This window comes from Lynx rufus, unplaced genomic scaffold, assembly GCF_022079265.1.
Source record: "Lynx rufus isolate CCGP_SWC_20201006 ecotype Redwood Valley unplaced genomic scaffold, mLynRuf1.p SCAF_1, whole genome shotgun sequence".
Classification (NCBI taxonomy): Eukaryota; Metazoa; Chordata; class Mammalia; order Carnivora; family Felidae; genus Lynx; species Lynx rufus.
Window position 1 is genome coordinate 11,032,265 of NW_025814823.1, and position 72,089 is coordinate 11,104,353.

The following is a 72,089-nucleotide window of genomic DNA, read 5'->3' on the forward strand; positions in this document are numbered from 1 at the left end:
ACTATTCTTATTCTTTTGTATCTTTATAGAATTGTAGAATCTTTGTTCTGTTTCTTCAAAAAATGCCACTGTGATTGCATTGAGTCTGTTGATCACTTTGGATATAGAATGGACATGTTAACACTAACACTATTTCAACCCATGAACATGGATGTCTATTTGTGTCTTCTTTAGTTTCTTTCATCAGTGTTTCATAGTTCTCAGGTTTATTATTAAGTATTTTATTCTTTTTGGTGCTATCTTAAATGGATTGTTGCCCTAATTTTCTTTTTAGATAGTTTACTGTAAGTATTCTGAAATGCAACTCATTTTTGTATCTCGCAGTTTTACTAAATTTGTTTATTATGTGTTCTAAAGGCTTTCTTATGTAGTCCTTATGGTTTTCTCTATATAAGATCATGTTATCTGCAAACAGGAACAATTTTACGTCTTTTCCGATTTGGATTCCTTTTCTTTCTTTTTCTTGTCTAATTGTTTGGACTAGGATATCCAGTAGCTTATTGACTAGAAGTTGCAAGGATGGGTATCCATATCTTGTTTCTGATCTTAGAGCAGAAGCTTTTAATTTTCACCTTTAAGTATGATGTTAGCTGTGGGCCTTTTATATATGGTTTTTATATGCTGAAATATTTTCCTTTGACTCCTGGTTTGTTGAGAATGTGTATCATGAAGAAATACTGAATTTTGTCTTTTTCTTTTTTTTGCATTTATTGAAATGATAATGTGATCTTTATCTTTTATTCTGTTATTGTGGTGTATCACATTGATTTTCGTATGTTGAACAATCCTTCCATCATAGAGATAAATCACTTGGTTGTGGTGTGATCCTTCTAATATGCTTTTAGCAAACACTAGTTTGCTAATGTTTTATTGAGTTTTGTTTTGTTTTTTTGTTTGTTTGTTTGTTTGTATTTTGCATTTATATTCACCAGAGATATTGATGTAGTTTTCTTTTCTTGTGGGGTTTGGCTTTAGTATCAGGGTAATGTTGGCCTTATAACATGAGTTTGGAAGTATTCTCTCCTATTCCATTTTTGGAAGAGTTTGAGAAAGAATGGCATTAATTCGTTTTTAAATGTTTGGTTTTATTAACCAGCGAAGCCATCTAATCCCGGGCTTTTATTTATTGGGAAATTTTGATTACTGATTCAATCACTATACTAATTATACGTCTGTTCAGACTTTTTAATTTCTTTATGATTTAGTCTTGGAAGGTTGTATATTTCTAGGAATTTGCCCATTTCTTCTAGGTTATCTAGTTGTTGGTATGTAATTATTCACAGTACTCTCATGATCTTCTTCACTTCTATGGCTCCAGTCGTAATGACTCCTTCTTCATTTCTGATTTTGAGTTTTTTTCAGTTAGTCTAACTAAGAGTTTATCAATTTTGTTTATCTTTTCAGAAAACTAACTGGAAAACTCACAAATATGTAAAAACTAAACAGCACACTTTTGAAGAACCATTGACAAAGAAAAAATCAAAAAGGATATTAGAAAATACCTTAAGACGAATGTAAAATACAGTAAAACAGAACTAAGGAGGAAGTTCATTGCCATAAATTCTTACCTTAAAAAAAAGAAGAAAAATCTCAAATAGAACAACCTAAATTTAAACCTCAAGGAGCTAGAAAAAGTAGAACAAACTAAGCCCAAAATTAGCAAAAGGAAGGAATAATTAAGATTAGGACAAAAATAAATTAAATAGAAAATAGAAAAACAATAGAAAAAAAATTTTCAAACTAAGAGTTGGTTTTTTGATTGTAGCTTTTATTAACTTCAAAATTAAGAAAATAAATGTGCGAGTGTGGTAGTCAATTAAATCGAAGCAGGTATCGGGGCGCCTGGGTGGCGCAGTCGGTTAAGCGTCCGACTTCAGCCAGGTCATGATCTCGCGTTCCGGGAGTTCGAGCCCCGCGTCAGGCTCTGGGCTGACGGCTCGGAGCCTGGAGCCTGTTTCCGATTCTGTGTCTCCCTCTCTCTCTGCCCCTCCCCCGTTCATGCTCTGTCTCTCTCTGTCCCAAAAATAAATACACGTTGAAAAAAAAAAAAAAATTTTAAATCGAAGCAGGTATCTATAGCCTCATGACTTGCAGCAGAAATATGTTTATGCAATGAGAAAATGTATATCAGTGTACTTGCAAGAATGCTTTATCCTAACTCTTTTTTTTTTTTTTTAATTTTTTTTTTCTTTCAACGTTTATTTATTTTTGGGACAGAGAGAGACAGAGCATGAACGGGGGAGGGGCAGAGAGAGAGGGAGACACAGAATCGGAAACAGGCTCCAGCCTCTGAGCCATCAGCCCAGAGCCCGACGCGGGGCTCGAACTCACGGACCGTGAGATCGTGACCTGGCTGAAGTCGGACGTTTAACCGACTGCGCCACCCAGGCGCCCCTGCTTTATCCTAACTCTTAATTTAGGAATATAGAAAATGTTCATCCTGAAACCTCTCTAAGAGAAATTTCAAGTTACCAGTGACTGCCAGTGCATGTCAATGCCAGGAGAAAGCAGCACAGACTAATAACTATATTAAACTTTCTGGTCCATCCGCTACAGAATTACTTTGTCAGTTTCTTCAGTAGGCTGCTAGATATCCTCTGTAGTCATTTTGTGTTCACTAATTCTTTGCCAGAGTGTACCCAGAATGATGCTAGGAATCTGATTTCTTGCTTTGATTCACCTTTTTTCCTTGTCTAAAGTATTTTTTCAGTGGAGACAATAACCTAACACATTGAGTTCAGTGTAAACAGGAAATCTGGCAGCAATAAACTGGACCAAGGGCTAACTTTGTGAAGCCAAGTTTTAATGAGTAATTTGCAAAGTAATTAATCAGGAGGCCACTATCCTGAGAAAATGGGATAAGTGTATCCCACAATGACTTGGTGCCTTTCTTGGCTGCCCAATGTGACAGTTTTCTGTGGGCCTCCTTATGGCCAGACTCCTCTCTAAGTAACCGGCCATTACCAGGATCTAACAGAGAAAGTTGTAAACTCCAGAGTCCACTTACTTAGTCTTGAAAAACTGCAGATCATGAATCATTAATGATGTATCAGGGGTTTGGAAAATCAATTTAGTGATTCAGAGCCAGCTATTTTCAAATATTAAATGGGATAGACTAGTAATATCAAAGGGCATCTTGTATTCCAAGGTTAAATATTTTGCAAAAGAAAACTTTCGTACACATGATAATAATATGAATTTCTAACTATGGGTCTTGGTCAAAGAAGCTCAAGAGTCATGACTTTATATAATATTTTTTGAAATATGGAAATATTTTTTCAATTACATTTTAAATATAGTGATACATGAGAATTTATTTCTTTATGCTTAGGAAAAATAACTTCTCTAGGGAAATAAATGAATTTAAGGTGGCTGTATTCAGACACAAGAAATGGATATGCTTATATGATCCTCTAATCCATGATATTAGGTGTAAACTGCTTAATATTTTACACTGTTAATTTAGGTATCTTGAAATATTTCAAAGCTATATTTATAACTATCTTTGTTGTAGATACCATTATGATATATGGATAGCAATGACGATAATGCAAATAATTTAAAAATTTAAGCATTTTAGATAGCATTTCAAAATTTAGAGTCCTGATGCTAAAAAAATAAAATAAGATCTAATAAAAGCATGAACAGAATAAATCTACATGTTCTTCGAAGCAGTAGAGAAAACAATGAGAGTATTTCAAGGCTATCACCAAATTTCTTTTTCATATGTTGTCACAGAAATTCTATAAAGCCCTGTTACTTTTAGTTTTGAGTATTTTTCTTCACCATCCACAGTGGCACATTGATTATTTCTACTTAAAATATACAGAGCAGATGGGGCGCCTGGGTGGCTCAGTTGGTTGAGCGTCCAACTTTGGCTCAGGTCATGATCTCGTGGTTCGTGAGTTCGAGCCCCACGTCGGGCTCTGTGCTGACAGCATAGAGCCTGGAGCCTGCTTCGGATTCTGTGTCTCCCTCTCTCTCTGCTCCTCCCCCACTCATGCTCTGTCTCTTGCTCTCCTTCAAAAATAAATTAAAAAACATTAAAAAATTCTGTTTAAATATACAGAACAGAGAAGCAACATAGGAACACACACTCTGGAGCCAGACTCCATGGGTTATGTGACCTAGAGATGGTTCTTTAACCTGTCGATTATCACTTTTCTCATCCATAAAATGGAGGAGATAGCAGAGTCTATGTTAAGGAAGAGGAGGGGTGCCTGGGTGGCTCAGCCGGTAAAGCATCCGACTTCGGCTCAGGTCATGATCTCACAGTTTGTGAGTTTGAGGCCAGCGTCCCTCTCTGTGCTGACAGCTCGGAGCCTGGAGCCTGCTTTGGATTCTGTCTCCTTCTCTCTCTGCCCCTCCCCACTTGTGCTCCCCCTGTCTCTGAAAAATAAATAAATGAAAAATTTTTAAAAATATATATTTTTAAGGAAGGTAAACGAGTTGCTCTCTGTGAATCTGACAAGTTGGGAAGTATTCTCTAAGTGCTTGCTGTTGCTGTGCCGCATACTCAACTTGCATTCATGCAACAAGCATTCGCTATGCACCTAGAAGATCAAATACTGAGCTAGGGATAAAAAAGGCAACCTCCAGTTTCTGAAGAGTATGGTTGGGCAGATCAGATTCCTAGAAAAGTAAATAAAAGTCAGCGATGCAGAAAAGCTAAGTGCCAATTTGGTGATGGGGGAGGGTGAGTGGGTGAGCAGTGAGGGTGGCACTAACTTTTCTTAAATAAGTGCTATTTGGCTACAGTTGCCATGAAGTCCAGATGTTGACACTGACTTTGGATTTTCTCCTCCACCAAGCAGCCTAATTCCTGGCCTTTTCCTTATTTACCGCCTCACGGTCTCACTTTTCTCCTCTCCGGGTGTTCAGCCTCAGCGAAGCTGGTTGAAGGGCTCTAGTCATCATGCAGATGTAACTGATCACACACGACTCTGGGTGGAGGGGCGGTTTTCTCACTGCTGAGCCATATATCTAAGGTTGATTGGCCTTCCTATCAGAGGTATAGAGGGGAATTACTGTTCTATTTCGTAGACTTCTTAACCACCCCTTCTCAAGCCAGCTACTACACTTGCAAAATGCTTCAGACATTCTCGAACCAAACTGGATATGTGGCACAAATTGTCTAAAGTACACTTCACCCCCAAACATGTAAGCCCCAGACAGTTCTGATTTCCCTAATAACTTGTCACCCTGTGTATTTACTAGTAACATCAATATTACAAAACGGATATTGTGCCGTGAGGCCCAGAGTTGAGAGTAAAGGAGCCTTTCAAGGAAGTAGAAGTCTTATTTGTTAATCACTTGGTAAACCCCAGCAATGAGGATCTAAATATAAATCAGACACTCGAGGAGCTCAGAGTCAGATAGTGAAACAGATATGGTTGCAAGTATTAGAACGCTAATACAATTGCATACAGTTCAGTGGTGGCTCAAAGAAGGGAGTTGTCAGTTATGCTGGGGTAGGGAGGTGCTATTAGAGACCCCCACATTATCATGTTACCACAGTGAACTGCAAAACATATTAGCCAAGGGCCTTCTGCATATGGGACGTAGCACCCAGGGGCTGGTTTACACATCAAGATGGCACAGTGGGAATGTAGACCAGGGAGCCGCCCACGTAGTCACATCTAACCCCGTCCTGTCCACACACGGCCCCGTCTGAACTGAGGTCCTGTCTCAGCCATCAGCATACCCACACTGACACAATTTCTGTTCCTATAAGGGTGGCTTAGAAGTTCTGTCCCTGTCTGCCGAGATTGAGAATGTGTTTATCGTACATAAAATAGGCGACAGGTGCTGAAGCAAGCAAGTGAAAGGTAAACTCCTACCTGATCCCAATATAACCCCACGTAACCCAATATAACCACAGAAAGTTAACAATGGAAGGGAATAGGGAGAGAAGCTTAGAGAATGAGTGTGACTTTGGGTCAAATAACAGATGACTCGTAAGTGAAGAATAAATGAAAACCTTGAAACTGAAAATGAGAAAGTCAATTTGATGCAAAAGGGGGAACGTTATGATAAAGGATTCCCGTGACTAAGTGAAATGGAAGCTGATTTATTAGAGATGAAGACCCAGCTGGCAGCTCAGCATGAGGGTTGAAGAAGGGGGAAGCTAGGTGACCGTTCTGTGCCCGGTAATAATAATAGCAAAGGGGAGGGGAAGGGAGTAACGAGAGATTAAACAATGACAACAACAACACCCCCTAGTCTGTGGAACCCTCAACGCAAGCATGGTTTAAAAATAAACTAAAAGACAACAAATTGTTCTTCCAAGCTGCACCGGGTATCTGTATACACCCAGACACCTTTTTCATGGATCAGGAGAAGGTATCAAATCTAAAAACGAAACAAAACAAAACAAAACAAACAAGAAACCTCCCCCCACCCGAAATCTAGGGATTCAAAGACAGATTCAAACCTAGAATGGAAAGAGAGAACAGAAGTGTCATACTTGAGATATAAAAAAGGAGATGGTGATCGGAATATGGACAGGTCTGGCCACAGAAGCCACATTGACTGGTGAGGCAAAAGCCCTGAATCCTGACCCCACTACTGCTCCGATGCAGGCCCTGTGGTCCTGGAGACAAGGTTGCCCAGTGTGTTTCTGTTTCCTTGCTGGTAAAACAAGAGGAATGGAATACATATGTTCTAAGATCCTTGCCACACTTAAAGGATGTAAAGAATAGACTACAAAGTGAATCCAGTTTTTATAACAAGTTCAAAGTGAATTCACCACTCAGGAAGTAAGAATCAGATTTCTATCAGTTTGTAATATACTTTTTTTTTTTAGATTGTCAACCCACTCTTGATCTAGTTCACACACACACACACACACACACACACACAAACCTGTCCCATTCCTTCCTAAAAACTTTCATGGGATGTCATATTGTCTCCTTAAGACTTATCTTCCAATTTCAACCAGGATACCCATATTTTGAGTCATTAAAGGCCATAATTTCCAAAGTTGGTATATATTCTGCCTCTTTTGCTTCTGCCTAGCAGCTGCTTGAGATGTGAGAGCCCTGGGTTTACCCAGCTCTGTGTGTGCTACCTTCTTTGGAATATATTAGCCAAGAGCTTTAAACAGTATCTGTTTAAAGTTGCATTGTGCCGGGTGGGGGAAATGGGCGAAGGTGGCCAAAAGGTACAGACTTCCAGTTATAAGATACATGAAGTCTTGGGGATGTAGAGTATAGCATAGTGACTATAGTTAACAATACTATGTTGTTATGTGTTTGAAAGTTGCAAAGAGAGTCGATCTTAAAAGGACTCATCACAAGGGGAAAAATGTGTAACTGTGTGGGGTGATAGATGTTAACTAACTTATTGTGGTAATCATTTCCCAATATATACATATGTCAAATCATTATGTTGTATGCCTTAAACTTATACAATGTTATATGCCAATTATATCTCAGTAAAACTGGGGAAAAATCAAGTTGCATTGTGCAGTAGAATATGGCTTAATGAGCTTCAGTTAACTTATAAATATCAAATGAAAATTGTGAGGCACAAATTGCCTTGATCCTACTGAGGGTCAAGGGCTTTCCCCTCCTGTTCAGTGCAATTAGACAGTAACACACATAATAAACCAAAGAATAGAAAAGTCATTTCAGCCTGCCAGTTGGACATGGCATTGCACTGACTGTACCGCTCGGGTGCTAACACAACCTTGAAGACTCAGAAAAGTAGGATCCCCTCTCTTTCGTCTAGCTTCAAAAAGAATGGCAAATTAATTAAGAATGTTGTTGAGTCTTCCATGAAAACACACCTTCAGTGAGACTGAACAGGAGGCTCTGTGGCCAGAGGGGCAAATCAATGAAAGTGAAGTTAGAAAAAGATGTCAGAAGATGAGAGTCGGATGACAAGACTGAGCGGCACCACAGCGAACGTCCTGCGAAGTTTTAGACAACAATCTTGGTCAAGTTACATTTGAATTGCTGATGAGCTGCCACTCAGAAGATGCCGCAGAGATAACAGACAGTTAAGATTCCACAGTATGGAGAGATGCGGTGGACAGTCGGATTCGGGACCTACGGATATAGACTGGGTGACAGAATTTGAGTACGGGTTATCAATAAAAGGGGTGGGCAGGAGAGTAACGGTGGAAGCTGTTTTTTAGAAATTAGCACACAGGAAAAAAACCAAAGTCTTTAGGGCTATGTCTACACTAAATTTGCAAGGGAACTTGAAAGGTCTGTTAGCGTTCACTGCCGTCCTACAACCTGGAGTTCCCCAAGAAGTTTTTGAAGCGGATGCTCTGTCTGCATTCCAGGTAGGATATTTTGTGGTGGGTCCCGTTAATTCGTACTTTGGTTCTCTCATAGGATATCCACCAGGGTGGATTCTGGCACTCCATTTGAGCTCTAGAACACTGAATTATTTGGGGGACCTGAAACGTGAGCTTTCTAATGAGTTTGACCTTATATGTGACCTGTCATGAAACTGCAGTTGGAAAGATTATCAGGAAATCCTGGGAAGGGCAGTGTCATTAAGAAAATTCTTAATGGAGGAGACAGAGTCAAGGATGAGGGAAGTCTCAGTTAGAAAAATCTACCCTGAGTTGGACGAGGATAAATGGAAAATAGAGAAAGTTAGCATTGTTCATAAGAAGCCAAATACTGACTTTAATTAAGACCAAAAAAAAAAAAAAGATAAAGAAAAAAATTTTATTTAAAAACTAAGTAAAGCACCAGGGAAAAAAATTAATGATTATCACATAGTGTGCCAGAGGTTTCTGTTAAAGGGGAATTTTGAAAAGAGAACATTAGGCAGGAGTAACCGTTTAGGTCATTAAAGAGGCTTTTATGAAAATTACCTGGAGAAAGTGACATTCATAATTGATGACCTGAAAGATAGTAAAACATTTCCCCGCACTTTCTTGTGTTTCTGTTTAATTACTCTGTATCCTCTGAGATATGTCAGGGCAGCCGTGATTTTGCAACGTTCATCATCTGTCCAGGTTGAAACCGTCACTGTAGGCGTATATGTGTGTGCAGTAGACAACAGAGCAAGAATGGGAATCTGTACCTTCTAGTTCACTTTTGAGACTTTCAGCCTGGGTTACTTCTCATTAACAGAATTTAAAGTATATTAAATGACAGCCAACTGATCATGGTTTAATCCTTGGGATTCGAATGAGAATGTTTTCTTTTTTCCTTTTACTCCACAAATAAATTGTTGTGTCAGTTTAAAAAATCTCTACTCTAATGGCATACTTGAAAAATCCAGGATGTTGGCAGAATCAAAGCCCCGTTGAAATTTTAACTCTGCAATAGACTCATTTTTCCTTTGCCAGTATAGGGAATCTACAGGGACCTTTTGTTGCCAGACAAATGGAAAATTCCTATTTTGGGAATCAACCCTGACTATTTTTAAATAGTTTTCAGTCATTACTTCATCTAAGGCATAGCTTTTGATCCACTGCTCAAAGGATTAAACAAAACTCTGGATTTCAAGTGAAAGGTCAACCAACGCTACACATGCCTATGTCGACAAGGCCAAGTCATGCAGTTAATTAATGCTGGTGTATCTGAGACACATTTGTGTCAGACCAGCCATTTGTTTTAAGTTTCTTGATAAGTGTTTTCTTAAACTCATTTTAACAGTTGTTTGATTTATTATGAGTATCCAAATTCTGTTTGATAATTTATTTGCACTGAGGTCTCTGTGCTAAATAAAGCATGGATATGGATGGCTAAAGACACAGTTTTCAAAGTATAATGTGTCACATCATGACCATGATTGATGCTTGGATGTATTTCCAAATATACCCACACCCTTAGCTTAAGTGTAGTTTAGCTGACTGCAGATTGAATAACAAATGGAACTGAGATGTGGTGGAAACTTGAAGCTAAGTCAGATAAAGAACACTATCATTACCCTCGAAGGTGGATCAGAATGGAAGAGGAATCTGGGATCCTGATGTGATGATAGCTACCACTGAAACGTGATGCTCCCAGCCCATGAAGAGACCTATTCATGTGTATTCACAATATTTAAATGTATCTTTTTAGAAAAGATTGTGATATATATGTGCCTATATATATATATACATATATATATATCATAGATAGTGTGTATACATACATATATATGTTAGCCCTTCCAAATATATGTATGTAATATATATATATATATATATATATATAGAGAGAGAGAGAGAGAGAGAGAGCAAGTGCATGTATGAGTGCATATGTGTGTATGTATTCTGTAGATGGATATATATATATATATATGGATATATATACATATATGTTTGTGCACTTATATTTAAAGATATATCAACAATGGCAAAAAATCATCTCAAATCATCTCAAATAGTTTCCCTGCTTTTCAAGTACATTTCTGATCAACATGGAAGTTGTAAATGTCCCCAGGCTCATATAGCTACATTTGATGAGAATCGGTTCTGGGTAGATAATGCCTGAGCTTTACTGATTAAAATATATTTTTAATTTTTCTTTCACAACTTTTCTTTTAGAAAAGACACACTTTTCTTTTAGAAAAGTAAAGGCAATGGGATGCTTTCCTGGTGATTTATTTATTTATTTATTTATTTATGTATTTTTTATTTTTTTTTTGTATGTTAAACTAATTGTTTGCCTCAGGTCTATGAGCCTTAGGGGGTAGAAATTATCACAGAACCCCACCCAGGACCAAGCTGCTGCTATCCTGAAATTAAGTCTAACTTTGGGATGTAATTTCTATAGGAGCCCATGGCTCAAGTTTGAGGTGTTCTAAACTAAATCTGGAATTTTCAAATTATCATGGAATTGAAATTTATTTGATGAGAATAACCCCTATGCCTAGTGGGAACATATCCTCTGAAGCTCCATTATTCATGTGCATCAGAGTTTATCTTTGATACTGTAATAGCTCTTTCTGAATCTGTACCTGTTCACCAGGAAAGCCTAGAGATTCGCTTCCAAGTTACAAGTATATATATGGTCTACTATCTAATTATAATATGGTAGGAGCGTAAAAGATACATAGTTTGGATGCAATGAGTTATTTCTAAATATCGTTTTATACATGACTAAATATTTTAGAAGGAAAAATATTAAGTGACTTAGATAATAAAATTAACCTTTGGGTTATTACTAATATTATTAATGCAGTCAAATCCCAATAACTCATGCACAGTTTGGAGTTGATTGTTTTAAGTGAAACCTTGGCATAAGTATTCAATTTCTGTATTTATAATAAAAGTAGAAATAAGTGATATGGACAAGATGGGCCTTGCAAAGAGCACCATCATAAGTGACTCTAAGTGCTAAGTGTCAGAAAAAAAACCTAACTTAACCTCTGAGATAGATACCTACATTTTGAAGCTTAAGGTTTAATTGACTGACCAAAGTTGTATATCCAAGGCAGTGGACTGATGATGTGAACTCAGGTCTTGTGCTTTTCTGAGTATGAAGCCTCTTTCTAAGTCCCTTCATTCATTCTTTCATTCAATAGGTATTTAGTGAGCAATGATGCGTGCTTAACAGTACGCTAAACATTATTCTTACAAGCAATATGCTTATTATCATGTTTGCCAATCCTGCTTACCTGGGCCCTAGAGCAGTTCTCTAGGCCTTCAGGGTGCTAGCTCTCTCCTAGACTGGCAGAGACTCGGTGTATACGTTTGAAATATTCATTTCCTAGTAACTTACACTCTTTCGGACCCCGTGCATACTCCCTACTAGTCTAATTGGTGCTGTTTTGCTCTACCTAATTTTGTGTGTTCGTGAACTTACTACTTAAAGTCAGGATTCCCTATAGGACAGAATTAATAGAGGCCAGCCACTTCCTAATAGTATTGCCCTCAAAGGCTCCTACTGGCCTAAACTCTGAAAATGTTCTCAGATGTTGAACTGATGCTGGCAAAAATGAAAAACCAGATGGAATTTTCAGGTAGAAATCCTCAGACTCTTTTCTGACTCTCAGGTGAGAGGAAGCAGCTATGAATATATCTTATTTTAAAAACCAAGAGCAAAGGTTTTCCTGTGTTGATGCTCTCAGCCTCCTGTTTCAGAAAAGAGTTGGTTCTTCATATACAGAACTGTGATGCATCCTTCTCAGCTTCAAATTCAGTGGGCTTTTGGGTTCTTAGAGGTGTCTAAAGTATTTCTCTCTTTCCCATTTAGTGAGACATAAACATTATCCTCACTCAAGTGCACGGGAATGCTTAGCATAGTTCCTGCCATGTGCAAGGCAGCCTTGCTGTTTTCATCATGACTGTTGTGTTAGTTGTGATCCCTTTAAAGCCTTCCTTTAACCTATGGGGGACACTGAAAACTGACTGCCTCTGTGAAATGTCATGAATGAAATAAACAGGCGATTAAGCAGAGACAGAAGCTACACTGACATGATTACTTACACTTTAGCATCAATGTTTTAGAAAAAAAAAATAACTCAAGAAGAGGAAAAGTTGAAACATTTTCAGAAGTGTCTGGGGACTCATTAGTAATCTATGCCCTACCACACCATTTTTATTATGTATTTTTATCTTGGAAGAGTGGTGGAGTGTTAGGATTTCCAAGATTTCCCCAAGCCTGTGAAAAGCTAATGTGTTGTATTTTCTCTCTCACTTCTGGATGAGACTCCTGCTAACAGGCCTCATTGGCTCTGTCCCCTAACTTCATCTGTCCTCTTACCCATTTTCTAAAGCATGTCCTTTCGTGTCTCGTGACCCAAATAGAAACAGCTCCAATGAGAGCTTCACATGCAGTGTGGAATGAGGTACTGGTGTGCATGCTGGGAATCGACTATTTTGTCATGTGCTTGCTTGAAACTCAGACCTGCATTGAGTGTAGAAATCCGCTCTGGAAAACAGTATGGAGGTTCCTCAAAAACTTAAAAATAGAACTACCCTATGACCCGGCAATAGCACTGCTAGGAATTTACCCAAGGGATACAGGAGTGCTGATGCATAGGGGCACTTGTACCCCCAATGTTTATAGCAGCGCTTTCAACACTAGCCAAATTGTGGAAAGAGCCTAAATGCCCATCAACTGACAAATGGATAAAGAAGATGTGGTTTATATATACAATGGAATACTACTTGGCAATGAGAAAGAAAGAAATCTGGCCATTTGCAGCAACGTGGACAGAACTGGAGGGTATTATGCTACGTGAAATAAGTCAGTCAGAGAAAGACAGATACCTTATGTTTTCACTCATATGTGGATCTTGAGAAACTTAACAAAGACCGTGGGGGAGCGGAAGGGGGAAAAAAAGTTACAGAGAGGGAGGAAGGCAAACCATAAGAGACTCTTGGATACTGAGAGCAAACTGAGGGTTGATGGGAGGGTTGGGGGAGATGGGAAAGTGGGTGATGAGCATGGAGAAGGGTACTTGTCGGGATGAACACTGGGTTTTGTATGGAAACCAATTTGACAATGTATTATTTTTTTGACAATATGTTATTAAAAAAATCATTTATAGAAAGAAAAGAGAGAGAACAAAAAAGGAGACAAAAAAAAGATAAATTCTATAGTGCTCCACAGAAGTTGGACAGGAGTTTCTCTACTAGTTACCTTGGTAAAGAAGAGTGGTAGACCGTACGATTACCAGATGAATTACATCCATGTAAATATGCAGGCTGGAAAGTGCAGTCCAAAATACAGCTTTGCTTTAGAGTTGTGTTTTCCTTGTTCAATTGTACCTAAATGGATCCAAAACTTCCTTGGTCCTTCTCTTTTCTTTGAGTGCTAAGTGAATGTCATCTGGAAACATATGTTTCAACTTAGTATCTGTGCATTCTACCCATCTAAAATTAGAATCTCTTTTAATATTAATACATCTTATTTGCTAAGAAAAGAATAGTAATTTAAGTGGTTGTCTTTGTGGGGGAAAAAAAAATAGAATAATTCCCTTGGCCTTGGCTTAGAGTCCTTTGTTCCACGCCTGCTGGAAATTAATTTAAGTCACTCATTTATTTAATTGAGCAAGTTAGAAGATTTTAAAAAAGTAATTTATCCAATAAAATCATAGGCTAATGGCCCCTATGAAATGCTAAGAATGCTAGCAGTGTTTAAGCTTTTTGCAAATAGTTGTGGAAAGGGTTTATGGGAGTAGATTAGATTTCATTTTAAAGTGCATTAAACGACGGGGCGCCTAGGTGGCTCAGTCGGTTAAGTGTTCAATTCTTGATTTCCGCTCAGGTCATGATCTCTCAGTTAGTATGACTGAGCCCCGTGTCGGGCTCTGTGCTGACAGTGCGGAGCCTACTTGGGATTCTCTCTCTCCTGCCCCTCCCCTGCTCTCTCTCTCTCTCAAAAGTAAATAAACATTAAAAAAAAAAAATAAAGTGCATTAAGTGACAAACAAACATGAACAATTCACCTTGTAACTTTCTAAGTACCTTAGGTGAATGAAAATAGGAGTTAAATATTGAAGTAGTAATAAAGTCTCAGAGCTATGGTTAAGTATGTTATTTTAGTGCATCTACTGGAGAGGAATAAAATGTGTTTGAAAATAATATAAGGTCCAAGATTTCAGATTTTTTATGTGAGCTACAGTTCATATAAATCATCAGTTATTTCCCCCTTGGGATTGTTTTCTTGCTTAATCAATGGAATACACAGTTATGCATTATAAGAAAAAGTTAATATGACACAATTCAAGTGGTAATTCCCTATAGCGAGAAAAGTTCCCGGGATGTTCTAAATTGGAACGGGTCCTATCGCAGCACCATCCAATAGAAATCTAACGTAAGCGATATATGTCAATCTAAGTTTCCAATTTTCTTTAACCCAGCACCTCCAAAATGTTATCATTTCAACGTGTAATTAATATAAAAATCTCAATAGGATATTTTCCCATTTTTTTCTAATGTTGTTGAGGTCTGGTGTGTGTGTCATTCTTGGCAACACATCTCGGTTCAGACTAGCTCCATTTCTTGGCCTCGGGAGCCCAAGCGGTGAGTGGCTACGGTGTTGGACAGCACAGCTCTAGACCAAAGGCTTACATGGGGCCAAACAGGTAAGAAAAGGGAGACAGAGGCCAAATGGGGCCTGTGGCAAGCCGCAACTCTTCTAAGACGTTCGGAACTGCTCTCAGCTCAGCTGGTCCCTACCGTAGCCTTGGTTTTTAAGGAAACTGCCAGGTTTTCTGAGGTTTTTAGGGAAGCCAGAAATCCAGAGCCCTGCAGGCAATTTCTTGATTATTAAGTGTCGGCAACAAATTCAAGACTTTTAAAACAGTATATAGGCCAGGCCCTCAGGTTGCCAGTTTGTGGCCTCTGTTCCCAGCATTTCAAATTTTAAAGCCTGCGAGGTTCTCTGGCTCACACAACGTGCTGTGTTAGGTTTGGTTAAGGACAATAAAGGATTCCCCTTTTGCACAAATGCAGACGTGTTCAAACATGTTTCTAAATGCATGGACTGTGTCCCATGTAAGAGTCCACCCAGTGGTTGCTCTCCCCACCTGAGTTAGTGCCTTCGAGAAAGAAAATCTCACGTGTTCAGAGAGCCTAGAGTTGCAGAGGCTTCGTGATAAAGCATTTCATTGCTCTGGCTCCACTCCCTGGGTTTTTAAACATTCACCCCCCTCGTAACTATTTGCTCGGAGTCCCTCTCCCATGGCAGACTGCAGGCTACTGGAGAGCAGGCAGCATCTGGCTTGTCCCTTGCTGTCGCCCCCGCATCTGGTATATGGAGGGCCTCATGGCAACTGTTTACTGAAAGGCTGCCTAAGTAAATAAGTCACTTCAAACCCAAGGGGGAAGTATTGCGGAGGATATAGAAAAGTTAGAACCCTCACGCACTGCTGGTGACCATGTTGTCGCCACTACGGAAAACAGTCTGACAGTTCCTCAAAAAATTAAAAATAGAATTATCATATGATCCTGCACTTCCACTTCTGGGTATACACCCCCCATAATTGAAAGTAGGGACATGAAGAGACATTTGCATACGCCTATTCATAGCAGCCTTAATCACAGTAGGCAAAAGGCGGAAGCCATCTAACTGTCCATTGATGAATAGCCGAACAAAATGTGATACATACATACAATGGACTATGATTCAGACTTAAAGAGGAAGGAAATCCTGTCACATGCTACAAGGTGGATGAAACTTGAAGACATTATGCTAAGTGAAATAAGCCGGTCACAACAGGACAAATACCGTATGATTCCACTCATGTAAGGATGCCTGGAGCACTCAAGCTCATTGATCTCATTGAGATCGACCGGTGGTTACCAGGGGCTGGGGAGTAGGAGGGGGCGGGGAGTCAGCGTTTAAGGGGTACAGAGGTTCAGTTTTGCAACAGAAAAAGAGTTCTGCAGATGGCTGGTGGTGATGGTTGCACAAAAATGTGAAGGTACTTAATGCCACTGAACTAACTACATGCTTAAAAATAGTTAAAATGGTAAATTTTGTTGTGTATATTTTAACACAATTAAAAATGCATAATTTTTAAAAATTCAGGAAGGCCAAGAGACTTATCCAAGGTCATGATATTCTGCCCTGGATCTGTTTAAACTCTCCCAGACAACTAGTAGTATTTTTTGAGGTCGTGTTTTTTGAAGATCTTAAAGCTGGGAGCCAGCCGACCTCGATGTCAATAAGTCATCGGATACCTTAGTACCTCACTTCCCACGCATGTGTGGTCCTGTCTCCCTGAAAACGACTTACCAGTAGGTGAAGATGATGAGATGAAATATGTGTGAGAAAGGCTAGGCACTAGATTAATGGCTGAATTCATTATGCTCCGGGGACTTAACGTATGTGATACGTTAAGGAGTTAAGGACTTAACGTATTCTTGAGATAGAAACTTCCCAGTCATCTAGCAAATAGGTACGAACCTTGTTGAACTGATGCCCCAGCACGATCATTCTCCAGTTCAGTTAAAATGGTGGACTGAATATAAAAGTTTACCTCCGTCACTGAGCAGATTTTTTACCTCGTTGCCTTTGTGACAATGACGATGTTATTTCAGAGCAGCCTTCCTTGTGGGCTGAAATGCCCTTGGAGTCAGATTCTTCTTCTCTTCCTCTCACAGTAAAGTGAGGTGGGGAGACAAGCCCACGTGCAACAGGATGTCTAGTCTCAAGACGCAGCACCACACCCCAAAGCGCAGCTTCTGCAAGTGACCTTTCGTGGCTCACTTCAAGTGACAAGTGAGCTACGTGAATGTCTGTTGCACAGAGTAGCCTGATTTCAGCTCTTAGAGAAGAAGGCGTAAGCATTTTAATATTTTCCCTCTTTAGAGATTTGCTTTATTAGGAAAGGAAGCTCTCAGTTTCTGTCACACGCTGTATCACATCTCATTGTCCAAGAGGACACTCTCCTGAAGCTGAGAAAACACATAAGATTTCATGCTAGTTCTAACTCACCAGATGGCCCGGTTTACCCACCGTTGTGTTTGAAAATGAACACAGTTAAATGCCTTGCCTGTTTTGCTACTCACAGATAGGTTCTTCCTATAGTCCCAAGAGCTTGCAGTCACATCTTGCACTAAAATACGTTCAAGACTGATGAAAGGAGGTATGCCTGGGTGGCTCAAACAGTTAAGCGTCTGACTTTGGCTCAGGTCATGATATTACGGTTTGTGAGTTCTAGTCCCGTGTTGGCCTCTGTGTTGTCAGCTCAGAGCCTGGAACCTGCTTCAGATTCTGTCTCTCTCTCTCTCTCTCTCTTTGCCCCTCCCCTGTTCGCACTCTGTCTTTCTCTCTCTAAAAAATAAAGTAAAACATTTAAGAAAATTAAAAAGAAAAAGATTGATGAAAGGAGTTGAATGCAGAAACAAAACCATAAAAATAGAAAAGAAAACAGGTGAAAAGTAAATCTTAGTTTGGGGAAAAGTCTATCAAGATATTAAAGCAAAGAAAAATAATCGCAGGGGCGCCTAGGTGGCTCAGTCAGTTAAGTGTCGGACTTCTGCTCAGGTCGTGAACTCACAGCTCGTGGGTTCGAGCCTCGCGTCGGGCACCGTGCTGACAGCTCAGAGCCTGGAGCCTGCTTCGGATTCTGTGTCTCCCTCTCTCTCTCTCTGCCCCAACCCCACTGGCACTCACTCTCTCTCTCTCTCAAAAATAAATAAAACATTTAAAAAAATTAAAAAAAATAATTGCAAAAGAAAAGTTGGTACATTTAACTACAATTTCTGCATATCAAAAATATGATAAAATGGAAGGAACACATTAGGAAAATATATGTAACAAATGTGATAGGCAAAGGGTTAATCTGCAAATAAATGTCTCTAATCAACTTTTTAAAAACTTTACTATCCCAATACAATAATGGACAAGAGAAATTATTTTTCCCTTCAAAAGAAGAAATATAAATGGCTAGTGTGAAAAAAGTAGTCCTCTTTAGTGATTAAAGAAACGCATACTACACTGAGATGAAGACTGTTTCTACTTATTGGCAATTTTTTTTTTTTACAAGATAACCCTCAGTATTGGCATGCACATCCCGCTGAGAAGAATAGAGGCGGATGTGGTCTTTCTGGGAAGTTATTTAGCAGTGCCTCCTAAGAGCTTTAAATGTGATCATACACATTGACTCAGGACATAATTAGAAAAACCAAAAAAAAAAAAAAAAGATACATAAGGATGTTAAGTGCAGCATTGTTAGTAGTGGTGAAAAATTGAAGATAAATGAACAGCAGGGAATTATGTATATAAATTATGGTTCACCAATGATGGCAGTAATGCTGACATTAAAAACTGGGAGTCCAAAGAATATTGATTGAAATCTTCCGTGTGTATTGTGCACGATTATATAATGTGTAATTGTGTACATGTGTACAATTGATTCCTGTTGCAGATACCAATATGCACCGTGGCAAATCTGTACGTTTGCACTGAAAATCAGCAATATGTTAGAAACTGTTATCTCTGGATGTCCGGATCACAAATAATTTCAATTTCAATTTTCTTAAAACTCCTCTGCCTGTTGGAAGTTTTCTACAATAAAAAGATACCATTTCTTTAAACGGAAAGTAAATTTTTAAAATGAAACTGCTACCAAAACAGACTTACTATGAAGCAAATGCTTCATTTTTTCTCCATAGACTCTTGCCTTTGCAGTTAAAGACTCCAGCTTGTCTCCCGTGTCCATCGGCTCACCAAATCGTGTGTAGTCTTAATCTGCACACTTCCTAGACCTGGCCCTTGCTTTCCACTCTCCCAGTCGGCCCTCTAGTTTGGTGTAGGTCTTCATTAATTATTGCCCTTTGACCCTCTATTGCCCTGGGTTTTGAATACCGATCCCAGACCTGGCACCCACCATTTTCAGTGGCGTGCCTGTAACCTGGCTTTCTCACGTTCATCCTCAGACTCCCCTATGCATGTCAAACACTGTCCCCTCGTGCACCTGTGCTTTCACACCTCTATGATGTTCCTTCTACTAGCAACAGACTTTCCTCAAGCCTTCATTCAGTAGGCATTTGCTGAGCAATTTTCACGTGCCAGGCAATTGGGGGCCCAAAAAAGAATTCATCACAGACCTCTGCCTTAGAGAGGTTCTCAGTCAACCTGGAGAAACAGACAAATATACAACTAGTTATATTTTGTATAATAAGTACTAGTTATGTTAAATATATTACCCGGTGGTGGAAGTGGGATTCGAATCCAGGTCGACCTGCCTCCAAAGCCATTTTGCTTTAAGGTAAGGAGAGATCAAAGCAATTGCAGTGATCTGATATGGCTGGCACCAGGGTATGTGTTGGAGAGGGACAGGACATGGAGCTACAGAATGTCTGTGTATGGCACGCTGAGGGCCTAAAACCTAACTCTATTTATAACGAGAGTAACAATAAGTAAAAACTCATAACTTGGTTCCAAGCTCTGTTCTAAGTGTTTTGCACATACTAGCTCAGTTAATCCTCACGGCGACTTTATGATGGAAAACAACTGTATCTTTTTATAGATAAACTGAGGCACAGAAAGATTAAGTGATTCGCACAATGTCACATTGTGGGTTCAGAGTCTGAGATCTTTACTACTGTGCTTTAATGATTTATGTGCTCAGTCGTCTTGTCTCCGTAAGCAGATTACAAACTGTAAAAGGTCAGAGACTGTCGTAGGCACTTTGTATCCCTAGCAGAACTCTATGCATGGACACCAGGAAATTTGAATGGAATTGAATTAAACAAAGAACCTCCAAAGTCTCCTGTGAAGTACTCATACTTGCTTTGAGAATTATGCAGACCTATGCTGTCGGGCGAAAGTTGGAGAAAAAGCAAGTGACTGTTTACTCCACCATCCGAACTCAACATCGTGTGTCCTTCAGAAGCAGGTAACGAATCTCTGTTGGCTGCAATCGTGCTGTGTGGTCTCCACCTCTCAAAGTCAGGATCTCCTCAATTTGGAAGCTGTCGCCTTATTGAACCTCCCACTGGTTTCAAACTGTAACTTGACTGAAAGGCACTTAGAATATGATTCCAGAATGTGAGAGGCGCTAGCTTTTTAAATTCACTTGTTCTAAGCCTGTAGCTTTTTAGGGGGAGAGAGTGAGCCCTGCTGGTTCAGATTCCAGCATAATAGAGTCATATGTGTAAGCTTAAAGAGGATGCTATGCAAATGAACACTTGTTTCCTGTTTGAGCCAAAGACAGAGCGCTATGCCTGTAACGAGTCTTCTATTTTACGTTATGGGAATCGGTTGGCTCACCTGTGCAGCCGCGATAGGAATGTCACCGAAGACCGACATGCCTGTGCACACAAAGGGTGGAATATGTGAAGCCTCTTCTCTCCCCCCCCCCACCCCCTCACCCTCACATGAGGGAGCAGCGAGCTGCCACGAGGTCATGTAAGGACACGCAGCACTTCTCATTCCAACCATAGCTTCGCGTTTGCTTTAAAGGAATGAAGCAGGAGGGTGGAGGGAAGAGATGGGAAGAGCGACATCACACGCTCACCCTCCCATACCTCAGCCTTTTCATGGCTTTCCCTGTCACAGCCCTACCCCACCCCACAAATCAAAATCAGCCTTGGCCTTTCAGGCCAGGTTCAACAAAGCCTTCTTGTATAACAGCAATGGCAGCTAATATTAATTGAACACACTTGCCAGGTGCAAGATGCTGTTCTCTCGGGAGATCAGCGCATGTAACGTTCAAGCAGTGCATTCACCGTTCCTGTCGACGTTTACCGACTGCAGCCGCTAAGGTGCAGAGAAGTTTAGTGAGTCGCCTGGGATGGGAGAGCAGACTCAGATCCATGCCGTGTTACTCCAAAGCCCAGGCTTGTGGCCTTTGTGCTACATTTCCTTGGCCATGAAACTTCTGACCTTCAAATTCTCCTTGCCTCCACTTCCAGCTAGAAATCATGTATCCTTCTAACAAACGTTCACGGTGCTGTATCCGTGTTTCTTTTATGGGACTTAGCAGGGCTAACACCCTGTGATCATTATTTATATGAAGTCTTCACTTTTCCTATTAAATTGGGAGCACGGAGGCCAAGTCTGTTTCTTATTTGGCATATTTTCCACAGCCCCCGATGTAATGTGTGGCACCCACAGGCAAGAATGAGGAAGGTTGTTTCTGATCAGATTTGACCTTTCTGAGCACCTGCACCTTGACAGGACTTTGGGAATCTAGGAAACCACTTGCAGCAATACTTCAGCTCGGTTTTCCTTAAGAAAAGTAAAGATTTACCTGAAGAAGCTTGAATCGTGGTTTTACTCACAAAAATGAGAATGGGCTTAAGAATCCACTTCGATGGAAAACATTTCATTCTTTAAAAAAAAATTCTCTTCTTCCTGTTATTGGTAGTTCTGAACCTTAGCTATCGTTTTTTTTTTTTTTTTTTTTTCCAATGGGTTAAAGAGTACCTAAGTTGATGAGAAAAATAGGACACAGGACTTAGGTATTGGCAGTTTTTTCCATTTTCACTTCTGTGTGAATTTTTACTATAAATGTGGGGATGTAAAGCATTAATGCAAGTGAAAATGTTTCGGTGAACAAGTTTCAGCAATTCAGCTTTATAACAATTATAAATAAATCTGTTCAATTTTTCTGGACAGTGCCAGTATTTGGATTTGTTTTAACAAGTAAATTTCTCATTGATGGCAAAAAAACAAAAAAACAAAAAAACAAAACAACAGGCAAATCATACACCATCGTCTACCCTACAGTGCTTTTCCCTCAATAACCCCGGTTCCTTGCTGTCCTGGCATGGTTCAGAGGTCAGTAGCATCCCAGTACTCCTCAGAGCTTCTTCTCGTGTATGGTTCAGATGTGCTGATCCTTTCTGTGCCTCTCGTTTGTTTAGTGACAGAGTGGAAGCTTCCTTGAATCCTCTGTGGCAGGCTGCAGAGACACCCCCAACTCACGATGCTTCAAATTTAGACACTAAAGGATCTAGTTGTCATTAACTGTACTTTGAAGTTCTTCTATTGTTTAAACGTAGTCACGTGGTTTCAAACATTCTGGGAAGTACCTGCTGCAACTGTTTATTATGCCAGGAATGCATTCTCTCTCTCTCTCTCTCTCTCTCTCTCATCTTCTTCTTGGGCTGTGACAAATGAGAAGGGTCTTCAGTTCATACCCTCATCCAGTTCTGGGCAGAAGAGACCTGTTTTGAGGGTGACATCGACTCTGTCGTTCCTCCCATGTTCCACTCTTAAACATCTTTCTGGATGCATTATTAAAAGATTTTGGGGGTTTTCTCTTTAACCTTCCCAAAATCACCAGTTTCTAAGCTATACTGGCACAGCATTTTGTTCATAACTCCGCACCAGCACTGATCAATAAATGACCCAGTGGGGGGTGGGGGGGGCAGAGAAGAGAAGAGAGGAACTAGTGGGCCCAGGCTCGCTAGTACGAGCGACGCCGCCCCCTCTCCTCAGAGCACGGGCTGAACAGGATGTACAGTCACAGCACCCGCATCTTTGCTGATTTGAATAAATCACAAAGGTGCTTACGGCTGGCCCGAGGTGAGGTTTGATGTCTGTGCTGCCTGCCATGGAGGAAAATCCCCAGCTGGCCCAGATGTCGCTGCCGCCGCCCCCGACCCCCTCCGTCAGCATAGCAGGAATTCTAGCAAATCCTTAATGTGGCGCCCGCACCTGTGACAGCCACATACTATTCCCTCAAAAGGAAACAGATACGGCTCCATCTGTGCTCGAGTTGTTTCAAAAGCTGGAGACAAAGAAGTGACCAAAGCCAGACTGCTTGAGCCCCCGGAGTGACAAATTCTTGCTCCTGCTGCCATGGCCTGAGGGAACTGAATACCCTGCCCCTCCCTTGGAGCTGAGGTTCTGGCAGAGCTCCTCAACCCCGCGGGTCCTGCTGCTCCATTCGCTGCCTTGGCTGAAGACACACGTATGGCCTTGCCGTTAGCTGAGGTCCGAAGACACGGACAAGTGACAGTGTCCCTCCGGTGTTGCCACAAGCCCGGGCCCTGCTGGTTCACCCAAGCTGTGGGGGCTCCTCGGGGGGTAAGAACAGATGTCCCTTCCCTCAGAGCCGCACTCTGTCCCGAAAGCTCCAGTGGCACAGCTATCTCGTTTCACTCGCACAACCTGAGAGCGCCACCCGGATGGAGCCAACTGCCACCGTCTGCTTTGGATCAGATTCTAGAATAAGTCACTTCGTGGACAAAGACCAATATCCCGTCAGTGTCCAGTGCTCGGTGCAGAGGCAGTTCTACTGGCTCTGTCAGCTCCTAGCTTCCAGACGCTTCCTCTCTCACACACCTCCGTTCTTTTTTCCATCTAGTCTCAGTCAAGGCACTGTCACCAGACAAATGCCCTCTCCCTCTCCCTCTCTCTCTTTCTCTCTCTCATCTTGCTTCTTTGGCTGTGACAAATGAGAAGGGGCTTAAGAACTTTGAAGCTGAAAGGGAAGTGGCTAGGGTTCAGCTTCCTTTATGCCAAGAAGGCCTCAGCTTCCAGGTAAACTAGTGGGTACCGTGAGCTTACATGGAAGAAAAACCCCGCTGGAGTCCCACCTAGGGACATGAGGCTCCAGACGTTGGCAGGCAGAAGAGGGGTCGAGGTTCCTCCACCCACCTGCAGGGTCTGAGAGCCTAGGCCTTGGTTTTACCCAGATGTACAGTCACGTACACAATTATCTTCTCGCCTGTAAATAGAGGAGGGAATCTTCTAGTAACTGGTGCCACGGGTTTCTTCCCAGCAGGTTAACTTTTATTTCTGTCCATCTCTTTTAATTTGGAAGTGTAGTATTGATGTACATTCCATAAGCAAATACTTACAAAAAGCATTTTAAGTTGTTTGTATATATATAAGAGCTTTACAAAGCTTTTCTGGAGCATGAACCATGTCCTAATTGAATATAAATCTGTGTGTATGTGCATGTGTATACAGATCCCCCATTCACGTGCATCCTGTGTGTCCCGGGGCTCCGTGGGAAAGGCATGTCCCACCGTGGGCTGCAGCCAAGCGAAGGTTGAAAGTTGGCCCTCAGGAGATACCCCCCCCACCCCCACGGCCCCCTCTGAGCCACCACCTCCGTCGCATCACCTTGGCTCCTGTGCATCCTGCCACTTCCAAATGCTCTTTCCTTTTTGAGACAGGGAGAGAGACAGAGAGCGCACGTGTGCGCCCTCAAGCCGGGGAGGGGCAGAGAGAGAAGGGGGACAGAGGCTCTGTGCCGACAGCAGCGAGCCCAACGTGGGGCTCAAACTGACGAACCGTGAGATCAGAATCTGAGCTGAAGTCGGACACTTAACCGACCGGGCCACCCAGGTGCCCCTCCTGTTGCTGTTTTGAAGTGTTGTTCCTTTAATGCGGTATTTCTGCTACTCAAAATGCAGGCGTATACCAGTGCATAATGCGTGCCTGTGCTTTGGTACGTCAGCCTTGCCTGAGTAAGGTTGCGGGACCAAATCTTTTGCAGGTAGTCATCTGCCTACGTACTAAGTGAGGCAAGTCAACGTGGAAGAGAGAGCCCTTTCAAACGCTTAGGATGTTGCAGAGTGGCCATTTTAGCTACCGAATTCCTCGTGTGGGGGTTCAGTGGACACAGGAGTTCCGTGGCAGCAGTGAGCAAACCATGGAATGCTTGGAAAATGAGCAGACAGTTAAGCCCCCACTAAGCGCCAGGCGCTCAAGCATCTGACCCTGCTGCCAGCTGCTGCTGGCCGGCGTGCACGAACGAAAGGCTACCAGAGCCTCCTGTTAGACGCCAGCCCTCATTTCAGTGCCCAGAACATTTGGAAAACATCGCTATCAGATAGGGCAATTCATTTCCTTCAGACGGGACACGGAGTTGAAAGGAGGTTAAATGAAAAGAAGCACAACAGTGCGGGCTCCCAGGCCTTCCTTTTGTGCGTACATATTAATAGGCACTTCGCATAAAAGCTATATAGCTTTGTAATGTCTTGTGATAGGGGTAGGACTTCGGGCGGGGCGAGCGTTGTTCATTCTCCATTTGCTTGTGTTTGGTTGCTGAGCGTATTTCTGGTCCTGGGATGACAGTGCGAGCATCCGATGCGATTTAACAGGTAGGAGCAGGTGAAAATGTGTCTCCTTGCGATTTGGATTTCTTGTCAGGTCCCCTCCTGGGCTCTTGAAATATAAAAGGAAGACAGTACATTTTTACATAATTTTCTAAGTTTATTTATTTGAGAGAGCTAGAGTCGGGGCAGGGGGGCAGAGAGAGAGGGAGGGAGAGAGAGAATCCCAAGCAGCCTCTGCACTGTCAGCACAGAGCTGATATGGGGCTGGAACTCACAAACTGGAAGATCACGACCTGAGCTGAAACCAAGAGTCGGATGCTTAACCGACGGAGCCACCCAGGTGCCCTGGAAGATAGTACATTTTTAAAGACACTTTCCATACTTTTGCTCAAGGAATAAAACAGAACTCGATTTAGCTGGGGGTTGAGGAGGTGCAGGCTTTACGTTTCTAATGCGTGAAAAGCACTGCTTGTTTATCTAAGACTAAATGTTGAGAGTAAAAATTCCTGTAAGAGGGGCTTAGTTTATAGGAGAAGGTGAGGCAGGAGGATGGGTGCTGTGCTCAGTCGCTAAGCTCTGTGAGACACCATTTCTGCCCGTGTAACACGTCTTACTTACAAAGCAGCTGGAAGTATGCATGAGATACACACACGAAAATGTTCTGATCCCAGCCCTCACCGCTTTTTCATTGCCTTTCTATTGTCTTTTTATTGCCTAATTAACAATCCCATACAACGCGTGTAAATTGGCATAAAGCCATTCTGCCCGTAACATGCTTCTCTATGATTAGTAGCAGGGAACCGCACCATAACATCGCCTGGTATGCAGTCCAGCTCATTACTGGCTCCCTGGAGACTCCCTAGTGCCTGTCACATAGGAACGGCCTGTAAATTAGCTTTTCTAATCTTAGGCACCTATCAATTATTCACCAGCCTGGCTCCTCTTGTACATTATCTTATAGAATTCACCCTGGCAACCTTGCACCTCATTTCTAAATCTTGCTCTGAAACCGATACCTTAATATTAGGTTTCTGCAGCTTTACGTTCTTCTATATGTCAGCTGATTCTGAAAGTGTCCTTTTTTTCTTCTTCTTCTTCTTCTTCTTTTTCTTCTTCTTCTTCTTCTTCTTCCTTTACCTATAGAAAACTTTCTGTGAAGGTTAAGAAATCAAGGCTATCGCTTTCCACTTTTCAGTATCGATTATGAGATCATACTTCTGATAAATCAGTCATTGAGCTTTTGAGAGAAAACACACAGGCAAGAACTTTTGCTTTGTTTTTATATACTACCTTGCTTGCAGTGTTAAATGAGAGAGTATAAATTGTGTTCACTGCTCTTTTCAAATAAGTGCAATTCAAAATTACCTTCATTACATTATTCCTTTTCATTGCATAAGGAGAAAATTGCATATATCAGGTTTCTAATACTTGTATATGTAAAACATAATCTGTAATATTAAGTCCATGATTGCCAGAGAAGATAACATAGAGAAATTTGTTCTTTTTATAATTTTTATTTATTTATTTATTTATTTTTTACTATGAGCACAAGCAAAAGAAACACAACCATGTTGAGGCGGGAACCACATAATGTCATTGATCGGTCGTCCTAACGGGATAGCCAATTATCATCTTGAGTGCCTCACATACAAGAACTAACTGGTGGCTCCTGGAGAGAGTTTGCCAGCTCAGAAAAGAAACAGAGATTACAATTACAATATTAATAGTCTTAATAAGCATGTGTACGCTATCTTTGGGGTGGACTGGTGCCCCTTGGTCCGTGCTGAGCCATCAGTACCGACTGAATGACTTTCACTTTGTAGTCGTGAAAATTAGACGGGAGATGATTTCTCATGAGGAAAATAGCATTCTCAGAGAGATGTCAGAACAACACAACCAGACACGCTCCATATTTATTAACGTGTCTAAAGATGGGCCCGTGAGTGCTGCCCATCAGTGGTATTGCCGCGAAGTCACAAGTCAGACCCACAGGAACTGATACAGCCTGGGCCGGGGACAGGAAATGAGCTACAGTAAGGAGACTTCGCAGCCTGAGTGACCAGGTATTGCAAATGGTGATATTTTAAAGAACGATTTAGGGTTTAAGTAAATCAAGGATCCAGTGAAGGAAATTAATGATACCCCAGTTCAATACCATGGAACATTTTGCCCATAGTCCTGACATTACAGCAAATACAGTATATTCTAAAGCTTCTTCGGTGCCATATTGTGATATTACAGGACACTTTTACGTCGCCCTTGGAGAGATAAGATCATATTAAGCAAAATAGTTGGAAACATTTCCACTTCTGTTTTTATTGGGACTTTATTTTTTTAGAGCAGTTTTAGGTTCACAGCAAAATTGAGAAGGTACAGAGATTTCCCACCTACCCCCTGCCCTCATACATGCTTAGCCGCCCCCATTATCAAAATCCCCATTTCTACTAATTTTCATGAGTGTCCAAATCTTTCTAATTTTTGTTGAGTTTTTCACGTTAAGAAATACCCATATATTTAGTAAGTGTGTTTCTTTTAACACACTTGGTTGTAAGCCAAGAACTGTGCTAGGGCAAGGGCTATTGATCCCAGTATAGTACTCGTTACATAGAAGACTTAACATTTAGTGAATAGCTTCACAGAAGATGAATAATGCGTCCTTGAGAAACTTGACAAACTCACTAATAGCTGGGTCAGGGTGGAGGAGAAAAGCATATGAATTTTAAAATCATAGTGAAGTAAGGTGTACAGTTATAACATATCAGAAAGTACTAGGAAAGTGAGTGGCAAATGAAAACATCTCCAGAAAATATAAAAATCAAGAAGAGATACCACTTTTTATTGGCATTCGCATCCACAAAAATTCACTTCCAGGGGCACTCAAAGTTATAGCAAGTTACATTTGTAGGAAAAAAAATTAAAATGAAGCATGTTAAATGTGATCGTCCCAGAAACGACAATTAGAACAAAGGATTTTGCATTTTTAAGCAAGGTCTTAATACCCAATATTTTTCAAATAATGGGCACCGTATCTCATCAACCAGTTACCCCTGTAATGTATGTACCTTCTTACTCTACAGGTTAAGCTTCCTTATATATGAAATTATACTTACTATGATACTATTTTATGCTCAGTTCTCACCTTTATCATTATTGCTGTATTTATTACAGTTATTCAAAAGGTCAAATAATTCGTGGGGTGGTAGAACTGAGTTTAAGTAATGATGTGCATCTTTAAGCAGGGTTTTGGAAATATTTAGGATTTCTCGATGGCTAGTTTGAGAAACTCGTTTAGAGAGTACTGTATTTTATTTTTCCCACTCATTCTCATCTTTAACTGTTCTAGAGCAGGCATACAAATTAGGATCCCAGTATCAATCTCTCAGTATTTGGAGACAAATCCTCTCTATTGGTAGAGGTGGGGGGTGGGGGGGCATCTCATCTACAACAACTCTTTTACCTTGAACTCCAACAAAATGTGTAACCCAACAAATGCAACTTCTCATTCCAGTTTTATTATTTATGCTTTATTTGCAACAGCATCACTTCCTAGTGTTTTACTGGCTTAAAAAAAAGAAAACTTAAAAAAAAAGAAAACATAAAAGTTTTATTTATTCTTGAGAGAGAGAGAGAATGAGCGGGGGAGGAGCAGAGCAAGAGAGGGACACAGAATCCGAAGCGGGCTCCAGGCTCCGAGCTGTCAGCACAGAGCCTGACACGGGGCTCGAACTCACAGACCGTGAGATCATGACCTGAGCTGAAGTCCGATGCCCAACCGACTGAGCCACCCAGGCGCCCCTGTGTTTTGCTGGCTTTGTTACAAATATCTCATATCTTCATTGAAACAGGCCTGGGTTTGAGTCGGATCCCAGCTTACTGACTGTAACGTTTCACAGTTTATATCTCAAAACCCCAGTGCCCCCTTCTGTAAAATGCAAATAATAAGATTTTGTGGGTAATAAAGGAATGAACTGATCCTCACGATGCACAGCGTGGTGTCTTGCACGCGGCATACAGTTCGTAAATGTTGGCAATGGGCCTTGCACAGACAAGTGCCTGAAGCCACATAGTGCATGGCCTCCATGGCTCTCTGTGGCCGCCCTGGTTCCTTGTTGTTGCTATAGTTACATCTGTGGGGAAGAGTTTTCTGAGTTCAAAATACTAGGCTCACCTATAGACTTAGACTGTGACCTTGTTTTAAGTTGGGACTTTAACAGAAAACTAGAAAGACAAATGTGAGGGACGTTGAGGAGTGGGAGAGCCCTCTCTGAAATACTCTCTAAGATTGGGTTCTTAAAAGACGGGCTAGAGGAAGGGGTGTTCAAGTCAGGGAGAGTGGTTCACGCTCACTCAAGTAAAGGTTTAAATGGGGTTTCGTGCCAAGCTTGAAGGAAAAGTGCCTTTGTGTAATTTTGACTGGAGGAATATCAGAAGATAACCAGCCTCGTAGAATGACAAGTGACAGGCTTGTTGTGAGGGGAGCCTGGGACCTTCCCTTCAGAACCTGTCTTCATTCAGAAGAAGGCACACATCTGAAATGACTGTCAACTGGACAAGCCCCCCAACCGCCACCCCACCCCAGGCTCCTGGTCCTTGACCACAGCCCCCTGCAGACCCTAGATGCCCCACTGGTGGGACTCTGACTGTTGTGGTAAGAACAGTGCCCCAGGCACAGGCGGAAGCGGGGCTGTCTGGGTTTACTCAACAGCCCTGGGAGTAAGAACTTTTTTCCCATCCTCAAAACAGGACTCCACCCTCGGAATAAAGCAGACTTCGTAGCTGCCTAACTAAGTAGCCCCATGGGGTTTCTGGGAGCTAAAAACCACAGCAGAGCTTTTCTCCTGACTGGGCAAGTCTCTGAGACAAGAAAAAGCGATCAATTTAGACCACAAGCTCTGACCTTGTGAATAGAAGGAGAATGGTATAAATAAAGAAACATAAAGTGGAGGAAACTCATAACGAGCAGAAAAATTATAGGCTTTAACCCACTGACGCCTATGACCAGAAATTATTATTTTTTTTTTTAGTACCTTAAAAACAAATACTGGAGAGTTTAAATCTTTACCCTGGCTATCATTACTTTTATTTGTTTTATGTGTAATGCAGATGATTAGGAACTGGTAAACGACGTATGCTATTTTGACGTCTTGCCCATTTATGGCTTGCTTTGTACAGACAGTAGGGGAGGTCCTGCATCCCCTACTCGGAATGTATCGGTTTCCTAAGGCTGATGCAACAAACTGCCACAAATTTAGTGGCTTATGGCAACACAGCTCTATTGTCTTCCTGTGTCTGGAGATCAGAAGTCTAAAATGGGTCGGCATGGCTGCATTCCTCCTGGAGAATCTAGAAGAAAATCCTTTCTTTGCCTTTTCCGGCTGCCAGAGGCTGCATTTCTTGGCTCACGGCCCTGCACACTGTGACCTCTGCTTCCATGGTCACATCTCCCTCTCAGACTCCAATCTCCCTGTCTCCTTCTTCTAGGGACTCTTGTGATTGTACTTAGGGCCCACCCAGAAAGTTCAGGATATTCTCTCCATCTCAAGACCTTTGCCTTAATCCCATCTGCAGAGTCCCTTTTGCCACGCAACGTAACATAATCACACGGGTTCCTGGGGTCAGGATGCGGGCATCTCTGAGGGGCCATTATTCAGCTCACCACCCCGAGGCTTTGGAGCGTGTCGGACCAACAACCTAGATGGAAATCCGTCAGTGGAGAGAACGGCAAAACGTTGCAGGTGGAAGTGGTCACGTGAGGCCAGTTTGTTCCTGTGCAGAATTTTATGGTTCAGTACATTTCTATGTGAAAGATGACAGTGCAGTCAAGGAGTAGGTTCAGAAAGGCGCAATTTCTCCCTTAACATTCTGTCTCTATTTTAGCATGTGGTCCAGACCCTCTTTCCCATCATTCGGCAGCGTTTGCTCGGTTAGCGAGGCTAAGTGAGGGCCCCCTGCCCAGGGGGACCTCCAGGCACTCCAGGCAGACCACTTCCTAGTCAGCTCATTTCCTCTCCGCGCTGCCGCGTGTCTTCACCTTGTACTTAGCATATAAATTGGTTGTCAGCCCTGTCCCAGCACGGTGACCTGAACGCGCGTGGGTGAGAGCACATCCTTTTCTTCTTTTTTTTTTTTTTTTCAACGTTTATTTATTTTTGGGACAGAGAGAGACAGAGCATGAATGGGGGAGGGGCAGAGAGAGAGGGAGACACAGAATCGGAAACAGGCTCCAGGCTCTGAGCCATCAGCCCAGAGCCTGATGCGGGGCTCGTGACCTGGCTGAAGTCGGACGCTTAACCGACTGCGCCACCCAGGCGCCCCAAGCACATCCTTTTCAAGTACAGCGATGTTTCTCGGGCTTCCTGCTGTGGCTCGCAGTAGATGGTGTCCGGAGCGGGAGCCGCAGGGAGGAAGTTCACGGGAGACAGCTGCCCGCCCAGGAGTCTGGGGGCCGAGCCAGCAGTGGCGCCCTCGCTGCGGAGAAGGTCGTCAGGGAGTTGATGGGTGACAGTCCTGCTTACTGACAGTGCCTGCTGGAGCCGCCTGCAGAGAAGAGGCTGGAATCCGACTGCTGGGGCAGATTTCCCGCATTGAGGCAGACGGCAGGACTCACCGTCGAAGCTTTGCCCGCTGGGGTGTGCGGCCCAGGGCTTAACGAGTGGGGGCCCCTGCCGTCCTTGGAAACTGGAAGGTTGGGAATTGCTTAATGATACTCAGCACGGATGCCACCCACGGCTCCTTAGCGGCCGCTGGGGGCTCGCGTGATGGAAGTGCGTGATGCGGGGCCAGAACCCCAAGACTGACAGCTTCCACCCCTGCACAAGCACCTGAGCAGTGGAGAGAACTGAGCCGCCCAAGGCCTCCTCTCTCCGTGGATGGAGAGAAAACAACTCGCGTGCCATGCCACATGCTCCGCGAAGGGGATTTGTTGATGGCTAGTTAAAGTGCATGCTTAGTGTTTACTAATGCGCCAGACGCTGCTACTGGCCCTCTACGCGACTTGCATCACGTAATCCTTGGAATTAGTTTTTGAAAGCGCTCCTCTTACTGTATAGACAATGAGTCCAAAGTGATGAAGCCACTTGCCCAAGGCCATACGGCTAATGAGTGGTGAAGTTTCCACCAAACCCAGGCTCTGTCCCCCGCTGCTCCCCATGGAGATGGAATGTGGAATGCTCTGGTGGGAAGCTCTTTTTGTTTTTTAATGTTTATTTGTTTATTTTCAGAGAGAGAGAGAGTGTGAGCATGTGAGCGGTGGAGGGGCAGGGGTGGGGGGGAGAGACAGAGAGAGACAGAGAGGGAGGGAGGGAGAGGAATTCCCAACCAGGCTCTGCGCCGTCAGGGCACGGCCCGATGGGGGGCTAGATCCCATGAACTGTAAGATCATGACCTGAGCTGAGAACCAGGAGTCTGGGCACCTAACCAACCGAGCCACGCAGGCACCCCGTGAGATCTTTATGAAAACTTGAATGATAATGCAAACACTCACGAGGGTTCTCCGTACATGAATTCATTCAGTCCTCAGAAAAGCCCTAAATGAGGTCCTCTTGTTGTCAGTGAAGGAACGCAAGCCGGGGAGAGGCTCAGTATCTTGCCCAAACGCCTGCACATAGAAAGTAGCACAACTGGGAACAGAAGCGAGGTAGCCTGCTTCTGTTACTCTAAAACAGAAACTGTGTTGCCACTGAAACACAAAGATGACACCCAGTTTATAGATGTTGGAACCAAATGATGGAACTTATTAACACTGTGGAAGGCACCGTAATTGGTACAACACGGAAACGAGTCCAAGAAAGATAAAGTCTCTTTCCTTTCCCCGGGAGCTTGCAGCCCGAGATAGATGGCTTGGATGCAGCCAGTTATAAACTCAGATGACTCTGGGAACTCAGAAGGCAGTGTGACGAGAGAAAAAAAGGGGCTCTGGGTTCTGCCCTGCCTTTTTTTTTTTTTTTAACGTTTATTTATTTTTGAGACAGAGAGGGACAGAGCATGAATAGGGGATGGGCAGAGAGAGAGAGGAGACAGAATCTGAAACAGGCTCCAGGCTCTGAGCTGTCAGCACAGAGCCCGAAGCGGGGCTTGAACTCACAGACTGCGAGATCATGACCTGAGCTGAAGTCGGGCGCTTAACCGACGGAGCCACCCAGGCGCCCCAGCCCTGGCTTTTAAAGAGAGGATGATGCCACACAACACCTCACAGCCTCTCCTCTTCTCACTGCATTTGTTACCTGTGTCTGTAACAGCATCTCCGTGTTCAGAGATACTACTGGTTGGTTACACCACTTCCTGCAGGAAAGGAAAGCCTCAGGAAATGTTGACGGTCATGAGGGTGCGGGCTCAAACTGTCAATGAAGGAAATAATGAGGAATTGGGAAAATAACGCTAATCTCGGTTCCACTGGTGTTTTAAAATCTTAATATTCTGGTTTGGCAAATTAGTTGGCATCGGGAGGGAAGTGCCTTAGGCCCAGGAATCCATGAATAACAATGCAGAGAGGCAGACAGGACCGTGACAAGACTGATCAGAGGCACTGGACCGGAGGGCAGTGAAATGAAGGATGTGAAATAAATTTGGATGGACAGTAAGAGTAAGTTCCTTAGAGGCCTTTAACAAAGAGAGTAAGAAATCATTATTAAGTAAGAAAGTTAATTTGGGGCGCCTGGTTGGCTCAGCCAGTTGAGTGTCTGACTTTGGCTCAGGTCATGATCTCGCGGTCCGTGAGTTCGAGCCCCGCGTCAGGCTCTGTGCTGACAGCTCAGAGCCTGGAGCCTGTTTCGGATTCTGTGTCTCCCTCTCTCTTTCTCTCTGCTCTGTCTCTCTTTCTGTCTCTGTGTGTGTGTGTGTGTGTGTGTGTGTGTGTCTCAGAAATAAACATTAAAAAAATTAAAGAAAATTAATTTAATATGATAAAGATTCTCTGCAACCCTGACTCTGGGGTTTATGTTTTTGTTTAGGAGAGTCCCATACTTCGTGAAATCCCATAATGAACAGATTATGGTGAGGTTTGATTGTAGTCTTAACTTAAGATGACCAGACGCATGACTTGTCCTGAAAGGTATTCATCTCAGGGAAGAGAGATTTTTGTTTCCTACTGATGCTACAGCAAAGAAACCCACCAACTTCGTGGCCCCAAACAACACAAATTTATTTTCGTACAGTTCTCTAGATCAGAAGTCCAACGTGGATCTCGCTGAGCTAGGATCGAGGATATCATTCCTTTCTGGAAACTCTAGGGGAGAATCTGTTTCCCTGCCCCCTCCACCCCCTAGGTGCTGCTAGCTGTCCTTGGCTTATGGTTCCTTCCTCCCTCTTCAAAGCCAACCGGAGTCCTTCTTACGCTATCATGTCTCTTGTTCTCTCGTTCGCAGTCACATCTTCTCTTGCCTTTGTCTTTTGAGATCTGGATTCTGAGAGTCTTGAGATTATGCCGTTCGCTTCCAAGTTCATGTTACCAGTGGTGTGGCTGCACTTGTGCCAGAGAGCTGTGAGGATTTAGTGATACAGATCGAGGGGCAGAGTTGCCAGCCAGTAGCCAGGCGATGGAAGCCTAGGCACACGTGAGCGACATAGAAAGAAGAAGGAGAAACTGGTTGGAGCGCCGAAAGTATGCCCTGGTGAATCTGAATTTTCTGTGTTAGCAAAAAGCTGTGCTTGTCAAATAAATGAAGTGTAAATGCTTCAAGAAAACAGGCATTGTATCATCCAGAGGAAGAAATTCATAATGAAAATGACAAAGAGGTTGAATAGATATTAACTAGATAGTTTTGGTACAATAGTACTGCAAAAACTTTTCAGAAACATAGGAACTCCATTTGACTTACAGAAGTTATAATTCCCGAATTTATTTCCCATCTCTCTATTGCACGCCACAATTCTGTGAGAATATAAAAAACTGACCTGTGTCAAACAGAAACATGATTCTGGCAGCAAAACGGGTTTCCATAAAAATCAAGCAAAGTGCACCAAAAAAAAAAAAAAAAAAAAGAGGTAGGCATATTTTATTACATTTATTTTTGTTCATTTCCTCATTTTGTCCTGACTTATTTTAAAACCCTGGTCACATGGGGCCAGAATTTATATTTATTGTTAAATAAACATATACATTAGACTTGGATCCATATAAGGAAAATAATGCTAATCTTGTTTCCAGTAGCATTTTAAAATTTTAATATTCTGGATTGGTTTAGTGGCCTCAGGGTGTTTTTTTTTCAGGCTGCTGAAAATATATTGCCAGCTCTTCGCTTTTTTTCACTTTCTGTCTCCCATCAAGGTTGAAAGAGTGCCTTTCCTTGTAGGACATTATTCTTAACCCTCCTCTGTTGTTTAACTCCTTCCTTGCCTTTATGCCTCAACCAGATGTTACTCTCATACTTCCTCAAGTAAGAACTCCTTGAGGCTCAGCGGATGGAGAAATGAAGCAGAATTTCACCCTTGCGGTAAATTATTGGCCTAATTTTTATACCACGTCTCTTTTCAAACTCCATGACTGCCTTTGATATCTCAGCAAGCAGTCTCAAAGGCCCATGGTTCTATGCTTTTCGATACAAAGTATTGCCGACGCCTGTAGCCTTGCACATTTCCTTTATTTCCACCTCCGTCATCAAGTGCTGTGATGTTAAAAATCTGCAGAAAGATGACCGCGGTGTGGTTAGTAGTTGAAGAATGCACGTGTGCTGTGAACCTCCAAGACCTGAAACCAACTGTTTGAGCTGTAATTATTACCAACAGGTTTGAACTCATGTGCCAGTCTGCCGTGATTAAAGTCCCATGCTGAGAAATCAGAGTCTGTGATCAATTAATAATGTCCAGGTGGTACAGAATTTGGGACTAAAAATATATATGCCACATATTGCCCATCCTTGCTGAATCTAGATAAAGTCAATATAGTGTTTCTCCCTTCCTTCCTTCCTCCCTCCCTTCCTTCCTTCCCTCCTTCCTTCCTTCCTCCCTCCCTCCCTCCCTTCCTTCCCTCCTTCCTTCCTTTGGCAGAATGTCCTAGCAGAGTAAACTTGGGCTTTGGAATCAGATCTATCTGGATCCAAATCTCACTGTACCTTTATCTAGTTGTATGACCTTGGCAAATATAGTTAACACTTCTGCTGTCTTTGAAATAGGCATAGAAATGCCTGCATTACATGGTGGCTGGAATAATTTATCAGGATAATACGTGCGAGCACCTGAGTCCTAGTAGAGTCTTCATAAATGATAGTTCTCATGGCTATTTCATAGTTCCTGTTTTATCTTCATTTACCTACCTACTGTTCTTCCAGAACAAAGTTTTCATCAGGCCGTGTGCCTCTAGAGATGGAGGTTCCAAGCTAAGCCAGTCCCATTATATTCCTCCCAAGCCACAGTCATTGATTCAGGGATCAGTTCATGACTCAAATCAGCTGCAACCGAGTCCTTCCTTGGGGAATTTGTGAACTTCAGCGGGGTGGGGGGGAGACATCTCTCCTCTCTGTTGCCCTCTGCTCCCAGAGCTGCGGGGCCTTCTCCATGTGCCTGTCTGCCCTAGAGAGAATAAAGCCATCTTGCAGGATCTGAATGTCTGGTTCCTGTGACCAGGGTTACTGGAGCAGGCCTGGCTCCTCTCTTCCCAAAGCTTGGGTGTTTTGTCATTTTGTCCTGTGATTAACTCAGCTCTATCCCCCTCCCGCTCCATTCCTGACAGCTCTTTAACTTAAAACTAGGTCCAGACTCAAATCAGTTCTGATAATAATATGTACATACATAATAATAATACATAACAATAATACATAATAATATGTAATTATTATGCCTATTTTTAAGAAGTTTGATTTCTGTAGATCTATCACTTAATTCTATCACTGCTTCTCTCTTGACATGTTTCCTGTTTTCTCAGTACAAGGAAGCCTCAAAATCCAAATGAAGTGGTCTTCAAAGGCTTTTTGCTTTTAAGCATAAATATTTACTGATGATTACATATTGGCAAAATTTGTTTCTTGCAGGGACATAAGCAGGTAAAATTTATTTCCTAAAATAGGCATTACTGGGTGGCCTGTTAGAAGAAGTTGATACCATATGGTGCAAATAAAACCACAATAATTATTCTAGAACCACCCCACAGGCTGTGCTGTGACCATGCACCGGTCACACGCAGAGGGGATCTGGGAGCCATGGGGGACCTCAGCCAAATGCATCCTCCTGGAGGAAACTGGACACAAAAGGCACATCATTCTGAGCCCACAGTATTTGATCTGTCACCTCACCCCTCCCACTTTTGAGTCTAAGCATGGCTGATCTTCCAGAAATGTTTGCTCAATTGGCCTGAACCACCAATAAAGAGAAGATAGCCCCTTCAGTGAATGCATCTTTCCCCTGAATCTCACCCAACAATCATCCCTCCCTATCTTCAGGCTTTTGCTGTCCCGAATCACCTTCCTTTCCACACTCAAAAATGTTCCTCTCAGCTCTTTTAAGAAATTTCACTTAACCTTGGTTTTCATTCCAAATTAAGGAAAATGATTTTTCCGTAAGTTATGTAGAAAAATGAGATTCATTGCTTTCAACTTATTACTCTCTCTCACACACACACAAATGACCCTTGCCCTTAAGAAATTCCATTTATTATTTTAGAAACTCATGCCCATGAAATGGTTGGAAAGTCACACATGCACAGACTCTCATAATTAAGAGCACTGAAGAAGAGGTAGCCAAGAAGAGTCATTTTTATTTTTCACATTTCCTCCTCACAGCACGAAGCATGAATAGAACAAACATTTGCTCTCATTTGCACTTTAACTACATGCCTGTGTAATCCTTAAAGTCCGTTACTTAAAGTCCTTAAAGTCAGCTTTTTGCTGATTTTTAGTTGTGTCCTCTTGGCTGTTTTTCACGTCTTCTTCTTTATCAACGCTTCATGAACCAAATTTGCATTATGTGTTTCTAATTGTCTCTTGGCTCCTCGATGTACATTAAATACTTCGTTGATACTTGATCACTGAATAGGGAATAACAGAGAAAGTAATGTCTTTCAGACACTGATAGTCTAGTGGGAAACACAGGATAAACTCAAAGAGGTCTATAATTTTCCAAAGAGCATTCACGTGAATAATTTAACAAGCCTCCACTTTAAAGCAGAACTAGACTACATTAGGCGGTGTGACTGGAATTGCTGTGCCCCAGAGCATGTGGAGGAAGAGAATTGTGGTACTGGCCCAGTACTCACGTAGATTGTTCTGGTCAGTCATATGCTGTGGTTAATACAGGATCTCAGAATGTTAGAGCTGTAAGCTTCTTTAATCCAAGCCCTGCATTTTGCTGATGAGAAAACTGAGGTACAGAGACCTTCCCAGGATCACACAGTTAACTACCGGAGAGCCGTGCCTCACGTCCTCCAACTCCCGATTGCTAGTTTTTCGAACAAGCAGGGTAAAATGAAATAAATCCATCAGGAATCTTTTTACAGAGTTCATCTTCGTTTTTTTTTTTTTTTAATTAAATGTTAGTTGAGAAAGAGGGTACAAGGGGGGGGGGGGGCAGAGAGAGAGAGAGAGAGAGAGAGGGAGAGCGAGAATCCCAAGCAGGCTCCGTGCTGTTAGGGCAGAGCCCAAGCTCTGTCTCACAAAACGCAAGATCATGACCTGAGCTAAAATTAAGAGTTGGATGCCCAACCGACTGAGCCACCCAGGGGCCCCGGAAGTATTACTATTTTTGTCGTTGGGATCTTGTCTTCCTTCAAGGACTCTGTTAGAAATATCAGTTATGTGGAATTTCTAGTGTTAGAGAATACCATTAGAGGAAACGCAGGATACACCCGATTTTATTCCATACTTCCTTACCCACTGATGTGACTTGAAAGCATCATAGAAAGTTAAAGGCTGCTTTTAGAGTAAGCTTTCCAAAGAAGTGTGATTAAAAAAAAAAAAAAAAAAAAAGGCTCCCTATCCGCAGCCACGAAGAATAACTTCGGAAAATGTTCTAATTAATGTCTTCGCCAGGCGTCCCATTTTTAAAATTATTTCCTACAAGAAGAGCTCTATTAAATAACTTTTACTTTTCCATCTCCAACTGAATTTTCATCTCTTTCTAATGTTCCTGCTTAAATTTGGTGGCTCTGTGTGAATATCAATTATGGTAAAAGGAGATTTTGGTCCCATCTCTCACCGCTGAAAAAGGGGGTATAGATGTCATAGCTGCTGTTGGCAGAGGACTAGACTGGGCACCTGGGAATATAGCTGCAGGGTGGGGATTTCAGTGGTCACACAAACAGTAACAGCTCGGGACCGGACTCTCTCTCAGAGCCAAGTACCTTGGGAAGCCTGAATGTCTTCTTTTCTTTCATTCTGTGCCTAAATACTTTTCAAGTTTCAAGTTTACGTGACAGTTTCAAGTGTACATGATTCCATGTATGTACATGTAGTCATATGATCACTGTGATAAATTTAGTTAACATCCATCACTGCATACAGTTACCACGATTTTTTTTCTTGTAATGAGAACCTTTCAGGTTTGCTCTCTTAGCACCTTCCAAACACACAATCCAATTTTGCTCCCCAGGACTAATTTTATCACTAGAAGTGTGTACTTTTTGACCCCCTTCACCCATTTCATCCTGCATATCTCCTTGTGATCAGAGGACAGAAAGACAGCTACCAACAGCAACTCAATTTAGGGGCTCCACAAATGGAAATTTCCCGGGCCTCAAATGCGGAGACTGTCCAATACTTGAAGACAATCTCTAAGTAAAAATAGAAAAAGTAATAATTTTGGGCTGGGGGCGCCTGGGTGGCTCAGTCGGTTGAGCGTCCGACTTCAGCTCAGGTCATGATCTCGCAGTTTGTGGGTTCGGGCCCCCGCGTCGGGCTCTGGGCTGACAGCTCAGAGCCTGGAGCCTGCTTCCGATTCTGTGTCTCCCTCTCTCCCTACCCCTCCTCTGCTTGCACTCTCTCTATGTCTCTCAAAAACAAGTGAACATTAAAAAACTCATAAAAAAAGAATTTTGGGGTGGGACACACAGGACCCTTTTCCATCACTGCAATTCACTTACAAGTCTACACAAAGCTGACACTGTTTTTCTATAGTAAAATGGGGACAATGTATCATTTGAATCATTGAAACCCAGAAATAATCACCAAAGTTTATTTTAGCCAATGATTTCAAAGTTCTTTTCAGAAAAATGTTTTCTACCAAGGGCAGATGTTAATTGATTTTAATTCTACCTCTTGTTCTGCATTGAATACCCTTGGTTTCGCATAAAGTATGATAAGGTAGGGAGGAACGAGAAAGGCAATGGATATTGCTGAAGCCAGTTTTCAATGTATTCAACATGTGTTCATAAGGGTGGAAACATTTAGGGACCTGTTTAGGTCATTTAGTTACAGAAATAAGAAAAGATACGAGCCACAAATAGTGAAAAGATGCTTCATATAATTTGGAGAGATACTAAGTTTATAAAGTACTGTAGGATATTCACAGCGTTGGATTCAAACTTCAGTTGCTTTGTTTTGGTGCAGACACCCTTCTCCATTTGACCTAGTGATGTTGCCTAACACCCTGGTCACTATTCTCTCCACATCTTACTGAGACACCTGGTGGTAGCTAACTATGTTGACCTACTCCCTTTTTTTCGCTTGTTCTCTGGACACCATACTCTCCTGATTTTCTCATACTTCACTGGTTGCTGTTTTTCCATCTTCTTTCCTGGCTCTCCCTCCCTCACTCAACCACTAATGTAGACTTCCCCAAGACACTGGGTCTCAAGCACCCTGTTCTTTTCTATCTACGCTCTCTGAGGTCATCTCCAATCCCATGTACTGGTAATACCCAAACTATGTCTCTGGTCTTCACATCTCCCCGAAAGATTTAACTCCTATTCTCAGTGCCTTCATTAGGTAGTCTGGGAGGCACTGCAGACTTAATATGGCTAAGATAAAAATTGATTTTCTATCATATACTTGCTCCTCCCCCTCTTTTCCCTTCTCGGTAGAAAACACCACCGTCCAACATCAAGACAAATATTCTAGGGCTTGTCTGTGATCATTTTCTTACCTTCACCTTCCACATTCTGTCTGTACTGTCGCCCTTGCCTCTAAAGCAGACCCAAACCATCCATTCCTTCTCATTTTCATCAACACCCTATCCAAACCACCAGTGTCTCTGACCCTCACCTCTTGCGCCTACCTCCCAGCTGTCTCCCCACTCCCACTCGTGTCTCCCTTCAACAGCCACGGTGAACTTTTAAAATCATGAATAATAGGGGCGCCTGGGTGGCTCAGTCAGTTAAGTGTCTGACTTCGGCCCAGGTCATGGTCTCACTGCTTGTGAGTTTGAGCCCCGCGTCAGGCTCTATGCTGACAGCTCGGAGCCTGCAGCCTGCTTCGGATTCTGTCTCCATCTCTCTGCCCCTCTCCAGCTCGTGCTCTGTCTCTTTCTCTCTCGAATATAAATAAACATTAAAACAAATTTTTAATCATGAATAATATTTATGACACCTTCCTTCCCACAGTTGTAATCCCCAATGGCAACCCATCTGGCCTGCAATGAAAGCCAGGCTGTGCCCTGGTTTACCAAGCCCCCACCCCATCTGGGCTGTGCCTGTTCTCCAACATCATTTTATAGCTCTCTTCCTTCTTTTATATCCCAACTTTGCTGGCTTACTTTTTATTTCTCTAACACTGTAGATATGTGCCTACCATAGAGCCTTTGCAGATGCTGTTTCTGGGCGGAAAGCTCTTACCTCCGAGTGGCTGGGTCCTTCTTAACATTCATATCTCAGCCTAATTCACGTCCCATGATAGCAATCTAAAGTAGTCACTGTCACATTCCTCTCCTTCAGTTCTCTCCTATGTATTCGTTACTCTTTGACATCTTCTTTATTAAATTTTACTCTTTAATTTGTGTGTGGGCACACACACAACTGTACCATAAGGTCTGAGAGCAGGAGCCTTGGTGGTATTATTCACCACAGTAACTTCCGTGCTTGGAACAGTGCACATAATAGGTGCCCAAAAAACATATTCCAAACAAATGAATGAACGAATTTAACCTTTAGGACAATCTGCTATGTGGAGAATTGGTGGCATTTTCTGTTTTATTTCATAGTGCGAAGTTGGCTGCTCTAACTAAATTCCTAAGGACTAATCAAAAAAATAAAATAAAAACTTACCATCATTTGGCCAGTTCAGTTACCCGGAACCTCTTCCTTCTGCATTTGTGATTAAGGCTGCCACAAAGAAGAAACATATTGGCACCGTAAATCTGATAGATTTCTAGTTAGATGCTTGGAGGAAGGTAATGTGACTTGGAGATGAGATCTTTGTGACCTATGACCTCTGGATTCTCATTCATTTGAGGAGATGCTAGCCATAAACTTCAGGCAGTTTGACAGAAATGGAAAGCTCATAATACTGAGAACTCCTCTAGGGATGTTTCATTTATTCCCCCAGTTTTCCCTTCCTTTTTGCTGATACGAGATGAAATGAAAAGTACAGCAGGCATGATTCCGGAACAGTCTCAATCAGAATTTACCACATCACACGTTCTCACCTGCGTGGCTAGAGCTCCTGTCTGAACTTAAGTTTGTCTGACCCTCAGCTAAGCCACACCCTTTCTAAGGAGGTTTCTAAGGCAAAGCCCATTGACCCATTTAGAGATCCAAGGGTAAGGAACTTCATATTTATTTGTCATTTAGGCACTATTTATGGCATTCTAAGCACATGACCCCCTTAAGACTGTAATTACAGTTTTTGCATGAAAAGAATATAGAACACTTCTTGTTTGATTTATCCTTTTGGGACTTAGTATTCAAAGTATTGAAAATCCTTTTATTTCATATTGAAACTAGTTTCACACGGCCTGCAGCCAGTTCCCCATTCTCCCTTTCTCGTTTCACAATTGCAGAATGCTACTCGGGTAGTTTCCCTCTGTTTTGAGCCCCACCCTTCTGTTGCTAAGCAGCTGAACAAGATTGCATAAATTGTCAATTACTCAGCTATGACAGTGAAAAAGACTGGGGGGGCAGTAGCCAGAAATGAGGACAGCTACTTCTATCACTTGGGATTTAGGATTCGGTGAGGAAGAGAGTCAAAAGGCAGTAGGTGAAGTGAGCATAAGTAAAAGTTTGATTTATAGTTACCAACTGGGAGAATTGGGGAATAGGACAAAACACCCCTCCCTTGCCCTCATTTTCTTTGCATATATTTTCAGAAAGACTTGAGCAAGCACATTCTCCTTTACGAACTTTTATTCATTGAAATGAGTTTTTCCCCCATTATAAAAGTAATTTCCTATGATGACTGGAAGAAAAAAGGAAATTAGAGAAGGGAAAACTGACACGATTTCACTACTTTAATATAAACCGTGTAACCCTTTGTATGTATTTCCTTCAGAGATTTGTAGTCATTGTATTAGAGTAGATTGGTTTTGTTTGTGTATTTGTTTGCTTAGGCCTAGTTATAATTCACATACTCTTATGCTTAGCTGTAGAATATTTATTGAGTAGCAGTTATTAATTTATTTTAACACTTCTGGTTAGGTTGACTCCAAAATCTGAAATTAGTTCTAAATCTGTACGTCTTAAAAGAGCATATATGCCTTTCTGACCCACACACACAAAAAAAGTCTCAAGCATCTTTGGTGGTAAATCTTCACCCATCTCATTTATGCAACTTCTTTTTAATAAAGCAGGTTTCATATGGCAGGTATCCACCGGACATTCAGCTCTCCCTCAGATCACCTCACGTCTGTGGCTTCCTGTGGAAATGTTCCACAAAACGAGCATTGAATAGAATTGCAAAGATTTCCTTTTGGAGCCCTTGCAGACTCCACTTACCTGTGTGACTCTAACAAGTGCAATGACGCCTCTGGCTCCCCAAAGAGAAGTAAACCTTGTGTGTGGGCATAATTAGCACACAGTCAGGTTGTAAGATCCAGGTATTTGGTTTTCTTAGACGAGGCATTCCCCAGCAGACACATTAGTGGTTTCCCAAAGAGCTCCTTTGCAAATAGCTATCGAAACAGCAAATAATGAGCTCAAAAAGGCGTGCAGTGAATAGGACACCAGAGGGTGCTAGAGGGATGTTACAATATGCCTCGGCTTTCCCTTGGCTCTGCCGTTCAAAAATGAAATAAAGCTTTTTACATAATGCACTCCCTTGTCTTGAACACGTATATTGGAAGCTCTACAGCATAGCTCTGTGATGAGAGTCAGACATTTGTTGCTATGTATCCTTCTCATCAGTGTTTTTTCAAAAGCGGGTCTCTTCTTCCCATGCTGAATTTAAGAAAATAATTTTTAAGTCTCTGCTTAGCTGTGCTTTTTTAAGGAAGGCACATTCTTATTCTTCCAAGGTTGCATCTCTTTGACCTCTCCCAAGAGGCAGTCCCGTGTGTTAAAATGGTGAGTAGTTCTCATCTGCTAGATATTAAAGAAATGAATTATTTCCAAACCTGCTTTTAGAATCACAGAGCGTGGTGATTCGATCAGCGTGTGCCTCCTGTTGAATTTAAAATGAAACATGTGCATACGTGAGCATAAAGTAGCAGTGCTGAAGAAACGTAAGAATGGGTAGTGAGAAAATCATACTGGCATCTATTCGTAAACAGACCATTTAACCAGAAGGTTTTTATTTTGCAGTGTTAAGCTTTTGAAAATCTATTTTCAGGGGTGCCTGGGTGGCTCAGTTGGTTAAGCTTTGGACTCTTGGTTTCGTCTCAGGTCATGATCTCACAGTTTGTGAGTTCAAGCCCCGCATGGGTCTCTGTGCTGACAGTATGGAGCCTGCTTGGGATTCTCTCTCTCTCTCTCTCTCTCTCTCTCTCTCTCTCTCTCACCCCACCTCTTTCTCTGCCCTTCCCCTGCTCATTCCCTCTCTCTCTCAAAATAAACTTAAGAATTAAGAACAAATAAAAACCTATGTATTTTTGTTCAACATAATTTATCTTAAAAGTATGTTTCCAGTGCCTAACATTTGTGTGTCAGTGTGTCTAGAATTGTCCTTGAAGCCATCCCCACTCTCCATGACCTGGCAGTTTACTTGAAGAAACAAGAGATTTTCTCTTCAAGAAGTTGTCATGTGAGAAAAATAATCCACGGCCAATAATACGTACCAAACACACACCATTTTGCAAATGTGTGTCAGAGAAAATACCATGGGTTTAAAGGAGGTGATGCCACAGGACTGGAGGGTTGGGGGAACTGGCTGGGCTAGGAGGTTGCAGGATTGGGTGGCAGAGACCGGGCAGAGCAGAGTCACAGCCTGGCCAGAAGGGGGAGCAGGCAAGGACGCACGCCAGGCAACATGCGGACGTCTCTTCATCCTTCCCCAGGGAGGTCCCAGTCCAAAATTACGAATGTCCCTTATTTTTATGTTATTTCTTTGTTTTTAATGTTGTGGGTTGGAGGTTGTATTGTTGTGGTTTTTAGTTCGGGTTTTGTTTTAGAGCCTGTTCTGTTTATGGTCGTGGTGTGGTTCTTTTCTCAGAAGGAAAAAGGAAAAAAGGCCTCGCTGTCGTTAAAAAGGCGAATCACTCCATCCCCAATATTGCCGGTAGTTTTCCTGACCCTCCACGGCTGTCTTGCAGCCAGAACGGTGGGACGCTGTAGTGTCCTGCCCTGTAGCTGGGCTGCCTCAGGAGAATGAGGGGTTCGGGTCCCCGTGTTCTCCCAGCCCCTCATCCAGGTGGACTCCACACTGTGCCCTAGGGCACCTGGGACGTGTGTCTTCTCTTGCTGGGGTTGAATTCCTTACGGCAGAACCGGGGCCTGATTTCGTCTTTGTGGTCCTAATGCTCAAGGCACATTAGGAACTCAAAAAAACATTTCTTTTATAATTAAAAAATATCCTTTTATTAGCATAAGAGCAGTATAAATGCATTGTGGAGAATTCGATAATGTATAGAGCAAAAGTATTTTTTGAAAAACACTATGCCGTCCCACAGTTTGTTGTTACCACCTGAGTATCTATCCTTCCAAACTTTTTTCTGTACATATCTATATTAGTCTATCTGTCCTCCTGTTTCTCTATCTACCAATCCGTGTAGCTAGGTATTTTTATGAGATTATACTATAAGACACATTATTTTGTAATGCACACTAGTACACAGCTTATGTTTTTCCATTTAATAATCTCCACATTTTCACCTAAGTGTTGATCTCCATGTGAGGGTTCAATAAACTCACTGCGTAAAAAGCTTCCTTGGGAATGCTTATTAAAATTCAGATTCCAAGGCCCTAGCTTGGATCTGCAGATTCAGAATCTCCAGCGTTATGGCTCTGGAATTTATATCTTAGCAAATGTCTAAATGCTCATATACCAGTCATTGATCTACAGTATCATTATGAGGGGACAGAATAGCTTTCCAGTATAGATACACTGCAATTTATTTAACCAACCTCAAAGGTTCAATTTTTCATTATAATGAGCCAGGTGATAAACATCATGAACATCAGTAAGTGATAAGCAGACAAGTTGAGATGGTAAACATTCTAAATCTCTGTAAACGTCAACACAAATTTAGTTATTAAGTGCTAGTATAAAAAATTTTAAATCCATGCCCAATATTGATAGAGGGGGATCTTTGGTATGAATACCAAAGCCCTAGGACATATCACCATGAAATGGACTGAACTGAAACTACAGTAGCAGCTTTTCTTTTCTTTTCTTTTCTTTTCTTTTCTTTTCTTTTCTTTTCTTTTCTTTTTCTTTTTCTTTTCTTTTTTCTTTTCTTTTCCTTTCTTCTCCTTTCTTTTTTCTTTTTCTCTTCTCTTTTCTTTTCCCTTTCCTTTTCTTCCTCTTCTCTTTTCTTTTCCCTTTCCTTTCCCTTTCCTTCCCCCTCCCTTCCCTTTCCCCCTCCCTTTCTGTTCCTTTCCTTCCCTCCCTTTCCCTTCCCTTCCCCTCCCTCCTTTTCTTCCTCCCTTCCTTCTCTTATTCATGAGTCACAGAGCCAAAAATCTGTGTGGGGGTAGGTAGCCAGAAGACGCAGGTCCCCATATTTGGGGCTCTTGACTCTGTTATGTGGACACGTTGGCCAGCTTTGCCACTCTGAATCCTTTTGATGTCTGCTGACAGATTTTTTCTTGACACCACTTAACGCCGCTGATTAAGTTGTAATCAAACAACTCTGCCCAACCCTCATGATTTCATCCGAATATGTGTTGATATACAGTAGTTGGTCCAATTCTCCAAGTTCTTGGCTGCCTCGGGGGAAAAGTCTGCCCAGGATTTTTTTTTTTTATAATTATTTTTCTTCCTTTCAAATTTTTTTTTTTTGTAGTTTCCCTGGTTTCATGATGTAAGGTCAGAGGAATTAAACTTGAGCATGAAGTAATTAATTACATGAAGCTTGAATTATAATTACTAATTGATCCCCACCTACCTTGATGACACCTGGTGGCAGTGAGTTTCACAGTGCTACGAAGGACAGATGGTAAGGCTCCATTTGGCCTGTCATGTAGGAGATCCAGGTAGTTAGGTTAAAAAATGCTTTTCGTAGACCTCAGATGGGCCACATTTGTCCAAAAGGCCGTGTATGGATCTCTAGACACCATTAGGTTGATATATTTTAATCTCTTCAGCACGATGTTATTGATTCTGTTTCATCACAATAGATAGGGCCTATAAATGTGTTCATTTGTTTATTAAATATTTATTGAGCCCTCACTAAATGCAGACACCAAGCTAGGCACTGAGATTCAATAGTGAACGAACAAATACAGTTCCTACCTTCATGGAGTTTCCTACAAACACAGTAGGAGCAATTAACCTATACTTGGCATGTGGGGAAAGGCTTCTCCTATTATTGATGTCTGAGAAAATCTGAAACACAACTAAGAACTGAGGGTAGAGAGGGCAGAAGATATCTAAGGCAGAAGGAAGAGCATCTACAGAAGTCCATGAGACGTCATGCCATGTTCAAGGAACTGAAAGAAGTCCACCATGGCTGGACATGGGGCTTGCTTAGGGCTGAAGCTGAACAGGTAAGGCAGGGCCAGCTTCCCCAGGTCCTTGGCAGCCCTGGTAAGGAGTTTGGATGTATTAGAAGAACAAATGGGAAATCACTGAAGGTTTTTAAGAAGATATTTAACCTTTAAGCTTCGGAAAAGGAGACTTATAATAGGAAATCTGGATGTAATGGGCACTTAAAAATGACTGATGCCCTTTTTTTCTGTGAGCTCCACCTCACCAGCCTCACCAGAGGAAAAGCACGGGCTCAGAAGTCAAGAAGACGAGTCTGGTCTGAAGGTCAGTCAGGCAGATCTCAGAAGACACCCTCATTCTTGCATTTCCTTAAAAAGGCTGAAAGTGGAAAAAAAAAAAAAAAAGAATGAACCTGCTGCCTGTGGCTAAGCCATAGGGAAGCCATGAACTCAGACTGCCAGACAAATGACAACACCAAAGCTTTCTGGCAAAAATAAACATTGTTAATTAATTGGGGGGGGGGGGCGGGGGCGGCGAAGGTAGGAGGATCTCGTTCACAATAGTAAGAAAAGCTGAAATATACTTAGGAACAAATCTAAAAGACATCCAAGTCCTTATGGAGAAAATTACAAAACATTACCAAAGAATATTAAGACATAAATCAAAGGAGAAATACATCACATTCTTAGATGGTAAGATTCAATATCAAAGTCAGTTTTTACCAAATTGATTTTAAAACTTAGTAACGTTCCAATCAAACCCTCAGTAGGTTTTTTGTGGGTGTGTGGGAGTCTGGAATTTTACAAGCTGATCCTAAAATTCATATGGAAAGCACACCAAAAAAATGCCGAGGATATATTTGAAGAAGAGCTATCCGATAGCAACACTTATTTTAAAACTATGTTGATCTAAGTCAAAATAGTATTGGTGCAGGGATAGAAACCCAGACCAGAGTAGAGACCCCAGAAAGAAAGTCATGCGTATATAGAAAACTTAACATATGGCACTAGATATTGGCATTGCCGACTGAGTAGGGGAAATTATCGATACTTACCTGAGAATGCATACAAAAATAAATTCCAGATGGATTAAAGATCTGAATCTGAATAACAAAAATGCTTGCAAAATCTCACGTCATGGAAGGATTTCTCAGACAGGATATAGAAAACAATCACAATTGACAAGTCTGACTACATTAAAATTAAGTCTGTCTGTCCAACAGAAACTACAACATGATAAGAGACATAATGGGGGAAGATATTTATGTTGGATATAAGTGATATAAACTAGTATCCAGAGTATGTTTTAAAATTATAAATCAATAAGATATAAAAACATAGCCTAATATAAAATTGGGTAAAGAAAATGAACACTATATACCCGGAAAAAATGTAATTGGGTAAGAAAGGAAGCTCAGCTCCCTAGTTATGAGGATGTAATGTATACGCCTTACGGATACCCATGTAAATTGCTCAAACACCTTGTGACATTGTGGTACATCAGACTCACAATCTTTAGGCGTTCACAGGGTAATACTGTGATCTCAAGCTGGATGCCAAACTGGTGCCTAACTTTTTCAACTTTGCCAAAGCTTAGAAGGTCAACAGCCAGGGTAATGTGGAATTTAGGTCTTAAGCCAAACCACGAAGGGTTTTGGAGAAAGCACAATTCAGATGAAGACTTGTGAGACAGGAAAGCCAGGTCTACAGGACTGAACAACCCAGGGAGTGTCACAGCTGGTAGACAGCAAGTCACAAGAAGCCAGATCATGAGCTGAAATTCATGCCAGGTCAATCCTAATGCCCATTAACTTTTGGACAAGTGAAGGCCGGAGCTCAAGGCAAGCCGAGCCCCAGGGGAAGGGAGTGACTCAGAAAATGATCTAGTACAAACTTCTGGCCACCTGGCCACTTGGCCACCTCCATCCTTGTTACAGACCTTTCTTAGTCTTAATGAGTCAGTGGTGTCTCTTGAGCAAAACTGATCACCCAGAGTCAGAATTGGCAACCTCATCCTCCTGGTGTAGGGGTTTGTGGGTAATGCTGGCTGCTCATTCAACACATAATGATTGACTGCCTCATATGTACCAGCCACGATTCTTGGTGCTTGGGATACATCGACGAACAAAGTAAACAAAGATCCCTGTCCTCCTAGAATTTACATTCTTTTATCGGGGGAGGGGGAGGGGAAGGGACATTATAAATAATCAAAATTTTTTTAATGTTTTAAATGTTTATTTTTGAGAGAGAGAGAGAGAGAGACAGACAGAGCCTAAGCAGGAGAGGGGCAGAGAGAGGGAGACACAGACTCTGAAGCAGGCTTCAGCCTCCTGGCTGTCAGCACAGAGCCCAACTCAGGGCTTGAACTCACGAACTGTGAAATCATGACCTGAGCCAAAGTCGGATGTTTAACAGACTGAGTCACCCAGGCACCCCATAAATAATCAAAATGAACTAGCAAATTACTTATCTCAGGCCCTACCCCAGACCAGCTGAAAAAAAGAATCTGTATTTTAACCAGTTTCTCTAGCGACTTATATGCTAAAAATTTGACAAGCACACGAACCTAGGAATCATTGGCTTTTCCATTTGCGGTTCCACATTCCATTGATTACAGTTCAGTTGGCTTTCTGCCAAATCGACGCCTTGCTGTGTTCTTGGTAACAGACAGTTATGACATTTCTTGGTGGTAGTGATAGGAAGTAGTTCTTGCGAGCAGATATTATAGGCAACACTTAACCAAGTCATTCTCGGTTTGGGACTGCTTTCTTTGCTATAAATGTGCCTATTCCTTATACTGGGCGACTAGTGACTATAATTAAGGCAACTTTAATGGCAGCAAGTGGTTTTGTTGCTTTACACACCTTGCTATTCTAGACCAATTTATTTTAGTTCTGGTACGTTCAGTTACACCAAAAAATATTGACTCCTTTGCTAAATAAAGACAATCTCATGATTTTCTTCATTTTAACACAAAGAGGTAGACTATGCAGTGAGAGCAGAAGACAAGCAGTCAGAATTGGCCTGAAGTGCTTTCTGATTCCACACTTCAGCCTCCACCATTGCTTCTTCCAGAAGGTTCTCGTCATGTCTCCCTGTCAATGCAAAACACCCATGCTTTGATATCAGGTTCCAAGTTGGTCTTTCCCATTAATATTTTCCTGTTCATCCCAAAATAAAGTAATTGTCTTTTATTTTCAACTCACATAGCGTCCAATGTGATTGTCTCTGTGACTCATTTTGAAACTAATCATACACTGACTTACGACAGCTCTTCCACTCTTGCTTTGAATTGTCTTCCACATCTTATAAGCTGTCATTGAAGCCTTGGATTGTTTTTTTACATTCTCATACTTTTACATCCTATTTTCCAGGATAGATTTGAGATTCCTTAAGGACAAGAACTGTGTTCTTGTATGTATGTATTTTAATGCATTTAATGCATTGCCTCATACAAAATAGTCATTCAGTACATTATTATTGGTTTTAGTGTATACTCTGCCCTCTGCATAAAGATTTTTCTTTTAGGTCAAGAATTAGTATGTAAATTATAAAATTTGGTGCTGACATCACACAGACATTTCCATTCGCTACTGGAATACAACTTTAGGTAATATCTTAAGGGTTGGAGCTGAACCATATTTAGCTTGGAAGGACATTTCTCAGGCTGCTAAGTAGATGTCTTTGACGATATGCTGGTTTGTTCCCAGTGTATGAGAGGGCGGGAACTGGGTTACAGTTTGGAGAGCAAGATAAGTGGCCTCTACTGTCAGGAAAACAGCAGGAAAGAAATTTAGAATTTAAATTGAATGTCTTTAATTTTTAATATGGTGTTCCTTGTGTAATGTCATTACCAAACATTTGAAAGAAAGCTATAACCCAAGTCTAAACAGCATCGCCATAAAAGCAGAGAGAGAATATGAAAAGCATACAGAGAATTTTTTTTTCCTATAGCAGAATGGAAAAGCAGTCCCATACTGAATGTAACCACAGTTCCCAAAGAAATGGTATGAATCGCTACACTACCATGCTGAATCAGTTTATTCCTAACTGTTCAGTTTACCCATGAAGAGGAGATTTAGTAAGAACTCAGAAATTGAGAGATGAGGCTAGAGCTAAGATAAAGGATTACTATCCTCACACGTCCTTTTTTTCTTCAAAAGATACACATTCTTACCAAATCCTTTTTACTTTTCCAAAGACGTTCTCTTTATATTGATGAAGGAAAAAATGGAGTATCCATTCTTCAATTTATTTTTAACAGTTTAGCACATCAATCTGTGCTACACTGGGCCAATTGAAATCTTACTGGAAATTCAACAGCCAAATTTCTGAGGTGAGCCAAAGTTACCTATAGAACTGAATTTTGAAGACGGAAAAATGGAAACAAAAGCATTCCTAAGCACTAGAGAAAAGCTTATTTTGGGAAACACACAGACTCATCCTATTCCGTGATTTTTTGGGATTGTTAATTAACTGTAAAGTTTTATATTGTAAAAGTGTATCCCCTGTTCATCGAAACCAGAGTAAATAGCAACCAGTGTTCTTATGAATTTGAATGATAGAAAGGGAGCACCCATGCTCAAAATTTTAAGAAATCTGGTTGACTCTATTTCCCAAACTCAAGCCTACCTAAAGATAGAAAATAGATGCAGAGAAAATGGCAAACATCCTAGTAGGATCCTATCACACCTAAACCAATCTTTGTGATCATACATTTTCTTCTCAGAATGAATTTGTGTTTTTCATTTATCTATTGAGTTCTTCAAGCTGTGGATGTATTTATTCACATATGCATACCAGGTAATAGGTGAAATAGATGACTCTGGGTACCTTTTTGTATGATGCTTACTCTGACCTTTTCTATGAGTAGAAAAATTAATAACCATATTAAAGCTGGTTTAATACAGTTAGCATGAACTCTTTTTTTTATTTTAATGTTTATTTTCGAGAGAGAGAGAGAGAGAGAGAGAGCGCATGAGCAGGGGAGGAGCAGGCAGAGAGAGGGGACACAGAATCCAAAGCAGGCTCCAGGCTCTGAGCGGTCAGCACAGAACCCTATGTGGGGCTTGAACCCATGAACTGCGAGATCATGACCTGAGCTGAAGTCAGATACTTAACCAAGGAGCCACCCAGGTGCCCCTAGCATGAACTCTTATATGGACCAAATTTTTTTAAAAAATCTAAATCATGGGCTATTTGACTTGGGTAAGCATCAGCTATCTCTGAAATATCAAATCATGGCTCCATATTATTTGAAGGAGTTTTGCAAAAATTTGAACTGCATTTAAAGAAGGTTGTTTATATACTACAAGATATTTAAGATGCTTGTTTATGGCAGAGGTTTAAAAAAAACGGACACAGGTTTTACAGTCTACTTAGAAGAGAGAAGAAGAGTCATTGGAGGCAGGAAAAATGAATTTTAAATACGTACAGGGTTACTGTCTTTCTACACTAAATGGTTTTTAAATATTTATATTGCCCTTTCCTCTCCTGGAATTTAAATAATCAAACAATTTGACTTCCTTAACCATGCCAGCGAAAGCGAACTTGGGTGCTATGAGTCACAGCCATTCGGGGGGAGGGACATCTTTCCTCTGAATGAACATAAAGAAAGTAAGAAGATAGGATTGAAGAAAGCAATTACTATTAAAAAGACCACTTATTAGTAAGACCATTTCAAACAGCAAGAATCAATCTTCTTCCCACCAGTATCTATTATTGAATGCAGGGACCAAAGAAGGGAATTTTATCTCACCCAACAGGCATGCTTATATGCAGCTTCTGGTATTATTCCAAGCCAGTTCACATTATTGTCTTCATTCACTAAATACTTACTAGGTACCTTTTTAGACCAAGAGCTGTGCTGGCCCACAGTGGGTAAGAGAGACACAATCCCTGCCCTCATGCCGCTTTGCTTAGTGGAATGTTCTTTTGGAGGCCCTCTTAGTTCAAAGGGTAGGATCACCCCAATGCCCAGTGATTCTACACAGCATTTTACTTTTTTGACTCCTTGAAATTCCCCACTTTAAAAAGCTCTTCTCCCTTGATTTTCTAAGATATTTCTGTCTTTAGGGGTTCTCTCTATTTTAGTTGCTTTTTCACTTTCTTTTTCTTTTAAATGTTGCTACTGCAGGATTCACTCTAGCCTTGCAGACTATTCCAAATGCTCTGTTTTGGGGCAATCATCTATTTTCTTCGGATTGAGCTATCACTTGAGATGCCATAGACGGAAGACTCCTAACCATCCCCACCACTGACCCTCCTGAGCTCCAAACTCCACATCAGTAATTGCTGAAAATTCCCCATCCTGTCTCTCAGGTACTTCAGACTCAACATAGCCTAAGCCAGCCTCAGCCTGTGTTTTCCCAAATTGTCGGTGCCTCCTGCCTTAGGTATCTTAATAGTGCTACCATCTCTCAAACCAGAAATCTTGGGGTCATCCCTGACTCCTGCCTTTTCCCACGTGGCTTCCCCTCAAGTCCGCCATTTAGTTTTCTATATCCTACTGGTAAAACCTCTGTCTGCTCAGTTGTCTACATCCGTATTATCCTTGTCCCAATCTCAGCTGCGTCCGCTACACTATGCCTTGCAGCTGGTCTCCCTGCATCCAGCCTTCTTCTGAGGCCTCCCCCACTTCTCCGTGGCATGATGCAAAGGACTCAGATGTGGAAGTGGGGGAACTCTGAATTAGAATCCTACAACAGGACCGTTGTAAGAATTCCATACATGGCACAATGCCTAGCCCGTAAATCGTTTCTCCTCCTTCTACCACTTTTCTCCACGTGTTTATTAAAGTTCTCTTTCTAAATATGACATCATCATTTCATTCCATTTTTGGAAATTCTCCATTACCTTATGTCTTATACGTTAATATGTATTGCATGCATGTGCACACATGTTCACACATATCACTTATAATAAAGTAGGATCATATAAAATATAATATTTTATAAGCTGTGTTTTGTTATAACAGATATTTAATAGATATCTACTTTGAGCTAGGATCCCTGAAAGGTATCTGTAGCAACCCCTCTTTGTTCCCTGCCTCGAACCCTCAATGGCCAGCTTCTGCGGATAGTCTGTACATGCTATACCTTCATATCCTAAGCATGCACTAAAAAATATCTCCATGTGTCCTCCCTTGACTTTCTCTGATGCCCCAGAAGCTCACTTTGCTCACACATAAGCACATCCCAGAAGCAGTCCTTGTTCAGTGGTGATGTGAGCTGATGGACGAAGTGGATAAATACCCCAGCCCCCTGTTTTTCATTAGGACAATTGGCAGGCACCCCTCCACGGCTCCTCATTAGGTTCACAGCAGGATTGAGCAGTTGCCCAGACTTAACAGCTCAACAATCATCCTTTATTGGTTTTTCGTCCTTGCGTGTCTCACTGTTCCCCACTCACTCCTGTATCCTTGGACCATCTCCCAAATAAACTTCCTGCACCCAAGTCTTTGTCTCATGCCTTGCTTTCAGAGGAACCCAAACTGGGACGTCATCAAGCAGTTACAGATATAATTAAACTGTGATGAGTAAGAAGAATGAATACAGGATAATGTAAAGGTATATGGCCAGCAAGGCTTGGGGGAAAGTATATTCATGTTGGGAACTGATGAATAAAGGAAGTATCTTTATTAATTTCTTTATATTTATGTTGGGAACTAATAAATGACTGTGAGTTGGCCAAGGGAAAGGGGAAGTCTGTGAACATCTTTCCAGATCAATAAATGTATATCTTTATCATTATTAATGTCTGTGTAGTCTTCTGTTGTACGTGTGCCCATTTTTGGCACCCTTCCCAACAATGGAAGATATCATTCTTTTTATTTTTTGATAATTCAGTCAGTAAAAAAATTCATTGTTATTTTATTTGCATTTCTGTGATCATTATTAAGGTCGAACATTTTCTCCATGTATTTGTTGGCTATTATTCGTTCATTTCTGATGATTTACCTGTTCATGATGTTAGTTTACTTTTCCATAGGAGTTTATACATAACATTTAAAATACAGACATAGTCAAGTCTACTAACCTTTTTCTATAGTTTCTGTGCTCATACCATACTCTGAAAATCTTCCTGTACCCCAAGATTAACTTTCTTTACTAATCTGAGATTTCAGCTTTATCATATTCTGAATTTTTACTTATACTTGTATCTGCTTCTGGCCTTCTATTTTGTTTTATTATTCTTCCTGCTTACTTACGCTACCACATTTTTTAATTACTGTGTTTTGGAAACATGTTTTCTTGTCCAGGAGGATAAGCCACTCCTTATGTATACAATTCATATTATACATAATATATATGTATTCCACATATATAATATATATAGGTAGTTGTAACTTTTCATTTTGATATAATTACAAACTTAGAGAAGAGTTGACAGAATGTTACAAGCATTTCTCCTATACCCTTTGCCCAGAATTACCTATTATTTACCTTTTGTTCTATTTGCTTTTTCATTCATATTATCATTATCTCTTCCTCGCTAATTTCCTGTATACATAATGCACGCACATGCATGCGCACACACACACACACACACACACACACACACACACACCTTATTTTCAGGCTATTTGAGAATTAGCTGCAGATACAACTGCAGTGCAGATACCCTAGATATTTCAACGTGTATTTCCTAAGGTCAAGGGTATTTTTAATATATTTCTACGGTACATTAGTTAGAAAAAATTAGGAAATTTAACATTATCTCACCACAGTCCATACTCAAATTCTGTCAATTACCCTGATACTGTCCCTGTTAGGTGTTTATGCTACCACCTGCACCGTCGTCCTCCTTCTCCCACCTCACCACCACTCCTCTGCCCCCAGAAGTCCAGGATTCAGTTCGGGTTACACATTGCATTGAGTTGTCTCCTTACTGTCTTACTTTGGAGCAAGATATCCTCATTGTTTCTCTTTCTTGACCTTGATGTTTTGTTTTGTTTTTTTTTTTTTCAACGTTTTTATTTATTTTTGGGACAGAGAGAGACAGAGCATGAACGGGGGAGGGGCAGAGAGAGAGGGAGACACAGAATTGGAAACAGGCTCCAGGCTCCGAGCCATCCGCCCAGAGCCTGACACGGGGCTCGAACTCACGGACCGCGAGATCGTGACCTGGCTGAAGTCGGACGCTTAACCGACTTTAAAAACTACACGCCGATTGTGGAATGCTCCCATTTGAGGTTTGTCTGATGGTTCTCTATCATTAAATTCAAGTTAGGCACTTTTTAATGTTTATTTATTTTGAGAGAGAGAGAGAGAGAGAGAGAGAGAGAACAAGTGGGGCAGGGGCAAAGAGAGAGAGAGGCAGAATCTCAAGCAGGCTCCACGCTCAGCACAGAGCCTGGCGCAGGGCTCGATCTCACTACTGGGAGATCGTGACCTGAGCCACTTAACCACCTAAGCCACCCAGGTGCCCAAGGTAGGCATTCGTTTGACAGGGATATCACAGTAGCAATATTGTGCCCTTCTCATCATGTCACACCAAACATGACGTCAGTTTGTTGGGAGTACAGGGGACGTTGGCTCTGATCATTTGATTAAGCTAGTGTCATCCAGATTTAGCTGATTACTTCAGAATCATTTTGTTGTGTTCCCAGAAAAATCTTTTTCTTATAGTAAATCCACCTGATGTATATAGATTAATTGGGGAAAAAATCAATGTCTTCTTTATTTTTAGAGTCTGCTTTTCTGTCCCTCAGTAACATTTTGTAGTATTTTTTTCTTTTTATGGGTTCCACAAATTTCTTCTTCAGTCTTAGGTTTTTAATATTTCCGACTGTGGTTGGAAACCAAATTTCTTTGTTCTTTGTATTTTCTGGTTGTTTATTATTATTATTATTATTATTAATTTTGCCTAAGTAGGAAATCAATTCATCTTTATATATTTTTGTAACTACTTTGCCTATGTCTGATAGCTTTTATAGTTTTTCACGTCTCTCTTATATTTTATAGGTAAATAATCCTATTATCCTGCAAATAATGATGTTTGTCTCCTGGGATTGAATTTAGAGTCTATCAGTTTTTAGCTTGAGTTGTCACACTACTTAGCCTCACTCTCTTCATCTATAAAATGGGGATGGAAGTACCTTGTATCACTACTAAGAAGAGTAAATGCAATAATGCATATAAACCTATTATTTAGCAAGAGATCAAGCTCTCAATATATGTAAGTTAGTTGTAGAAATTATAGTAAGCTAATCTTAGAAGTCACGGCACAGATCCTGTACGTGTCTTGTGAAGTTTTTATTTTTGTTAATTTTTTTTATTATGAATTGGGTCTTTGTGGAAATTTTTTATTTCAACCCATTATTGCTAATACATAGGAAAGCAGTTTTTAATAGTATTATTGTAATTAGCTTTCTTCCTAAAATTATTAATTCTGATGATTTTTCAGTAATGGGTTTTACAGGTATAAGTTCATATAATCTGCAAAAAATGCCACTAGTTCTCCATTTTCTTGTTTTATTACATCAGTCAGAATTCCTAGGTAAAATTGTTAGATACTATCAGTTTCAGATTTTATGGAGAATATCCATAAGGGTTTCACCGTTTTCTGTAAGGTGTTGGTTAATTTTAGATTATGTATCTATCATATTACTCTTCTAATCTTACTAAACTATAATTTCTATGATCACAGCGTGAATTTTATTAAATGATCGAAATGAGCACGTGTTTTCCATTTTTTTTTTTGCGATCATGGATAGAAGTAATCAATTATTGATAAATTATCTAATCTTGAGCTATCTTTGCATTACTGAAATAAAGTCTATTTGGTTATAGCCTTCTTTACACTCACTTGATTTACTAGTATTTTATTAGGATTGCTACATCTATATATTCCCAAGTAATATCAAACTATTGACTGTTTCTTTGCTTGTTTGTTTTGGGTACTATATGTTTCTGCTCTTTGTAGTAAGGATATGTGAGTTTTATTAAATAAATTGTAAATCTGAAAATCTTAACATCTCTTTCTGTCCTCCAGAATGACTTGAGTAATATAAAAGTATATGTTCCTTCACATTTGCTTATAAAATAGTGTGGTACTAGCAGCTTTGGGGAAATTGAGTTTTATGTTTTATTCATCGCTATGCTTTCTTCCATAATGATCGGCACATTGGGATGTCCAGTCTTTTCTTAGGTCACTTTGGTAACGGCTTCCTATTGAGATTGTCTATTTCTTACAGATTTTAAAATTTGTTACCATAGAGTGTCTCCATCGTTCTTCATCGTGCAGTTCCCTTTTTATTCCTAAAGTAATGCATTTATACTTTCTCCCAAGTTTAAGCTTTACCTTTGGCAGAAGTTTGGATCTTTTATTGTTTTTTTAAAGAGCCAGTGCTTATATTCATCAGCTCTATGGTGTTTTAACTCATTGCTTTCTGGTTGTATAGGTCTTCTAAATCTTTCCATCCCAATTCTTTAGATTTATGTTATTTCTCTGTCATCTTAAGTCACACATTTAATCCATGGATTTTAATTTGCTCCAATTTAGTAATAGAGATCTTGGTTTAAAATGTTTACATTGTGGCCCAGAGAGTCACAGATGTTTTGTAGCTGGTGGGGATTGTCTAAAATGTATCATTGAAACTTTTTGTTTTCCATGTTGGGAAAGCAAACAGGTTAAAGGCTTGTTTCATAGCTAGCTAGTTGCTGAAGCAAAGTAAGTCGGAAGCAATTTTCCTGACCCTCTTTTTCCACTGCACCACTCCACCTGGCTTCTTAACCAAAAGGACATGAGATGAAGTAGTAAGGAGAGATCATTTCTAAGTGGGAATGTGACCTGTCTGCCATTACAGCTTGGGAAACCCCTCTCAAGTGTCCAGAACTTGAAGTAGCCAACTAAGTACTTTCAGAGTACTCTTTTTTTTTTTTTTTTTTTTTTTTATCTTTCTTTGGGACAGAGGTTAGTTTGTGTTGACACAAGCTCAATAAATAAACCTTCTGTTGATTGAGGCAGGGTGCAGGGCCTGTAGAGGGCGGCTTTGGATCTGGAGTTTCAGACATAAGGAGCCAGAGTCGCACCTGGCGGAAAGGAGCAACACATTCCTTAGACTACCAGGCTCTAAACCAGAGCTCCCAGGTTAGAGAACTTCATTCTTCCCTCTCACAGTCCCAGCCTGGCCCTCGCCCCGTGCGCCCTATGTGCCATCGGTCCAGCATGACCCCATTACATTTTTACCCCAAAGCCACTGAGGAGAAGGATTGCCATCTCCTTGAATTATATATAGTTCTCCCAGCAGAGACACTCAGCTTAGCAGTGGGATTGGGGAGAGGAAAAGGAGAAATGGAACAAAAGCAGCTCAGCGAATGAGCAAGGAAGCCTGCCTGTGACAGTGCCCTTTCTACCTTTCTCCTTTCTTGTCTCCCACTGTGTTAGTGAAAATTGGAATGAGAGGGGGCAGTGTAGACATGAATTCAAACCTGAGTTTTCCTTCCTTTTTACTTAGTTAATACTTGCATGTAACAGTATACGCTCTCTCTCAAAAACAAATAAATTTTTTTTAATTAAAAATAAAAAGAAAAATGGGGCGCCCGGGTGGCTCAGTTGGTTGAGCGTCTGATTTCAGCTCAGGTCATGATCTCGCAGTCCACGAATTTGAGCCCCGAGTCAGGCTCTGTGCTGACAGCTTGGAGCCTGGAGCCTGCTTCGGATTCTCTGTCTCCCACTGTCTCTGCCCCTCTCCTGCTCACCCTCTGTGTCTTTCTCTCTCAAAAATAAATTAACATTAAAAAACAACAAAAAAACCCACAACAGTATATATTGATGATCTCTTGAGATATAAAAAGATGGACTTGTGTATATGTACATATCTGTGGACAGATGCCTGCCTGCACACGTATTTTCCACACACAGCAGAAGAGTCTGAAACCCGGGGGATCTCGTGGGGAAGAATCTTTATGTAAAGTGACAAATGTTTTCGTCATAGAAATAATATCCCCCTTCCCTGAGTGTCTGTTTTGCCTGGGATTTTTACATTTTGTATGAAATAAAGCTCAGGGTGTGTTCTTATTTCCATTTCTTGCACTGCATGAAGATAAGGGGAGTTTTACTGTCGTCACCTGGAGTTACCTGTAAAATTCAGTGCAGCCTGTTCCGAGTCAACCCATGTTTATTACAAGCCAAACAAGAATGATCTTGTTTACTCCTCCACGGCCACTTCCTGTGCAGCTCATGCTATCGTTCTCGCTTTAAAGATGAAGACACAGAAACTCAGGGAGGTTAACTTACCCTAGGTCACAGAGCTAATAAATGCCAGAATCTAAAATCAGACCCAGGTTTTCTGATTTTCCAGTTTAAAATTCGTTCATCTTCCTGCCAGACCAAAGCAATTTCATACTATATGGTAAATTCCTTAAGGTCCAGGAAAATGCTTTGTTTACCTTGGTACAATTGGCTTTCAGCTGTTTCCCTGAAGACTATATGCTTTGTGGCTTATCATCTTCAATTGATTTGTGTTTTCAGCCAAGCATTACATATGCATTCTTTGAGCAGTCAGATAACGCTATTAAGACTTTTTAACGTTTATTTATTTTTGAGACAGAGAGAGACAGAGCATGAACGGGGGAGGGTCAGAGAGAGGGAGACACAGAATCTGAAACAGGCTCCGGGCTCTGAGCTGTCAGCACAGGGGCCCGATGCGGGGCTCGAACTCACGGACCGCGAGATCGTGACCTGAGCCGAAGTCGGCGCTCAACCGACTGAGCCACCCAGGCGCCCCAAGACTTTTAAAACTGAGCCACCCCCTGACTCACCCCACATAATATAATGAGTTTTTTGTTCCAGAAATACTCCATGCAGTTTGAGAGTTTGAAAGTGGAGAGACTAAGAAGTCACTTTTACTTATCAACTACTATGTCCCAGAAAGTGTGAGCTGCACTTTCCATAATAGGCTATCTTCTTTAATCCTCAGAACCACTCCTGGGACCCCAGCCTCTGTGATTTTTCCACCTCCCTGGGCTGCCTCCCAGTACTATGAGAAATGCATTTCTTATCAAGTGTCAAGAACATTGAGATGTTATCTATCCCTCGTGAAAGTTCAGCTGGTGTTTAAAAGTTCATCCTTTTAGTCATAAATTTCTTGGTTACTAGTAAGCCAAAAATGGAACTAAAGCAGGGGAATCTGGGTGGCTCGGTCGGTTGAGTGTTTGACTTCAGCTCAGGTCATGATATCACAGTTCATGGGTTCAAGCCCCACGTCAGGCTCTGTGCTGACAGCTCAGAGCCTGGAGACTGCGTCTCCTTCTCTCTCTGCCCCTTTCCTGCTTATGCTCTGTCTCTCTCTCTCAAAAAACAAAAAAAAAAAAAAACAACACATTAAAAAAAATAAAAAACTAAAGCAATCTGCAGCAACGATTTTTTTTAACCAAAACTAGGTATTCATTGCCACTTTCTTACTACTTTATTTTAATTATTGTAGTTTTTCAGAAGCTACACAAGTCAGACATAGTATATAATTTTAAGTAAATGTTCTTAGTTTGGCTTCTAGAATATTGCATTTTACCCTGCCTGCAGAATGGTGCAGATATAATCCTGTGAACTCATGAACAGATAGCACGGTCTGCTGCATTTGTAAAATTTAGTGCAAACGCTGGATCGTTGACACAAATTACGTTTACTAATATTTTTCTTATATTGAGTTTTCTATTTCACTTGTCCATTAAAGGTATCTGATGAAAATTTTATCTTTCCTTCCTTTTCTCTGCTTTTTCTTATTCAGAGGTATACCCTGACTCTTCTTTATAGGAGCCAGATGACTAATCCCGTCAGGTAGCCTTATTCTCCTTGGTTCATTAAATTGTAAATTCCTTGAGCTCAGGAACTCTGTCCAATTCTTTTAATCCCACCTCCCACCCCAGACTTAAATTTCTGATACACGAAGGAGCTTAATAAATGAGTGTTGCATTCACTGGGGTGGAAATGTAGCAGCTGTCTGCCCTTGGTGGGCATCCTGTTTGTGCCTCCACAAGTCCCTCCACAAGCGTTGAGTGCTTCCAGAAGGGGGCTTAGGTTCACAGGGAGGCACAGTCACTGTGACAGACAACAGAGCCAGAGCCCTGGGCTCCACGGTCCAACCTACCTGCCCCTTCCTCTTGCTACATAAAGCGCTGCCTTTCTTTGCCCCACCCCTTCCCTGGGAATCAGGTTGTTGTCATTGCCCAGATCTATTTGTATCACTTAGAATCTAGAAATGTGAAATGAACGGAATAGCACTGGAGTTCTCCCCCTTCTCCCCCTTTTATTGTATAACTGAAGAATAAAAAATGACTATCCTGCGATTACTTTTTGCCCTCACCTGTTTTGCAACCTAACCAAAGCAATTGTTAAGAGTCATGTTGGAACCATTTGTGAATCAAGAAAATCCACCCTATAAGGTTAGAGTAGGTGTTCAGGCCTTATCCTTCTATATCAGCCTTTTACCTAAATATTTCAATTTGTCTTGAACTCTTATTATTTTTTTTTTCTGACTTCCTTTCTTCTGCTAATGTCAACTAGTTAGGTATGTGTGTTTAAGTATATGAAAATATAACTCCTACGGCCCCAAACTGCTTTTAGAAGTTGCAAGAACTCAGAAGATATAGTTCTTCTGGCATCCATGTGCTCTCTGCTCAGAGCCCCAGGAGCCTGGCTCTCTGTAGACATGAGCATGTATGGGGCAAGGCATTGGTGGCCCCAGTGAGGCAGAAGGATGAGCCTCTAGCTCCACAGCCTAGAAAACTTTTACTGAGCACTTATTGTATGCCAGGCACTGTGCTGGGCACTGGGGATACAGAGATGAGTAAGAAATGCATTCTATTCCAGCAAAGGAGATTATACATAAGCAGATAATTATAAAACAGGGTAGGAAAGGCTGTGGTAGACAGTCGTACAGAATGAAGGAGGAGCACAAAAGGGGCCGCTAACTCAGCTGGCAAAAACCAAAAGTGGTTGCTTTTGCTTTTTCTTTTTTTTTCCGAGGGAGCTGGAGCTCTCCAGCAAGCACGCTCACATGCGGGGGAGGGGCACAGAGCGAGGGGGGAGAGAGAGAATCCTAAGCAGGATCCATGCCCAGCACAGAGCCTGACGTGGGGCTCGATCTCACCACGAGACGCTGACCTGAGCCGAAATCAAGAGTGGGACGCGTAACTGACTGAGCCACCCAGGCGCCCCTGGAAGTGGTTTCTTAAACGGAGCCTGGGAACTGGGATGGAGGATGGGGGTGGTGCAGGGCAGGGAATGAGGGAAGGGAATTAGGGGGGAGGAGAAGGTAAAGAAAAGGACTCTGGGAGGAGGTGGCACCCTGACCTCAGGCACCTGAGAGATGGCTGGATGCAGGGAGCGTTCAGGGCGCTAACTACGTGAGTTGAGCGCTGCTGAAGGGGCAAGCGCAAAGAAGGTAATTGGAGGACAGGAGTGTCCTTGAATTGGAGGACTCGAAAGAAGCAAGCTGGTTCGAGTCGTGGAGGACGCGCTTTACCTCGCGAAGGTATTGAAATGGATCTACCATTGCCTTTCTGCCTAGAGCTGTAAGGAGGCACTAGAAACAACGTAAGCAGAACGGCCTTGCCTTTTGCCTTCTAGATGGAGCCGTCGGAACAACGTTTAGGATATGTTTGGACAGCAGAGCACCAAAGTCAGAGAGAAAGCTATTGCAGGGTCCAGGCAAGGGTTAATGGGTACGTGCATCGGGGCAAGGGTGACAGGAATAGAAGAGGCAATGAATTCGAGGCGGTCAGAATTGGCAGCACTGGGTAAACAGTAAGCACGCGTAGTGGTGGTCAGAGGAGGGAATTTAGAACGATTCCCAAGTTAGAAACTTAAGTGGTCAAGAAAACGCAGGAGGGGTAGCAATTTAGAGATTATGCTGATTTCAGTTCCGGGCGTGTTGCGTTTTGAGCCATCCCCGGAGATCCAGACAGAAATACCCATCAGCAGTCAGGCACATACGCCCACATCTGAGGTGCGAGCAGAGATTTGAGAATACAACTATCGGAAGAGCCCACAGCCAATATTTGAGAACGAGCACACAGGGTTGATTCAATTTTATCCCTCAGTTAATAACACCTGTCTAAAAATCCCAGCTCGCTTCAACATCAAGATGTAGATACATGCACACGTACGTGTGCATATGTGTGCTTATACGCTGTTCCCCCACCCCACTACCGATTTAAAAAATAATAAATATCCGTGAAACATTGCATCAGAAGAGGCGTTCTCGAGGAATGTAGACAAAACAACATAAGCCAAAAACCACACACCTACTCCAAAAAAAGAGCAGTGCGTGTAGAAAATTACAGCTTTGAATCCATGTCAAGGAAGAGTGTTTGACAGCTACAGGATATGAGAAGATTCAAATAACTAACTTGTTTGGTTTGAGGGAAAAGAATGTTCACAGGAAGTCACAGGAGAACCCCTTATATCCTCAGTATCAGGTAAAGTCACCATTAGTGCATCCTCACCCCCATTCACCCTGATAATATGTGCTTAATGTGTTTACAGAGCCTTGCTTTTTCCCTCTAGGAAGGATGAAACTACAAAATACTGTACTGCTTGTTTTGAGATCTGAGCATTCACTACATTTTGCTGTTTCAAAAAGAAAGTTAAGTTCTATGCATTTTCTAGAGAAAAGAAGCTTTGTATCTGTGTAGTACGACCTATATTACCTTCCAGAATGACAAACAATACTGGGAACTCTCGTACTGAGTGATTTAAAGAATTCTATTTCTTATGGTTCCTCTCCTGGAATGGCAGAAAAATAAACGTTTAACTGTTGATAAATATTGTATGTTCAAATCTGAATCACACTGAGAAGCCCATGCTAGTTTTTCCAAAACTCTAAAATTCTCCGGAATGCTTAAATGTTTTATTATCGTAAGCTCCGTAAGAATTGTCTGTCAGTGTAGAAAAGGGAGATTAGAAAAAGCACGGTTATGATCTGTCCTTTCAGATCAATAGTGAGTTAAAATAGAGACCTGACCAAAAAAATAAATAAGTAAAGTCATATAAAAGCTCAGGCTGAGGTGGTGGTTTATCTTTTAGAATTTCAGAAGAATTATCGTGAGAAAATGAGAAACTGCAAAATAGCTTTCGTTCAATTACTAGTCAAACGTCTACATCTGTGTGAAGTCCAAACTGAAACCACAAGCAATCCTAAATGGAAAAAAACTGACCTCCCTGAAAGATAGCATTTCATAAAGGTGGTGTGATAGTTGATCCTTTGTGGAGAAACTTGTTCAACAACAAGAGAAATACAGGTTTGTGTATAACAGAGTAATTACCTATTTAGTGAAAACATTGTTGACTTTCAGTTATTTTCTGGCTACTTTGAGGACAGTCTGTAGAAAAATATAAGTTGTATTTTGACTTTGCCCCTCCTCAATAGTTGATGTGTGTCGGAAGAGAAAAAAAAAAGTCATTCCTTCAGTTGCCTGGATAAAATTATAATTATAAAAGTAATTTATTTGGCTTGTATTGGATTCCAGAGCCTAAGAAAAATTATTTGAATTTACTTCTCTCCAGTCCACCTTCTGTAGCCCAGGTAAAAGTAGCTGATTTTGCGTTGATCACAGAGCATTGACGCCTGTCATACATTCAGGAGAGGAGGCGCCTGGAAAGCAATGTGGAGGAATTTAAGGCACGTCATCAAGTTTGTTCCGGTCATTTCCTACCGTGGCCTGCCACAATGCCCCAAGTGGCCATTAACAAATGGCTTTGTGCTAAGGCAGTGGTTCCCAAACCTTGTTTTGTAGGACATCAGGGCTGAGGGATATCCTTCACATAGAAAAAAAAAAAAATACAGGCATTCTGTATTCAGGTAAGTTTGGAAAATGCCAGTTAAACAAAATTAAGTAGAATGGGTTCTTTGCATGGTGCATCTCTAAGAGAGGGTGACTGCAGAATTTCTTAGATTTTCTCATCTCAGCCCCCTGCATAAACTAGGATTTTCACAGATCTGCTTAAAATGATGGGTTAAGGCCAGGGCACCTGGGTGGCTCAGTCAGTTAAGTGTCCAACTTTGGCTCAGGTCATGATCTTACAGATCATGAGTTTGAGCCCTGTATCGGGCTCTGTGCTGACGGCTTAGCCTAGAGCCTGCTTCAGATTCGGTGTCTCCCTCTCTCTCTACCCCTCCCCCCACCTCAAAAATAAATAAAACATTAAAAAAAAACAAAATGATGGTTTAAGGCATTGACTAGAGCAGTTCTGTGAAAATGGCTGTGTGGATCAGGGAAGGAGATTAAATCAAAAGCCTTAATTGGTACACAATTTTGTTTTCTTTGTCCTTTACAGTGTTTTTAAAAACCTGAAGCCAACATTTACCAATCAGGTAAATTTAAAACTCAGGGGTTCAAAGTTCTCTTGAAAAATCAGAGAATGAGACAAATCTGGGCCTCCGGACCTCCCCAAGCACAATGCGCTGGGTCTTTAGCGGCCGCTGCCCTTTAAGAGAGGGTGCGGGCACCCAGTTTCTAACACTGGGACAGCCCCACTCATTTACCTCACTTGTGTAGCTCCAGAAATACCCCACTGGCCCCTCCCAACCACGTGGTACCAAACACTGGATGGATTCCTTAGGCTCACTGAGAACAGGCTCCGAGGTTGAATCTTGGTAAGTGGTAAATGGCAGGACAAAGCCTGGAATATGGAACCAAATGTGCCAAAATGTTGACAGTGGTTATCTACACAGCTGGGGTTATAAAATGTTTTCTTCTTACTTTTACTTTTTTTTTTTTGTTTGCACTTTCCACATATTCTGCCACAAACACGTATGTCCCTTCTAATGAAAAAGAAAATTAAAAAAAAAAAAAGCTAAAAAGAATAGGAAATAGGGATTTTTTTTCTTTTTTTGAGATTTGGCTACTATAGAAATATCTGTCTTCCTTTAAATCGTAATTAATAAAACCAGTAAGAAGTAGGAATTTGATGCAAGAAACCAAAAAATAGATCTGTTTCAAGAGTTGTCGTAAGATCCTGTCTCTTAGCTTTTTACCATAAATTAATAATAAATTCATAGTTAACATTTTATGGGGGGGGGCGGTAGAAAGATGTTGTTTTGACTTATATGAGTATGGTTTCTGGAACTTGGACACTTTTTAGCTTCTAGAATATGATATAAAATAAATCACCTTTTTTATGTAGAATTGATAAAAATAAATAGAAGAATAGTAGATCTTTCTGAGACGATACAGGAGCTTGGGAGAATTGAAGTGGAAAATTAAGGCCCACCTTACTGGCGAAGGTAGTTTCAAGTTTTGATGAAGTTTGCTTGAAGCTGGCCAGAACTCAATAGTGAGTGAAAAAACGTGCCGCATTCCAAACTTTTGTATAACACATAGGCGTTTGGAATGCTGAGTTGGAATCTAATTCCTAGGCAGAGGAAAGAAAATGGTGCTTCCTTCCAACAACTGAGAGTGGACGTACTGGAAGGACACTTTTGAATTCCTCATTGGATTCGATTGCTTTTTCCTGGTCATAGAAAATAGCCCAGAAATGGGGGTGGGGCAGGACATGCTTTGTGGGTAAGGGTAAGGAACAGGGAGCAGGGAAGCCAAGAATCAAAAGGAAGAGCTTGGAGGTAGCTGAGAAACAAAGAATTAAAAGGGAAATTTATATTTTATAGATTTGGGCAATAAAGGAAGGCAAGGCGTGGTTGTAATTAGTTACAGTTTCTTGGCCGCTCTTAATATGTTTTCTCCTCTATAAAATGGACATAATGGTAGTACCACACTTATAAGTGTAAATGAAATACTGCACGAGAAATGTGTAGTGCAGGACGTGATTAGGGCAATGCACAATGAATTACTATTATAAGCATTGGATTAAAAGCAAGTGGTTTTTGCTATTTTTTATATCCATTTCCAGTTTTATTGGGTAATGATAAAAGAATGTCTCATATAAGATGAAAACATGAAAAAAATTGGTATTCTGAGATTTGTTCGATGGCCTAGTACATGGTCCATTATTTTTTATATGCTCTGTGTGAATTTGAGAAGGCATTGGGGGTACAGAGCTTTCTGCCCATCAGATTAGGCTTCTTAACTGTGATAGTTAAAGCTGTATTCTTGCAATTTTTTTGCTTAATATCAGTTTTGAGAAACTTTGTTTTTACTCGTGCATATGACAAGCAGTAGGATATGAAGAAACTGCTAGTCATATAAAGCTAAGCTGCTATTTAAATGGCCATGAGTTATAAAGTTTTTCCATCGACTATACCTGAATTTGCATAGACTCAAGCTAGCTCAATGTATATAATGGCTCGGATGTTTCAAATGCTTTTCATTAAATGTGTGGTGTCACCTCAACAATCAGGGCAGTGTTAGATCTAGCTTCAAAACCATTGAAGGTATTCACGCTGCCATTTAATTCTGGAAGGTTCGGATAAGATAGTCTGAGGAACATTAGCAGCTTCCGAAGATGGGATCTTCAGACTAGCTAATTTTGTCCAGCCCTGTGGTGTCTAGGAAGGTTGTACCTAGGCCAGGTAAGATAACTGATGTTTATCCTGAACTTGACCTGTGCTTTGACCTAAAGGATTTCACAATTTTTCTTGGTAGCTTGTGAGGAAACTTCCTCTTAAGAAATGCCTTCTCTTTTCATTTATTTATTTACCCATTCATTTATTCTGTAACACTTGTTGCACACCTTTTCTGGACGGCTCAGTATAATACTGAATGTGTCACCTGGGAATGTCAATGTGGACATTCTTCCAGGCATTCTACTTTTATAGGGTATACAGTTAAAAGCTAAAGACATAATTCAGGACAAGAAAATTCTTAAGTGAAAAAAGTGTGTCTTTTGGATGTATGTGTATCTCTTTGTTTTTTATTTAAAAAAATTTTTTTAATGTTTATTTATTTTTGAGAAACAGAGACATGGCACGAGTGGGGGAGGGGCAGAGAGAGAGGGAGACACAGAACTCAAAGCAGGCTCCAGGCTCTGAGCTGTCAGCACAGAGCCCGATGCGGGGCTCGAACTCACGAGCTGTGAGGTCATGACCTGAGCTGAAGTCGGGCGCCCAGCCGACTGAGCCACCCAGGTGCCCCTGGATGTATGTGTATCTTTCATTCAATCTTGATGCTGATGATGGAATCAGAAGAATTGTTTTCACTTTTATTAACTTTATTACCTAAGTCCAGAACATTTCTGAATCTTTGTCAAAGGCACTGATGGAAGGTATAATATTGCCTTTTGTAAAAAAAAAAAAAAAAAAAAAGTTGTATTGAGTTTCAATTAATGTATAATAAACTCATATTTAAAGTATACAATTTGATTAGTTTTGATGTATGCATATATCTATGAATCCACCCCCCCTTCAACATTTTATTGTGCCCCTTGGTAATCCCTCCCACCATCCCTCCACACTTACCACCGGGCAACCACTGGTCTGCTCTCTATCACTGAGATTAGTTTACATTTTCCAGAATTTCATACAAATGGAATCATACAGTAGGCAGACTTTTTGATCTGGCTTCTTTCAATTGGCATGATTATTTTGAGATTCATCCATGTTGCAACACACCCATACTTTTTTTTTATTGATGAACAGTATTCTATCGTATAGATACACCATGGTTTATCCATTCACTTGTTGATGGACATTTGTTTCCAGTATTAAGCTATGAATATCAGTGTACAAGTCCTTGTATGAACTTATGCTTTTATTTCTTGGGGGGAAGTACCTAGGAGTGGAATGGCTAGATCATATGAAATGTGTATGTTTAGATTTTTGGAAACTGCCAAATTTTTTCTAAAATGATTTTACCATTTTACATTCCCACCAAAAGTGCATGCAAATTCCAGTTTCTCCATAGTCTCCCCAATACTTAATATAGCCAGTCGTTCAAAATCTTAGCCCTTCTTGGGGTGCCTGGGTGGCTCAGTCAGTTAAGTATCCGACTTCAGCTCAGGTCATGATATCATGGTCCGTGAGTTCGAGCCCCATGTGGGGCTCTGTGCTGTCAGTTCAGAGCCTGGAGCCTGCTTTGGATTCTGTGTCTCCCTCTCTCTCTCTCTCTCTCTCTCTCTGCCCCTCCCCCACTCACGCTGTCTCTCTCTGTCTCTCAAAAAATGAATAAATGTTAAAAGAAATTTTTTTTTAAATCTTAGCCATTCCAATAGGTAGGCAATGGAATGTCACTGTGATTTTAATTTGCATTTCTTTAATGATCAATGATACAGAACACATTTTCATTTGCTTATTTGCCATCTGTATTTGGGGAAGTATCTTTTGATATATTTTGCCCATTTTTAATTGAGCTATTTGTTCCCTTATTAATTTTCCTCGCATATTCTAGATACAGGTTCTTTATCAGATAAATGTCTTCCCAATGTTTTCTCCTGTCCTGTGACTTACCTTTTCATTCTCTCAACAGTCTCTTTTAATTTTGATAATGCCCAATTTATTAATTTGTTTTTTTATGGATCAGAGGTTTCCTCCTACGTTTTCTTTTAGAAAACTTGTGGCTTTAGAGTTTATATTTAGGTCTGTGATCCACTCTTAGTTTTGCATGTAGTGTGAGATAGAGATCAAAGTTTATTTATTTTAGCATTTGGACATCCAATTGTTCTATCACTATTTGTTTAAAAAACCATCCTTTCTCCACTGAATTACCTTTGCATCTGTGTCAAAAACCAACTGTCCATTGCTATGTGGGCCCACATCTGGACTCCCTGTTCTGTTCCACTGATATTTCTATTTATCTTCATGCCAGTTCCATACTTTCTTGAGCATTATAACTTTATGTTGTTTTGAAATTGGTAGTATTAATCCTGTTTTTCTTTTTCAAAGTTGTTTTGACTGGTTTTGATCCTTTGCATTCTCATATGAATTTTACTATCAGTTTGTCA

General features: G+C 41.2%; 1 long non-coding RNA gene across 1 annotated transcript; it reads right to left on the reverse strand.

The window, feature by feature from the left end:
- Positions 1–38,043: 38,043 nt before the first annotated feature.
- On the reverse strand, positions 38,044–38,884 carry LOC124511404 (uncharacterized). Its single transcript, XR_006961880.1, has 2 exons — positions 38,562–38,884; positions 38,044–38,333 (listed from the first exon to the last, which is right to left on the reverse strand). It is a non-coding gene; the product is annotated as an uncharacterized LOC124511404 (long non-coding RNA).
- Positions 38,885–72,089: the final 33,205 nt, after the last annotated feature.